General features: G+C 47.6%; 1 protein-coding gene across 2 annotated transcripts; it reads left to right on the top strand.

The window, feature by feature from the left end:
• The first annotated feature begins 16584 nt into the window (after positions 1-16584).
• On the top strand, positions 16585-42432 carry LOC146053361 (uncharacterized). 2 transcript variants are annotated; one of them, XM_083167999.1, is made up of 5 exons: positions 16600-16671; positions 22028-22268; positions 25199-25289; positions 34181-34309; positions 41131-42432. In XM_083167999.1, the coding sequence occupies exon 5, from the start codon at positions 41302-41304 to the stop codon at positions 42262-42264; it is 963 nt and encodes a 320-aa protein (XP_083024125.1). In that variant the 5' UTR covers positions 16600-16671; positions 22028-22268; positions 25199-25289; positions 34181-34309; positions 41131-41301; the 3' UTR covers positions 42265-42432. The 2 variants fall into 2 exon arrangements, with proteins under 2 accessions (XP_083024124.1, XP_083024125.1); XM_083167998.1 differs by lacking the exon at positions 22028-22268 and having other exon boundaries at positions 16585-16671.
• The last annotated feature ends 16917 nt before the right edge of the window (positions 42433-59349 follow it).

Genomic DNA, 59349 nt, shown 5'->3' with positions numbered 1-59349 from the left:
ATGTATTAGAATCACATCTTCATCAGGAACAACAGAAAGCATAAAGGGCGGGATGTATTAAAATACATCGCCGCCCTTCGCGCTCCCCCCGCCACGATGCCGCCGCATATGTACTAACATATGCGGCTGGCATCGCGATGCGTTGACGGAGGCCCCCCGCGATACCTGTACTGTGGTCTGCGGGGGGTCTCCGTCACCTCCCAGCCGGCTTGTTCTGCAGCTTTGACGCCGGGTACAGCTAAGCAAGCTGTCCCCGGCGCTTCCTCCTCCCCCTGCAGCCGGAAGGACATCCGGCTGCGTTGCTAGGGGGAGGAAGGGCTTACCTTCCGGGGTCCAGGAGGACCTGCAAGAAGGTAAGCCCAAGCGAGGGGGGAAAGGGGGGTCGGCGAGGCGGCGGGGTTGCGGCGACGCGGTGGGCGGCGAAAAGAAGCCCATAGGCTTCTATAGGGTATCGCCACCCAAAGGTGGCGATACCCTACACTGCGGTGACGTGGCGAACGGGTTTAGTACATAGGAAAATGCGGTAAAACGGGGGTTTTACCGCATTTTCCCTTTAGTACATCTCGCCCAAAGAAACATACCTTATAACCCCACCAGATCACACGTGAAAGCCCACGGGTTGCCGAGCCCGAACAGACGCGCCCACTGATGACATCATCATGTCGTGCCGGTTACCATGGTTACAGTATTCTGACAGCCTGCAAAAAATGACATATACCTTTAAGTAAACAGATAATCACATAATCACATAGTAAAGGGCTGATGCATAGCAGAACTGTTCAATGCGTGTAGCTACACAAGCGTCACAGTGTCAGTGAACCAAGGGGGGACGCGTCGGGCTGGGTGCATGTCAATCGCAATGCAGATGGTGTCATGCAAGTAAATGCAACAGTAGTTGAAATAAATATCAGAGAAAGCAGTGAAGTCCCGCAGATTCATTGAGGCCCCTGGGTGAGAGAGTACCTAGTCTGTGAATCCAGCGGGCTTCTTTTTGTAAGAGGCGAAGTCCCTGATCCCCGCATCTCAAACAGGGCGGTTCATAATCGATGATCATGTATTTGAGAGTAGCGATACTATGCCCGGATTGCACGAAATGCCGTGCAACCGGTTGCTCGCTATGCCCACTCGTAATCGCTGCCCTGATTGCAGTTTTGTGTGATGCCATCCTCTCGCGTAGTGTACGCTCGGTTTTACAGACGTAGCTAAGTCCACACGGACATGTTATAATGTATACAATGAATCTAGTCGTACATGTGACTCGGTGGCAGATGGTGAAACGAAAGCTGGTATGGGGATGCGGGAAATCTCTGCCGGTAATCAATGATGGACATACCGCGCAGTTTAGACAGCGAAAGCAGCCCTTACGTAATTGTAAGAAGCCACTCTGCTCCGAGGTCGCTTGTTTGAGACCCGTGATGTCAGCCTTGACTAAAATATCGCATATGTTCCTGCCACGGCTGTAGCATGGCATCACCCTGGTGTCCTGCAGGTTAAGCTCAGGGTCGGAGCTAACTATTGGCCATGTCTCATTGGTAATCTTTTTAATGTCCTTACTTGCTACATTGTAGTGGTTGACCCAAGGGAAGCGATTGGACAGTGTCTTTTTGGTTTTACAGATTAGGGTCTCAGCGCGGGTGGACCGGAGTGCTTTGGCCTTTGCCAAGGCAAGTTGTGGCCTCTCATATCCTCTCAGGGCAAAGTTGTCAATCATCCTGTCAATGTGCGTGATGACTATCTGTCTATCTGAGCAAATGCGTATTGCTCTGAGGAATTGGGAGTAAGGGAGTGAGAATTTTAAGTTGGTCGGATGAAAGCTATTGGCATGTAGGACCGTATTCCGGTCGGTGGGTTTACTGTATAATTCGGTGGACAGACTACCCTCTTTGAGATTGACCTGGACATCCAGGTAGTGTAACTGCTCTCTGCTTATGTCAAAGGTAAATTGTACCGGATGGTTGGACCTATTGTGTGTTTCTATGAAAGCTATTAATGCTTGTTCACTGCTTGTCCACATAATGAACAAGTCATCTATATACCTCTGATAAGTAAGCAAATGGGGAAAGAAATCATGGTTGTTAAATAAAATATCATCCTCTACGGCATACATGTAAGCATTAGCATACAAAGGAGCCACGGCGCACCCCATCGCACACCCTGATGTCTGAACATAGAAAGCACCATCGAATAGGAAGTAATTACATGTCAAATCCATTTCAAGTAAATCTATCACAAGATCCACATCGGGACCGGTATACCATGGATTGTCATGTATCAGCCGTCGAACAGCAGCCATCCCTTCATCATTGGGGATGACTGTGTAAAGGCTGGAAATGTCCATGCTACACAGTATGGTATCAGCAGGTATCGTCATGATGTTGAGCAATTTATTAAGAAAAGAGGTAGTGTCAAGTAAATGTCTCGGATAATTAACAATGCATGGTTGCAAAATCATATCAAGGTAAATTGAAACCTTCTGAAAGACCCCACCCCTAGCCGAAATGATCGGGCGTCCAGGGGGGTTCACTAGCGATTTATGTATCTTGGGGAGTGAATATAAAACCGGCACCGTCGGGGTGTCATTATACAATGCCGTCGCCAGCTTGCGGTCAATTTTGTTCATACTCACGGCCAGATTCAGACGGTCGAGCAGGCGCTTATTGAACATCAGGGTAGGGTCAAGGTTGAGTAGTCTGTAAACCTTGACATCACTCAGTTGACGGTAAAGTTCTTTAGAGTAATCAGACAGGTCCTGGATCACGATCGCCCCGCCTTTGTCGGTGGGGCGGATGATAATGTCTTTGTAATCCGCAAGATTTTTTTTCAGGGCCCAGAACTCATCACCACTGAGGTTGGGATAACCCATATCGCCGGTGGTCGTCCGTATCACCTCATTATTGACAGATTGGTCAAGTACACGGTTGAAGGTCTTGATCGATGCGTTGTATGAAACTGGATCGAAGCGAGAGTGCTTCTGGAGATGCCGTAGGGCCGCAGGGAGATGGGGTGTATCGTCACCAGTCGGGGTAGCCTTGCTACCTTTGAAGTGTTCATGTAATTTTAGTTGACGATTCATGTTATATTTCTCGATTGTCCACTGCATGGGATCAAGGCGTACTGTGGGCACAAAAGACAAACCACGTCGTAACACACTTTCTTCTGTTTTAGTCAGGGGGTGTTGTGAAAGATTGAAGATCAGGTTCTCGGGTTCAGGGGTGGGCGACCCACCCTGCCCCGACCTTTTCCACTTGCCTTCCCTCTGCCTTTGGCCGCCGCGGCGGGTCCTTTTTCTCGTGCGCCGCGTCCGCGACGGGGTCCTACCCCTAAAGGGGATTGTCTGCTGCTGTTGGGATTGTCAGATGGAATATCGGATTCACTATTGGTGCCCTGGTCCTGAGACGAGTCAGATTGCCAGAGTTGGTGATAGTTTCTGGGCTTGAAGCGTCTATTGCGCTGTCTGTCGCTATTACCAGCCCAGCGGTAGACTCTGTTCTGTTCGTAATCGTCAATGACTTTTGACAGTTTGTCTTTTTTAAATTGGATTAAATCCCGTTTGTAGGACGCAATCTGGTTGTCCAATCTATTGATCCAATCTTGTGACTCGTCTTCTTTGAAAGCGTCCAAGTGCTTGTGTTCAAATTCGGCAATGTGTTCTTTTGCAATGGACAGCTCCCGAGCAGACTCCTCAATTACCAGTAGGAGCAGATCAAAGCTGCATTTATTGAGTACAGCGATCCACCGTTTTACAAATGTAGAGTTATTGCGCCCGATGGTAGGGGAATTGTTCACTCTGAAACCACGTGGGATTCTCTTCTCTTTGTAGTAATCACTCAATGTGATACCGTGGTATAGATAATCAATTTCTTTTTGTTTCAGCTTAACCCAATCACGGTAAAGGTAATTTAGGGGAAGAGTCTCTAGTTCATCCTGGAACTTCTGTCCAAAAAGAATCCTGTCAGCTTCAGCTTCTGAGAAGGTTAGGAAGACACCCTGGGTTATTTTGGGGGGCACCAGTACCAATTGACTTATTTACCAGGTGTGCTGCCTATTGGAATATATATATATATATATATATATTCCAGGGGTATCCTCCACACTATAGGCGGGGGATGTCAGGCACTCGCCTTTTTATAACAAAAAGATATCCAATCCTGTTATAAAATTCAATCCAGATTTTTTATTTTCATCCAAAGTTTTAAAGTTAGAAAAAATCATCATAACTGTGCTGTTTCCATGTGTGCCCCGACGTTTCGGTCCAAATTAGCGGACCTTTATCAAGGAGCTTGGTCAGCGAAAGATACAGCAGTCAACGAAATCAAGGAAGGAAGCCCATGGTCCGGCGGCTGCTGATGACGTCACCCGAGATCCGTCACAGGCCGTGGGAACGAGAGGTAATCACACTTCTAAAAAACTTTTACTCTGTGAAAAAAACATGGTACAAACAATGTAAGGTCCACTATATGACATATCACATAATGTACATGCAATTCTAAAATGGATTTTTAAAAAAAACATTTCATTCAGTGTAAAAGTGCCTAGTGCATTGAAATGGAAGCGGTCATCTATTAGAATGAACTTAGGTCTACAGTCATTAGGTCGACCCCACTAGGTCAACTGGCAGGAAGGTCGACCTGACTTAAGGTCGACATGGGCCAAGGTCGACATGACTTAACGTCGAATTTGCATAAAGGTCAACATGAGGAAGGTCGACTGGTCATAAGGTCGACATGGGGTTTTTCACTGTTCACTGCGGTATTTCATGCCCTACCATCCACTAGGACGTGGAGGAGGTCATTAAAGCTGTGGCGAGCGAAGCGAGCCACCGTGCCCGAAGCATCGCGAGTGATGCGAGGGTCCGATTCTCATTGCCAACTGTGTCCATGTCGACTGTGTCGGATAAAAAAACAGTGAAAAACCCATGTCGACCTTATGACCAGTCGACATTGCTCATGTCGACCTTTATGCAAATTCGACCTTAAGTCATGTCGACCTTGGCCCATGTCGACCTTAAATCAGGTCGACCTTCCTGCCAGTCGACCTAGTGGGGTCGACCTAATGACTGTAGACCTAAGTTCATTCTGATAGATGTACCGATTCCATTGAAATGACGTACTGCATTTCCATTGAAAGTGACAGTGCTTAATAAAGTGCATATACATACAAGTTGACCTACAAGTGCAAACAACCCCTAAAACATACAGAAAAATATATTTAAAATGCTACTGCTGTGTTTCCTTCTACGTCAAAGCATCCTGCATTACACATTTACTGTACAGGAACATGTTATACCGCTCTGCGGGCCCAGTGTCGACACTGTTCTGTGTCAATTGCTGTACTCAATGGTGCCATTACCAAGCTAAGCTAGATGTTATCATGAGGGCTGACCTGGCGCTGTCCATTTTATTTTATAAAAAGCACGACAAACCTGCGTGCTCGTTCAGGCCTCTGGGGGCCAGGGTACCCAAACGATGTATCCAGCGGCACTCCAACTGGAGTAACCGCAATGACCTGTCCCCTCCTCTAGAAAGTGGGGGGACATGGTCAATAATCCAATACATGAATGCTGTGAGGCTATGTCGTGCCTCAACAAAATGTCTTGCAACCGGCTGGTCACTGTGTCCAGTTGCCAAAGCTGTCTTGATGGCCGACCGGTGGGCCGCAGCCCTTTCTTTGAATGTACGGTCGGTCTTGCCGAAATAGTGTCGGCCACAAGGACAGCTTATCAGGTATATCACGAATTTGGTGGAACAACCAACCCTTTTTCCCGGAGAACGGATGATGGAAAGTGTCTCCCGGGGTTAGGTAGCTGCACGTAGTGCATCCGCAGCACCTGTAACAACCCCCCTTGGGTTTACCCAAAAAAGAAGGGTTAGCAGGGAGTGGAAAGCTGACGTCATTTTTGACTAAAAAGTCTTTTAAATTCTTGCCTCGGGTGTAAGAACTCATGATTTTCTTAGAATGTAGAGAGGGCAATCCCTCATCAGAAGTGATGATGGGCCAATGGGAATTAACAATGCGTTTCATCTCTGGCTGGATGAAACTTGTTTACCCAGATGATTTTATTATAAATTTTTTGTTTATCAGTTCTGGGTGTAAATGACTCCTCTCTAGACAAGTTCAACACCTTCGCTTTAGTTGTCTCTATTTCTTGGGCCGGATACCCCCTTTCTTTAAATTTTATGCCCATGGTCGTGAGAGATTTGTCAAGCCCCTCACGTTCACTACATATGCGGCGGGCCCGCAACATCTGTGAAAATGGTAATCCCTTTTTCAGGGGCAAAGGATGGAAACTTGTGGCCAGGAGGGTGTTATTCCGGTCCGTGGGCTTTGAAAATAATGACGTTTGAATGCGACCACCCACCAGTGATATAACAACAGAGAAAAATACTGACAGTTTTTTCAAGCGCTCATTTTTGTGTACCTCAGCTTAAAAGTCGGCAAGTATGCTTTAATTGTGGCAGTTTACGTTAAACATGAATGTGGGGGAGGGGGCGCCAGAAACTTTTTTGCATGGGGGAGCAAAATTCTAGTTACGCCTCTGATAGAGGCTGTGCGCACAGCTTTGATTCATGGGTGACAGGAGAAACTCCCAACTGCACCCCATCCCTCCACAGGACACTGCCAGCCTTGGGCAGGAAGCGCGAACGTCCCAAAACAAAACGGACGTTCCCGCGATAAGCAGTTGGGAGGTAAAACTAAATCTATATATATATAAATATAGAAAAAACCGTAGTGCAGGTGGCGCTGATGATTTTCAAGTCTCTAATGAGTCCAGCAATGTTAGCCCTTTAAACAAAGAGGCACAGAAGTTTCACCAAAGTCCAATGATATAGACTGCAGCTCCCTCAATTGGAAAATGACCAAGCATCCAGGGTCAGGACGTATGAATCTAGAGAAAATATAGAACAGAGGGGCGCTCCATGGTGCATGTAAACGATATATTTATTATGGAGGAACAAACACTCCTTAAAAAGGATAAAAGCAATTGCTCGTACCAATAAAAGAACAGTGTGGGCTGGTTACCACATGATAAAACAAACAATACCACGGCAAATCTGCTCCAACCGCATCTCCACTGGCATCAGGTCGACAGGGACTCGCAGACGCTGGGTTGCGCCGACAGGACTCGGAAACCGGAGGCCGGGGACACAGGCACTGACCAAGCCCTAACATGTTTCGTCAGAGACTTCGTCAGAGGGCGTGGTTCAGTGACTACCCGAGGATAATTTATCCCAACTATCCACCAATCAGAATCTCTGAAATGCCGGTGATGTCATGTACTAATGACAGGTGGGGTGAAAGCCTTACAGGTGATTTGAGTTTCACCACAGACACACTTTGTGCAAAAGAATATTAAAGCCGCAGATCTAATGTGGATTTATAGGTGCCTTGAATAGTTAAATATATTATTATCAAGGTGGAACACCTTATATATATATATATATATATATATATATATATATATATATATATATATATACCAAAAATGTTTATGGCATTTCAAAGTTTCCAATGTTGGGAACAATAAAGAAAAATTATTATTGCGCCGTGAAACCCACTGGATTCTGAAGTTAAATACATTGGTTCCTTTGGGATTAAATGAAGGTTATGAAATCACCCCGTATATTAACCAGTGATGTCTTTTTATGTTTTTCAGCAATTTTCTAAAAAAAAAAAAAAAAAAAATTAAAATCCGGCTTCATCGATATTCTACTGTTTTGTAATGCATGGGTTTTTTTCTATATGTATTTTTTTCTATATGTATTTTTTATATATTTTTATGTATTTTTATGTGATTTTTCATGAAATTTTTAATGATATATTTGTATAAAGAAAATACATTGTTTTTCATGATTGTAAAAATTATTTGCATATTTGCACATGTAAAATTGATATATTGTGTATTTAATGAAATTTTATATTCATAAATTTCTTTTTATTGTTCCCAACATTGGAAACTTTGAAATGCCATAAACATTTTTGGTATATATATATATATATATATATATATATATATATATATATATATATATATATATATATATATATATATATATATATATATATATATATATATATATATATATATACCAAAAATGTTTATGGCATTTCAAAGTTTCCAATGTTGGGAACAATAAAAAGAAATTTATGAATATAAAATTTCATTAAATACACAATATATCAATTTTACATGTGCAAATATGCAAATAATTTTTACAATCATGAAAAACAATGTATTTTCTTTATACAAATATATCATTAAAAATTTCATGAAAAATCACATAAAAATACATAAAAATATATAAAAAATACATATAGAAAAAAATACATATAGAAAAAAACCCATGCATTACAAAACAGTAGAATATCGATGAAGCCGGATTTTAATTTTTTTTTTTTTTTTTTTTTAGAAAATTGCTGAAAAACATAAAAAGACATCACTGGTTAATATACGGGGTGATTTCATAACCTTCATTTAATCCCAAAGGAACCAATGTATTTAACTTCAGAATCCAGTGGGTTTCACGGCGCAATAATAATTTTTCTTTATTGTTCCCAACATTGGAAACTTTGAAATGCCATAAACATTTTTGGTATATATATATATATATATATATATATATATATATATATATATATATATATATATATATATATATATATATATATATATATATATATATATATATATATATATATATATATATATATATAGGAACAGGGAATAAGCGGCACTCAGGAGACTTCTTTGCAGTGAAAAAATAGTAGACTTTATTCAAATGTCCAACATGTTTCGGGTACAACCCGTCGTCAGGGATAAAGTGCAATGAATAACATACATACATATATACCCGTTCCAGGACACACCCAGTGATTAAAATTTGACTCACAACAGCCTTGACAAGCCCCAGCCTGTGGTACTTTCAGCCAGCAGCAGCTTTTCTGTGTGCAATTGCTGATGACCTCACCTGCAGGGCGTCAAGTTGTTTATTAGCATCACAGCTGCCATGGTAACAGCAAAACAGCATGGCTTCTGGATTTAAAAAGACATATTAAAAACATTATTACAAATCCCAATACAAAGGTACTGTGCGGCAGAAAAAATCATTAAAGTTATAAAGTATCGGTACACTAAGCCCATGTATCCATCTGCATGGTTGCTTGAAAATTTTTTTTAGATATACATATGTGCAACAATAATGGATACAGCGTAAAGCAGCCTAATCTACCAGCAGCCTTGCAACTCTGAAATGCTACTATTCGTCAGATTTATCGACGATCTCCTGTTTATACATAGGGGTGATGTAAATCTGATGCAAATTGTACTTGATGAGCATAATGGGAGTGAGGATGTTGTTAAATTTACGTATAACATTAGTAAAAACAGAGTCAACTTTCTTGATGTCGACATAAGTATAGTCGACGGCAACATCGACACAGATTTATTTGTCAAAGCCACCGACAGAAATACTGTCTTACGGTCAGACAGTTTTCATCCACCAGCACTCAAATTTGGTCTACCATATTCACAAATGTTGAGAGTGAGAAGGATAGTTAATCATCCAGACAAAATTGAACCAGCACTCAACAATATGGTGGACAAATTTGAGCAACGTGGATACACCAGGAAAGATTTGCTTAAGGTTAAACACAAAGTGCTCAATATACCACGATCCCAAACACTGGTACCTACTGTTAGGGAAGAGACCGCCCCTATAATACCATGGGTCAACAAATTCACCACTACCAGCAGTGCATCTAATAAAGCCATTAAACAACTCTGGCCTATAATTAATACGGATAAACAGTTAAAAGGACTGTATGGCACTCGTCTGATGCCTGCCTATACACGAGGCAAAAATCTCCGTGATAGGTTGGTGAAGTTGGATGTCACCAACATTAACAAACCAGCTCCCAATCCCCACTTCATGTCTAAAAGTCCAGGGTGTTACCGGTGTACGGGGTGCACTACGTGCAGCTCCTTGTTAACCGGTAACTCCTTTAATCACCCCTACTCCGGGAAGAAATTTTTAATTAAACATGTACTCTCTTGCTCTTCTAAATTTATCGTATATACATTAATCTGTCCGTGTGGATATGTATATGTGGGTAAGACCACCACTACCTTTAAGGAAAGAATGGCGAATCATCGCAGTACCATCCGGGCTGCTTTGAAATCCAAAAGCAGTGAACATCCAGTAGCGAGACATTGTATACAGGCTGGTCATTCCATTGCCAGCATCAGGTCAAAGATCATTGATCATATCCCGGAGAGCATACGGGGGGGTGACAGGAATCGAAGACTTTTGCAATGTGAAAGTATGTGGATTCATAAATTGGACAGTCTATCACCAAAAGGGTTAAATGAGTATGCGGGGTTGAATTGTTTCCTGTGATCTATTTCAAAATTGGTGATTGCAATTTATTGCTTTACGCTGTATCCATTATTGTTGCACATATGTATATCTAAAAAAAATTTTCAAGCAACCATGCAGATGGATACATGGGCTTAGTGTACCGATACTTTATAACTTTAATGATTTTTTCTGCCGCACAGTACCTTTGTATTGGGATTTGTAATAATGTTTTTAATATGTCTTTTTAAATCCAGAAGCCATGCTGTTTTGCTGTTACCATGGCAGCTGTGATGCTAATAAACAACTTGACGCCCTGCAGGTGAGGTCATCAGCAATTGCACACAGAAAAGCTGCTGCTGGCTGAAAGTACCACAGGCTGGGGCTTGTCAAGGCTGTTGTGAGTCAAATTTTAATCACTGGGTGTGTCCTGGAACGGGTATATATGTATGTATGTTATTCATTGCACTTTATCCCTGACGACGGGTTGTACCCGAAACATGTTGGACATTTGAATAAAGTCTACTATTTTTTCACTGCAAAGAAGTCTCCTGAGTGCCGCTTATTCCCTGTTCCTGTATTGGCCGTCTAACGACCTAAGAAGGCACCTGAGCAAGGAACTTACTTATTCGTTTGGGAGTGCCGGGCGTCCCTGTCTGTATGCATTTGGAGGATCGACACCTTGAGTGAGGACCTCCAGCCAAGGCACCCATTGATACTTGTTTCACAACCCGCTCCTACGGAGTACCCATTACATTCCCTATTTCACTGGTCTGTGCCGCAGAGTCCACTTGTATCCACGCTATGGAGGACACGCTGCCCGGGGCACAAATCTCACAATCGGACATTGCAAACTTCACCTTCTCTGATGTGGAAGCAGAGAGCATTCTCTATACACGCAGACTTGATCAGGATACTGCCACAGCATCTGAGGAGGATCTCTATAAGGAATGGTTCCGTTTAAAAAAGAGAGAAACGGACTTTCTATATCATGGAATAACCCTCTCAGATTATTACAAGGATAAGCAGATACCACGGGGGTTTCGAGTGCGCAACACCCCAACTATTGGGCGCCACAATATAACCTTCTGCAAAAAATGGCTGGGCATCCTGAACAAGTGCTCTATGGACCTGTTACTTTTGGTCATTGAAGAATCCAAGCGAGAGTTAGCGATTACACAAGCCCAAATCAACACCTTTGAATCTACCAGTAAATCCACCTTGGAGAAAGATGTCAGCACGAACTGGTTGGAAAAACTTACCACTGCAATTGAGAACTACAAACGCGATTTAATTAAGTATAAACGGGAGAAACGCCGCAAAGTTCAAATGGACTATGAAACAAACACCGTGTACCATTGGTTGAACCCTCAGAGAGGTAATCGCCCCTTCTCTCATCGAAAGCCACGCTATAACAGGGGTGCTAATAAAACGGCTGGGGATTCCAGCACTTCAATGAGCGACGTTGACTCCCAGGCTTCTTCTTCAACACATCTCCCTTTAGGCGTAACTACAAGGAGGGGAGGCAAAAAACCCCCCGTAGCCGCACAAGAAGGGGCGGCCAAAGCCAAAGGGGGAAAGCAAACCAAGAAGACAGCCCGCTAATTTCTACAGTGTTTAATCTGACCGACACCCCACTTACCGACATGGAACATAAAATCTTATCTAAGGGACTGTCATTTGTACCTACGACCACCTATAACTCTTTTCAATGGACAGTTGAGAACTATAAATTTAATCGGACACTTAAATTGAAAGAACATTTTGGTAACAGTCCCCAGCTTGAGGTTGAGGATCCGATACCGCACCAACTAAAGAAATTCCAGAGAAAGTCAACCTTTGATCCGGTGTCCGTCAACCCAAGCATCAAAACCTTCAGTCGGATGATGGAACAGACTGGTCAGTACTTCACAAAAAAAGCTAATGTTTTTTCTAACCTGTCTTCTGCTGAAAAAATCGCTTTAAAATCGCTCAGTGAGCGTAATGACATAATCATCAGAAATGCCGACAAAGGGGGAGGAGTTGTTGTGCAGAGTACCGATGGTTATATCAAAGAATGTGATCGTCAATTAAATGACAAATTTATTTATGACATGCTTGATGGTGATCCAACCTTGTTGTACAAAAAGGAATTGGAGAATGTATTAAAAGGGGCGGTAGACAGTGGTTATATTACTAATACTTTGAAAAAAACTCTGCTGGTGGATTATCCAGTAGTACCACTGTTCTACACGCTCCCTAAAATACATAAAAAACTGTGTGATCCCCCTGGCAGACCCATTATATCTGCCAGGGGATCGCTCTACCAATCTATATCCACGTACCTTGATTTATACCTTAATCCATGTATTCAAAAAGCGAAATCCTATATAAGGGATACTACAGACTTGATACATAAACTGGAGGAATTGGATGTAACAAATGTTGATTTAACTCTATGTAGTGCTGATGTAGTGAGCTTATATACATGTATTCCCCATGATGCAGGCATTGATGCAGTGGTACATTTAATCACTGACAATGTCAACTACCAAGGTCCTCCAGTGACATTGTTCGTGGAACTTTTGAAATTAACTTTAACACGGAATTACTTTTACTTTAATGGGCGGTTCTATCTGCAGAGGCGGGGCTGTGCGATGGGGTCGAATGTGGCCCCGTCGTACGCCAATGCCTTCATGATACACCTTGAGACCAGCCTAATCTACCAGCAGCCTTGCAACTCTGAAATGCTACTATTCGTCAGATTTATCGACGATCTCCTGTTTATACATAGGGGTGATGTAAATCTGATGCAAATTGTACTTGATGAGCATAATGGGAGTGAGGATGTTGTTAAATTTACGTATAACATTAGTAAAAACAGAGTCAACTTTCTTGATGTCGACATAAGTATAGTCGACGGCAACATCGACACAGATTTATTTGTCAAAGCCACCGACAGAAATACTGTCTTACGGTCAGACAGTTTTCATCCACCAGCACTCAAATTTGGTCTACCATATTCACAAATGTTGAGAGTGAGAAGGATAGTTAATCATCCAGACAAAATTGAACCAGCACTCAACAATATGGTGGACAAATTTGAGCAACGTGGATACACCAGGAAAGATTTGCTTAAGGTTAAACACAAAGTGCTCAATATACCACGATCCCAAACACTGGTACCTACTGTTAGGGAAGAGACCGCCCCTATAATACCATGGGTCAACAAATTCACCACTACCAGCAGTGCATCTAATAAAGCCATTAAACAACTCTGGCCTATAATTAATACGGATAAACAGTTAAAAGGACTGTATGGCACTCGTCTGATGCCTGCCTATACACGAGGCAAAAATCTCCGTGATAGGTTGGTGAAGTTGGATGTCACCAACATTAACAAACCAGCTCCCAATCCCCACTTCATGTCTAAAAGTCCAGGGTGTTACCGGTGTACGGGGTGCACTACGTGCAGCTCCTTGTTAACCGGTAACTCCTTTAATCACCCCTACTCCGGGAAGAAATTTTTAATTAAACATGTACTCTCTTGCTCTTCTAAATTTATCGTATATACATTAATCTGTCCGTGTGGATATGTATATGTGGGTAAGACCACCACTACCTTTAAGGAAAGAATGGCGAATCATCGCAGTACCATCCGGGCTGCTTTGAAATCCAAAAGCAGTGAACATCCAGTAGCGAGACATTGTATACAGGCTGGTCATTCCATTGCCAGCATCAGGTCAAAGATCATTGATCATATCCCGGAGAGCATACGGGGGGGTGACAGGAATCGAAGACTTTTGCAATGTGAAAGTATGTGGATTCATAAATTGGACAGTCTATCACCAAAAGGGTTAAATGAGTATGCAGGGTTGAATTGTTTCCTGTGATCTATTTCAAAATTGGTGATTGCAATTTATTGCTTTACGCTGTATCCATTATTGTTGCACATATGTATATCTAAAAAAAATTTTCAAGCAACCATGCAGATGGATACATGGGCTTAGTGTACCGATACTTTATAACTTTAATGATTTTTTCTGCCGCACAGTACCTTTGTATTGGGATTTGTAATAATGTTTTTAATATGTCTTTTTAAATCCAGAAGCCATGCTGTTTTGCTGTTACCATGGCAGCTGTGATGCTAATAAACAACTTGACGCCCTGCAGGTGAGGTCATCAGCAATTGCACACAGAAAAGCTGCTGCTGGCTGAAAGTACCACAGGCTGGGGCTTGTCAAGGCTGTTGTGAGTCAAATTTTAATCACTGGGTGTGTCCTGGAACGGGTATATATGTATGTATGTTATTCATTGCACTTTATCCCTGACGACGGGTTGTACCCGAAACATGTTGGACATTTGAATAAAGTCTACTATTTTTTCACTGCAAAGAAGTCTCCTGAGTGCCGCTTATTCCCTGTTCCTGTATTGGCCGTCTAACGACCTAAGAAGGCACCTGAGCAAGGAACTTACTTATTCGTTTGGGAGTGCCGGGCGTCCCTGTCTGTATATATATATATATATATATATATATATATATAAGGTGTTCCACCTTGATAATAATATATTTAACTATTCAAGGCACCTATAAATCCACATTAGATCTGCGGCTTTAATATTCTTTTGCACAAAGTGTGTCTGTGGTGAAACTCAAATCACCTGTAAGGCTTTCACCCCACCTGTCATTAGTACATGACATCACCGGCATTTCAGAGATTCTGATTGGTGGATAGTTGGGATAAATTATCCTCGGGTAGTCACTGAACCACGCCCTCTGACGAAGTCTCTGACGAAACATGTTAGGGCTTGGTCAGTGATACCCGTGCTGACTGTGTCCCGGCGCTGTCTTCTGCCTGTGTCCCCGGCCTCCGGTTTCCGAGTCCTGTCGGCGCAATCCAGCGTCTGCGAGTCCCTGTCGACCTGATGCCAGTGGAGATGCGGTTGGAGCAGATTTGCCGTGGTATTGTTTGTTTTATCATGTGGTAACCAGCCCACACTGTTCTTTTATTGGTACGAGCAATTGCTTTTATCCTTTTTAAGGAGTGTTTGTTCCTCCATAATAAATATATCGTTTACATGCACCATGGAGCGCCCCTCTGTTCTATATTTTCTCTCTATATATATATATATATATATAAATGTTTTCCTTTAATACAGGGATGGGGAACCTTTGATGCTCCACATGTTGTTGAACTACATATCCCAGCATGTCCTGCTACAGTTTTGCTTTTTGCCCATGCTTGCTGGGATGTGTAGTTCAACAAAAGCTGAAGGGACGAAAGTTCCCCATCCCAGCTTTAATGTTAAGGATATAGTGGCATACCTCCCAACTGTCACGATTCCGTCGGGACAGTCCCGATTTTCGGGTCCTGTCCCGACGTCCCACCCGCGGCAGGCATTGTCCCGCTGCGGGGGGGTGGCAGTTGGGAGACCCCCCAATGTAGTAGAATAGACGCTGTGCGCATGCGCACAGCGTCTATTCTCGTATGAAAATGAGGTCGCGGCTAATTAGCATAAGCCGCGCCCTCATTTGCATACGCCACGCCCCCTTTTCGGGCGCTCGCGCGGCTTCGCCGCGCGAGTGTCCCTATTTCTTGACATGAAAAGTTGGGAGGTATGTAGTGGGAGAAAATTAAAATAAATATATTAACCAGCAGTCAATTGATTAATCTGTAAAATTAATGAAATAAATGTTTATAACTAAGACTTAGAGATATATAATGTAATGTGCCTTTCTTATTGTGTATTTGTAGTACATAATGAGTTAAATATTAAGCTGCGAACTGTCATTACCTTCCATAGTATGAGACTGTACTGTGGGCAAAAATGTATATAGCCAGCTTGGATTTGCCCTTAGTTAAAATGGCCACCGGAGCATCACCATATATTCACCTCTCAAAGAATAGAAAGGGGTTGGGGGCTGGGGTACCCAATCTTTTTCGAGAGGATCAGACCATAGAATAAAAATTTTCCACGGCACCCTTAGGCCCCCCCAAAATATATATAAAATTAAGTAGATTGTGTTTGTATGTGCTTCTAAGGTTCAGTTATGTGTTGAAGCGCATATATTTTATGATTGGCAGCCACCAGCACTGGTTTTGTCCACAAATAATTGATAATAACTATTTGCTGGTTGTTTGTTTTTGGGCTTGTTGCCTTGTTCTCAGGGCCCGCCGTGGATTGGATGCTGCAAAACAAAGCTGGCTCATGATTTGCTGTGCAGGGATCGGGTGGGCGGGTCTGTAAGTAGCAGGGAAGTGCTCACTGCTTCCTGTAGCTGCTGTATCGTGTCGTGTGGCCTCTTATCTGCAGGGACCCAGGTGACGGATAGAAGCAGGTATGTGTATGTGTGCTGCAGCAGCCTGTACATCAGCAGCCACTCAGCCTCCACATTCCAGGGCTTCCTTATAGTTACTTAGCTCACACGGAAGCCGGGGCTGCTCTGGCCGTGCTCTGTGTGCTGCTGTACATTCCTCAGCAGCAGGGAGGGGGAGGACGGGGGACTGCTGCACTAATCTCACCCTGTACTCCGGCTGAGAACACAGACTTATCAGAGGTGCAGCAGCAGCAGGGAGGGGGAGGACGGGGGACTGCTGCACTAATCTCACCCTGTACTCGGGCTGAGAACACAGACTTATCAGAGGTGCAGCAGCAGGGAGGGGGGGGACGGGGGACTGCTGCACTAATCTCACCCTGTACTCGGGCTGAGAACACAGACTTATCAGAGGTGCAGCAGCAGCAGGGAGGGGGAGGACGGGGGACTGCTGCACTAATATCACCCTGTACTCGGGCTGAGAACACAGACTTATCAGAGGTGCAGCAGCAGCAGGGATGGGGAGGACGGGGGACTGCTGCACTAATCTCACCCTGTACTCGGGCTGAGAACACAGACTTATCAGAGGTGCAGCAGCAGCAGGGAGGACGGGGACTGCTGCACTAATCTCACCCTGTACTCGGGCTGAGAACACAGACTTATCAGAGGTGCAGCAGCAGCAGGGAGGGGGAGGACGGGGGACTGCTGCACTAATCTCACCCTGTACTCGGGCTGAGAACACAGACTTATCAGAGGTGCAGCAGCAGCAGGGAGGGGGAGGACGGGGGACTGCTGCACTAATCTCACCCTGTACTCGGGCTGAGAACACAGACTTATCAGAGGTGCAGCAGCAGCAGGGAGGGGGAGGACGGGGACTGCTGCACTAATATCACCCTGTACTCGGGCTGAGAACACAGACTTATCAGAGGTGCAGCAGCAGCAGGGAGGGGGAGGACGTGGGACTGCTGCACTAATCTCACCCTGCACTCGGGCTGAGAACACAGACTTATCAGAGGTGCAGCAGCAGCAGGGAGGGGGAGGACGGGACTGCTGCACTAATCTCATTCTGTACTCGGGCTGAGAACACAGACTTATCAGAGGTGCAGCAGCAGCAGGGAGGGGAGGACGGGGGACTGCTGCACTAATCTCACCCTGTACTCGGGCTGAGAACACAGACTTATCAGAGGTGCAGCAGCAGCAGGGAGGGGGAGGACGGGTGACTGCTGCACTAATCTCACCCTGTACTCGGGCTGAGAACACAGACTTATCAGAGGTGCAGCAGCAGCAGGGAGGGAGGACGGGGGACTGCTGCACTAATCTCACCCTGTACTCGGGCTGAGAACACAGACTTATCAGAGGTGCAGCAGCAGCAGGGAGGGTGAGGACGGGGGACTGCTGCACTAATCTCACCCTGTACTCGGGCTGAGAACACAGACTTATCAGAGGTGCAGCAGCAGCAGGGAGGGGAGGACGGGGGACTGCTGCACTAATCTCACCCTGTACTCGGGCTGAGAACACAGACTTATCAGAGGTGCAGCAGCAGGGAGGGGGAGGACGGGGGACTGCTGCACTAATCTCACCCTGTACTCGGGCTGAGAACACAGACTTATCAGAGGTGCAGCAGGGAGGGGGAGGACGGGGGACTGCTGCACTAATCTCACCCTGTACTCGGGCTGAGAACACAGACTTATCAGAGGTGCAGCAGCAGCAGGGAGGGGAGGACGGGGGACTGCTGCACTAATCTCACCCTGTACTCGGGCTGAGAACACAGACTTATCAGAGGTGCAGCAGCAGCAGGGAGGGGGAGGACGGGGACTGCTGCACTAATCTCACCCTGTACTCGGGCTGAGAACACAGACTTATCAGAGGTGCAGCAGCAGGGAGGGGGAGGACGGGGGACTGCTGCACTAATCTCACCCTGTACTCGGGCTGAGAACACAGACTTATCAGAGGTGCAGCAGCAGGGAGGGGGAGGACGGGGGACTGCTGCACTAATCTCACCCTGTACTCGGGCTGAGAACACAGACTTATCAGAGGTGCAGCAGCAGCAGGGAGGGGGAGGACGGGGACTGCTGCACTAATCTCACCCTGTACTCAGGCTGAGAACACAGATTTATCAGAGGTGCAGCAGCAGCAGGGAGGGGGAGGACGGGGACTGCTGCACTAATCTCACCCTATACTCGGGCTGAGAACACAGACTTATCAGAGGTGTAGCAGCAGGGAGGGGGCGGACGGGGACTGCTGCACCAATCTCACCCTGTACTCGGGCTGAGAACACAGACTTATCAGAGGTGCAGCAGCAGCAGGGAGGGGAGGACGGGGGACTGCTGCACTAATCTCACCCTGTACTTGGGCCGAGAACACAGACTTATCAGAGGTGCAGCAGCAGGGAGGGGGCAGGGCCGGTGCTAGGTTTTTTTGACACCCTAGGCAAAACTTCTGACTCTCCCCTCCCCCCCCCCCCCCCCCCCCACACACACACACACACACTTTTCAGCTTATCATGAACAAAAAGCACAATAAAATGCTGAATTGATGACACTATTTTATTAGTCCAGTGTGCTGCCACTTATGTGTTATTGTTGTTAATATATATATATATATATATATACACACACAGTCTTTGGTAGCAGGGAGGCACTCCATGCATTATTGGAAACCATAAAGCAAACATAAAGCAAAAGCACTTACCCCCACGGAGTTGAAGAATTCGGAACCGGGACTCAGAGCTTGAAGAAAGTTTTCTTTTATTTTTACATAGGTGCAGAAGTTACAGCCGACCGCTGTGTCAACCAGTTTTCATTAGGTGTTAGAGCACAATGCAGCAAGCACATCTAAATACCCCTAAATTGAGCCCAAACTATGCAAATCGCATCTGCGGGTCATTGCAGCCTCTGGACCCCGTTGGGGGCTGATTGACAGGCATGGACGGGGCGGAGTGGTGCGATCAGCGGGTGTCCCTGTAATGTCATCCGTACAGGGAACCCCGTCTGGGGCTACAGAAGCGCCGGGCAGGAGACACAATACACGGTGTGCAGATAGTGAGATGAGAGGGAGGACAGCGTGTGAGTGTTATGCGCTGTGTGGGTGCGCTCTTGGATTAGCGCTGGCTGACACTTGTTCTCCTCACTGCGGGGGAGAGAGACAATTAATATGCAAAAAATAAGCGGGCGTGAGGTCAGACTGGCGGGCGGCTGCAGTTTGTGGTGAGGAGTATGGTGCGGGCTGAAATTGCACCACAAATTGGGAAGGAAGAGCGCTCCCCAGCGGCCGCCGCCCTAGGCAGCTGCCTAATGGTAGCTCCGGCCCTGCTCACACCTCCCTGCATGACAGTGTATTAATTGCACCCCAGCACCTCTCTCCCCGTGCAGCATGCCTCACACCTCCCCCCACGACAGTGTATTAATTGCACCTCTCTCCCCGTGCAGCATGCCTCACACCTCCCCCAAAGACAGTGTGTTCATTGCACCCCAGCACCTCTCTCCCCCCTGCGCAGTATGCCTCACACGTCCACCCATGACAGTGTATTAATTGCACCCCAGCACCTCCCCCCATGCAGCATGCCTCACACCTCCCCATGACAGTATATTAATTGCACCCCAGCACCTCTCTCCCCCTGTGCAGCATGCCTCACACCTCCCCCCATGACAGTGTATTAATTGCACCCCAGTACCTCCCCCTGTGCAGTATGCCTCACACCTCCCCGCATGACAGTGTATTAATTGCACCCCAGTACCTCCCCCTGTGAAGAATATCTCCCACCTGCACCTTCCTCCCTCTAGTGTCAGTGCGTGTCCTCGTGTTCTGCTGCTCCTCTTCCTGTGACTAATGTCTCCCACCTGTACCTTCCTCCCCCTAATGTCAGTGCATGTCCTCGTGTTCTGCTGCTCCTCTTCCTGTGAAGAATGTCTCCCACCTGTACCTTCCTCCCTCTAGTGTCAGTGCATGTCCTCGTGTTCTGTTGCTCCTCTTCCTGTGAAGAATGTCTCCCACCTGTACCTTCCTCCCTCTAGTGTCAGTGCATGTCCTCGTGTTCTGCTGCTTCTCTTCCTGTGAAGAATGTCTCCCACCTGTACCTTCCTCCCCCTAGTGTCAGTGCATGTCCTCGTGTTCTGCTGCTCCTCTTCCTGTGAAGAATGTCTCCCACCTGTACCTTCCTCCCTCTAGTGTCAGTGCATGTCCTCGTGTTCTGCTGCTCCTCTTCCTGTGAAGAATGTCTCCCACCTGTACCTTCCTCCCTCTAGTGTCAGTGCATGTCCTCGTGTTCTGCTGCTCCTCTTCCTGTGAAGAATGTCTCCCACCTGTACCTTCCTCCCTCTAGTGTCAGTGCATGTCCTCGTGTTCTGCTGCTCCTCTTCCTGTGAGGAATGTCTCCCACCAGTACCTTGTTAAAACCCTTGTAAAAAGGTATCAAGTGTTTAATTGCACCCCAACACCTCACCCCATGCAGCATGCCTCACACCTCCCCCAAAGACAGTGTGTTCATTGCACCCCAGCACGTCTCTCCCCCCTGCGCAGTATGCCTCACACATCCACCCATGACAGTGTATTAATTGCACCCCAGCACCTCCCCCCATGCAGCTTGCCTCACACCTCCCCATGACCGTATATTAATTGCACCCCAGCACCTCCCCACATGCAGCATGCCTCACACCTCCCCCCACGACAGTGTATTAATTGCACCCCAGCACCTCCCCACATGCAGTATGCCTCACACCTCCCCATGACAGTATATTAATTGCACCCCAGCACCTCTCTCCCCCTGTGCAGCATGCCTCACACCTCCCCGCATGACAGTGTATTGATTGCACCCCAGCACCTCTCTCCCCCTGTGCAGCATGCCTCACACCTCCCCGCATGACAGTGTATTAATTGCACCCCAGCACCTCTCTCCCCCTGTGCAGCATGCCTCACATCTCCCCGCATGACAGTGTATTGATTGCACCCCAGCACCTCTCTCCCCCCATGCAGCATGCCTCACACCTCCCCGCATGACAGTGTATTTATTGCACCCCAGTACCTCCCCCTGTGCAGCATGCCTCACACCTCCCCCAAAGGCAGTGTATTAATTGCACTCCAGCAAATCTCTCTCCCCATGCAGCATGCCTCACACCTCCCCCATGACTGTGTATTAATTGCACCCCAGTGCCTCCCCCTGTGCAGTATGCCTCACACCTCCCCCAAAGACAGTGTATTAATTGCACCCCAGTGCCTCCCCCTGTGCAGTATGCCTCACACCTCCCCCAAAGACAGTGTATTAATTGCACCCCAGCACCTCTCTCTCCCCATGCAGCATGCCTCACACCTCCCCCCACGCAGTAGGTCTTGAGGAAGTCTCTGGTTGCCTAATAGAGGAAATGTGTCACTTTCGCCCATACAGCAGGCAAAGCATCTGAAAAACCAACCTACACCCCACTCCCCTCCATCTTCCTGCTTCCAGTGCTCTGGGCCTTGTAGCACACTGACTGAAGAGGTTCCTCTGCCTCCCACCTCCACCAACCAGCTCGGTGGCTGCACAGCACGGACATCCACGGGAGCCAGACTCTGCCACATATTCCTGCCCAGCCTGAGCGTGGCACAAGGAGGGCACGGCCATTTGCATTCCTCCCGTAGTGGGACAGGTGAGCATGTAATTACAGCCTCAGGCAATACCCTGCACCATGTAAATGACTGATATACATTACAGTGCTCTCGCTTCCATGTCTAATCCATCCCAGCTGCAATAACAACACGTCTGACTGCTGCTTGCTGTAATAAGCTCACTGACCTGACCAACTACTGCTGCTACAACAACCAGTTACCCCCTACCCTGCCAGAGCAGAGCCAAACACAACACTTACACCAGGCTGACTTTGCTTTATAACTTCTCAGTGCAAATGGCAATGTATTAATTACATAACAGAACTCAAGGTGCCCATACACGGTATAATTGTTGGGTGCGATGAGATGCTGCACATATTTAAAGTTTGTCTTACTTTTTTTTCTTCAACTGCACTGGCAGAGTGCACACAGTGCAGGGGCCACGGTTTGCTCCTCTGTCCTCTCCCGAGTCCCAACTTTCTGTCCCCATGTGCTAGCTGCAGTCCCCATTGGCTCTACCAGGATGGTCCAGTCCTCACTTTAATGCTGTAAGGAGGCCGGACTGCTCTGTCCTGACTCCTGCTGAATACCATCAGCAAGCGTAGCAGCAGTGGTGGCCGCGCCTGCGTGCCTCCCACAGCCAGCAGTACATACAGAGCATGGCTGCGGGCAAGCGTGTCTGCGGGCTTGTGGGCGAGCGTGTCTGCGGGCGGGTGGAAGAGTGTGTCGGCACGGGCACGGCAACGGGGGGGGGGGGGGCAGGAGATGTGGCTAAGTTGCCAGCGGGGGCAGGAGCTGCCGCCGCCCGCCACCGAAGTTTCCCGCTGGCTGCTGGTGCCGCGGCCTGATGACCGTCCGGGCGACAGCGACTGACTACTGTCTGTCAGCGCTGGCGGCAGGCCGGCGGCAGCCATGTACACGGGCGGGGGGACGGGGGTAGTCCGTTATACTTACAAGCTCAGCTGTGCAGTTGTTGCTGAGCCTCGCCCTCAGCCTGTGTGGAGTCCAGCCGCTGCCTTCTTGTTCCTCCTCCAGCTCTCTCCTCTGCGGTAGCGTCGACGTGCGTAGCAGCTTCCTCCTGCTGCTGGCCAGGCCAGCTCACTACCGCCCTCCAGTGGCCGGCGCCCTAGGCAAATGCCTAACCTTGCCTAGTGGTGGCGCCGGCCCTGGGAGGGGGAGGACGGGGGACTGCTGCACTAATCTCAACCTGTACTCGGGCTGAGAACACAGACTTATCAGAGGTGCAGCAGCAGCAGGGAGGGGGAGGACGGGGGACGCTGCACTAATCTCACCCTGTACTCGGGCTGAGAACACAGACTTATCAGAGGTGCAGCAGCAGCAGGGAGGGGGAGGACGGGGGACTGCTGCACTAATCTCACCCTGTACTCGGGCTGAGAACACAGACTTATCAGAGGTGCAGCAGCAGCAGGGAGGGGGAGGACGGGGACTGCTGCACTAATCTCACCCTGTACTCGGGCTGAGAACACAGACTTATCAGAGGTGCAGCAGCAGCAGCAGGGAGGGGGAGGATGGGGGACTGCTGCACTAATCTCACCCTGTACTCGGGCTGAGAACACAGACTTATCAGAGGTGCAGCAGGGAGGGGGAGGACGGGGGACTGCTGCACTAATCTCACCCTGTACTCGGGCTGAGAACACAGACTTATCAGAGGTGCAGCATCAGCAGGGAGGGGGAGGACGGGGGACTGCTGCACTAATATCACCCTGTACTCGGGCTGAGAACACAGACTTATCAGAGGTGTAGCAGCAGCAGGGAGGGGGAGGACGGGGGACTGCTGCACTAATCTCACCCTGTACTCGGGCTGAGAACACAGACTTATCAGAGGTGTAGCAGCAGCAGGGAGGGGGAGGACGGGGGACTGCTGCTCTACTCTCGCCCTCTACTCGTGCTGAGAACACAGACTTATCAGAGGTGCAGCAGCAGCAGGGATGGGGAGGACGGGGGACTGCTGCACTAATCTCACCCTGTACTCGGGCCGAGAACACAGACTTATCAGAGGTGCAGCAGCAGCAGGGAGGGGAGGACGGGGGACGCTGCACTAATCTCACCCTGTACTCGGCTGAGAACACAGACTTATCAGAGGTGCAGCAGCAGGGAGGGGGAGGACGGGGGACTGCTGCACTAATCTCACCCTGTACTCAGGCTGAGAACACAGACTTATCAGCGGTGCAGCAGCAGCAGGGAGGGGGAGGACGGGGACTGCTGCACTAATCTCAACCTGTACTCGGGCTGAGAACACAGATTTATTAGAGGTGCAGCAGCAGGGAGGGGGAGGACGGGGGACTGCTGCACTAATCTCACCCTGTACTCGGGCTGAGAACACAGACTTATCAGAGGTGCAGCAGCAGGGAGGGGGAGGACAGGGGACTGCTGCACTAATCTCACCCTGTACTCGGGCTGAGAACACAGACTTATCAGAGGTGCAGCAGCAGCAGGGAGGGGGAGGATGGGGGACTGCTGCACTAATCTCACCCTCTACTCGGGCTGAGAACACAGACTTATCAGAGGTGCAGCAGCAGGGAGGGGGAGGACGGGGGACTGCTGCACTAATCTCACCCTGTACTCGGGCTGAGAACACAGACTTATCAGAGGTGCAGCAGGGAGGGGGAGGACGGGGGACTGCTGCTCTACTCTCGCCCTCTACTCGTGCTGAGAACACAGACTTATCAGAGGTGCAGCAGGGAGGGGGAGGACGGGGACTGCTGCACTAATCTCACCCTGTACTGGGCTGAGAACACAGACTTATCAGAGGTGCAGCAGCAGGGAGGGGGAGGACGGGGACAGCTGCACTAATCTCACCCTGTACTCGAGCTGAGAACACAGACTTATCAGAGGTGCAGCAGCAGCAGGGAGGGGGAGGACGGGGGACTGCTGCACTAATCTCACCCTGGATAGGATTTTTTGTTTTTGCCTTGTTTTTCACTTTGTGGTTGCTTGTCTTTCATTTCAGAGTTGGTGACACTGCTGTACTTACACATAGGTGCCAGCAGCTGGGAGACCCGGATTACTGTGGTCCTCAGGGGACTGTAATACCCAGCAAGGTATGTGATTAGTCTGACCATGCCGAGTACTGTGTTATATATGTCTGTTCTACTAACTTGCGATAACAGCATCAACCACACTGACTGCTCTCTGTAAGGGAACCAGTATCTCTTATAGATTTAGCCAGATCTGTCACTCATCCCCTGTGTATATAACGTTCCCGCCCAGCGGGATACACAACCCCCCCCCCCCCCCCCCCCCTAGGGAAAAGACCAGTGTTTTATGTGTATAATGTTTTTATGTGTATAACGTTCCACCCCCTTGACATCACCTCCCCCCGCCCAACCAGGGCTACAGTACACGCCCACCATCCACCATTACTCCACAGCCACCATCCACCATTACTCCTGCACCCCACCCCACTCTGCCAGCACCCCTCCCCGTACCTCCGCGACCCCCCTCCCGCGATTCGTGGGACCCCCCTCCCGTGATTCATGGGACCCTCCCACGATTCGCGGGACCCCCGCGACCCTCCCTGCCACGATTCGAGGCAACCCCCCACCCCCTCCCGGGATTTGAGGACCACTGCCCCCTCCCGCGATTCACGGCACCCCCCTCCTGCGATTTGCAACACCCCCTCCTGCGATTTGCGCCCCCCTCCCGCGATTCTAGCTCCCCCGCGCGATTTGCGGACCCCGCCTCCTCCCGCGATTCATGGAACCCCCCGTAGCGCCCCCTCCCGCAATTTGCGGACCCCCTCGGCACCCTCCCGCACCCCCCCTCCCGCGATTAGCGAACCCCCCCCCGTGATTCACACCCCCCCTCCCGCAATTTGCAGACCCCCTCCCTCGATTTGTGGACCCCCCCCCCTCCCGCGATTCACGCAATTCAGGGCACCCCACGCACCCCCCCTCCTGCAATTCGCGGCCCCCCACCCCCTCCCGCGATTCACGGAACCCCCCGTAGCTCCCCCCTCCCGCGATTTGCGGATCCCCTCGGCACCTCCTGCCCCCCGCGATTCGCAGGATCCCCGCGACCCCCCCCTTCCACGATTCGCGTGCCCCCCCGCGAACCCCCCCCCCCCCCCCGCGATTTTCGGACCCCCTCGGCATTCTGCGCCCCTTCCCGCAATTTGCAGACCCCCTCCCGCGATTCGCGGGCCCCCCTCCCGTAATTCATGCCAGGTCCTGCGATTCACGGACCCCCACGCCAACCCCCCTGCGCACCCTCCTCCCTTGATTCACAGCACCTCCCGCGATTCACCGACCCCCCCCCCCCCTCCCACAATTCACTGACCCGAAATCCCCCCTCCCGCAATTTGCGGACCTCCCTTCCCGAGATTCAAGCCCCCCCCTGCCCCCTCCCATGAATTGCGGACCCCCACCCCTCCCACTAATCGCGGATCCCCACACACCTCTCCCGCAATTTGCAGACCCCCCTGACCCCCTTCAAGCAATTCCACTCCCCAGCGGACCACCGCGACCCCGCTCCCGCATTTCACGTACCCCCGTAAGAATGGGGGATCCTGTACCGTCACAAGCAGGTGCCGCCCCTAGGTGGGAAATCCGGCCCTGGCTACCTTACTGCAGGTTCCCCTACTGCCAGAAGTGTCCCCACGGTCCTCTGCACCAGCGCCACAACTTTTATCAATGTCTTGCCCACATACCACTATTATACAGCCTCCTGCTCTCATGCACGCTCACTCCCTCCCAGTGGGAGGAGACGCTCACCCACTGCCGGGAGCTGCATCCTGTCCCCCACCCTCCTCCAGTTCCAGGGATGCCCATCGACCATCAATGATTTCAAATAATCGATGGTTTGTGGCCGATGTAGAATACTTTTCCATCGATGTGGGAGGACCAGATGGTTTCCCTACTTCGATGGCAAAGGAGAACCGATCAAGGTTCAAATTTTTTAAAATCTCCCGCGATTCGCAGAGCCCCCGCGACCCCTTCCTCCTGGGATTTGCGGACCACCACCCCTGGGACACGGAGCACAGCTCCGCCCCCCACACCCGGAAGTCCCGCCACCAAGTTCTGATTGACCCACGGCCTTTTCAGTCAGATATAATGGATGACCATCGATAGCTACAACAATCGATGGTTATCCAAGTAATATGTTACTACTATCGATGGCAGGGTGCAAAATCGCCATCAATGCCAACCATCGATGGTGTCTGTCCCCCACCCTCCTCTTTAGTCCCCCGTATGCCCACACACCCCTATCACTACTCAGCTTCCTGCTCTCCTGAACCGTAACTTCCACCACTGGGGAGTCGCTGGCGCTATGTTGCCCACATACCCCTATCATGCCTCATAGCACAGCCTCCTTCTCTCATGCACCCTAACTCCCACCCAGTAGGAGGAGACACTGACTCAGGGCCACCATCCTGTACTCCTGTGGTGCCACGCTGGACCCTCACCTACTGGCAGAAGCTGCACAGTGTCCCCCACCCTCCTCTTTAGTCCCCCTCATACCCACACACCCCTATCACTACCCAGCTTCCTACTCTCCTGAACCGTAACTTCCACCACTGGGGAGTCGCTGACGCTGTGTTGCCCACATACCCCTATCATGCCTCATAGCACAGCCTCCTTCTCTCATGCACCCTAACTCCCACCCAGTAGGAGGAGACACTGACTCAGGGCCACCTTCCTGTACTCCTGTGGTGCCACGCTGGACCCTCACCTACTGGCAGAAGCTGCACAGTGTCCCCCACCCTCCTCTTTAGTCCCCCTCATACCCACACACCCCTATCACTACCCAGCTTCCTACTCTCCTGAACCGTAACTTCCACCATTTGGGAGTCGCTGACGCTGTGTTGCCCACATACCCCTATCCTGCCTCATAGCCCAGCCTCCTGCTCTCATGCACCCTAACTCCCACCCAGTAGGAGGAGACACTGCCTCAGGGCCATCGTCCTGTGCTTCCATGCTGGACCCTCACCCACCCTCCTCTTTAGTGCCCCGTATGCCCACACACCCCTATCACTACCCAGCCTCCTGTTTTCCTCTGTCGTGACCTCCGCCAGTGGGGAGCCGCTGACTCAGAAACACCCTACTATACTATTGCACACACACACCTAATCAACATGCACACACAGCCCCCCCCCCCCCACAAATGTCACTGTACCATCTACACTATCAATGTACATCTTTCTCTGTAACCGCTTTTTAATTAAACAAAACAATACACACCCCCTTCCACATCATATGCTCTCTATTTAACACATTTCACCTATAACTGAAGTTGCAATACAGGCATCTTACATACAATTCTAACCATATTTCTCACAATACAAACGTTCACAAATTAAGGGGGCGCAGCCCCTTGCGCCGGTGTGAAGAGCACCCGTAGGGCGCGATGAACCACCTAGTATATATATATATATATATATCTCATTGCAGGGCTGAGTGCTAGTAACAAGTAGATGGGGTTACAGCAGACGCTGCAGAACACTAATATACTGACCAGAGATGGACACTAACTCCTTATAGGAATATTATTGGCTGACTAATAGGTGCTGACTCATACCTCCCAACATTCATAGAAAGGAACCCGGGACTGCTCGCGTGCGTGCCAATTTTTTTGGAGGTGTGGCTACTGAAAAGGGGAGTGACCTGTTCCTGTGATGCTGCTACAAGGCCACGCCCCATTTTCACCGCTGTGGGGGGCATGCTCAGCAGCTCCGTGAGCTGCTGGCTATGCCCCCAGCCCCTCTGGCTGCAAGAAAAGACGCTGTGAGCATGTGCACAGCATCTATTCACGGACCACAGTGGGGGTACTCCCAACTGCCCCCCCACCGCCGCGGGACAAAAAAAGGGATGTTCCCGCGATAAGCGGGACAGCTGGGAGGTATGCTGCCTGAGAGTGGTAATATTCATTATATATATATATTAGGATTATGTTTGTATTTCCGATGTGTAATGTGTGTGAGTGTAACATAATAGGCAACATAATATTTTTATGTAATAAATGTCAAATAAGGTATTTTACCTGCTCTGTTTTATACTCCTATTTATAGCTTCTACTACAGGTGAGGTTTATACCTCCCCAAGTCTGGAGCTTATCCTCTGTTTTCTTAATTGTTAGACCCATCTGTCCACAGAGGCCGCAGTTTGTGATGAGCGTATCCATCACCATGGTAACTTAATAATCAATAATAATCTTAGGAGCACACTGATTGGCTTATACTATGCAGGTAGAGATACAAAGCTAGGAGAAGTTTATACTGTAAATTGAAACTGAAGATGCCCATACATTAGGGTGACATCTCTCCGAGACAAGAAGTCACCTGTGATCCCCCTTGAGCTGCCCAGGAACCTCCCCGGCAGCAGGACCACATACCGTATGCAGTCATTTTGTATATGATGCATTGTATACGATCTCAGCCAAGTCTGCCTGGCTGGCGATGCGGCTGATCTTACCTGCAGCCTGTGCGATCTTCAGGCTCCGATGAGATACACATGGGACTGCACATCGCATCGGTCCTGGGGGGAAATTTACTAAGAAGAATTTGTTAAAAAAAATTGTATTTTCATACGAAAATACGATTTTTTTTGGTGTTTACGTATTTTTGGCATTTACTAAAAAAAAAGAATTAAAGAATTGAAAAAAAAACTGAGTGGGGTCCCCCCCATAGCCGTAACCCGCACCAGGCTGAAAGAGACGGGGCTGGTATTAAAAAAATTAGGAAACCCGGCAAATAGGGGTTCCCCTGTTTTTTTTTTTTAAACCAGCCCCATGCTCCAGGTCCGGGGCTGGTTCACAAAATACCGGGGACAAAATGACTAGAGGACCCCCGTATTTTAAGAACCAGCCCCAGGCCAAACCAGCCAGCAGGGTAATGCCACAGCCGGGGGACACTTATTATATAAGGTCCCGCGGCCAAAACATCACCCTACTGACCAGTCAGCCTGGCCAGTGGTCCTGGGGGAGTGGGGACCCCCCCAATAAAGGGGTCCCCCCTCCAGGACTTACCTGACCAGGCTGAAGCCTGGTGCTGTCCCCGATGCCCCTGGGCGGTGCTCACCGGGCTGATTCAGTGTAAAAAATAGAATAAAGTATTGTCTAAAACTGTGGAACTATGAGTCCCAGCAAGTCTCCCCCGCATGCTGGGACTTGGAGAACCACAAGTCCCAGCATGTGGGGCATTAAAGGGCCTGCTGACACTTGTAGTTCCACAGTATTATTATTTATTATTATTATTATAATTTTATTTATAAGGCGCCACAAGTGTTTCGCAGCGCCGTACAAAGGAACAATACAGGGAGACAAAACTTGGCATAACATTGAATAAATAACAAAAATACAGTACAAATAAAGAGCACCACAGTTCAATACACATTACAGCTTAAATGTAAGTAGTGAGGACTCAATCAACATACAACTAGAGAATTGAGGCCAATGATGGAGATGAGTATGAAGATGGTCACTGAGTGTTGGAGTAAAGGAGAGCTGTGAGTGAAATGTGAAGAGAAGTGGGCTTTGACAACAGGAGGGAAGAGGGCCCTACTCGGAGGAGCTTACAATCTAGTAGGAAGGGGAGACAGACAGATTACAAGAGGTGCAAGCGAGGGGGTGGTGGTTAGATAGCAGGATGTAAACAGGCAAGGGGTCGGAGAACCAGCTGGTTTATGCAGTGGAAGGGTACGCTTTGATGAATAGGTGAGTTTTCAGTGCCCGTTTGAAGCTTTGCAAGGTCGGGGAGAGTCTAATGGAGCGAGGGAGTGCGTTCCACTGAAGGGGTGCAGCACGGGCAAAGTCCTGTACTCTAGCATGGGAAGCAGTGATCAGGGTGGAGGAGAGACGACAGTCGTCAGCTGACCGTAGAGGGCGGGAGGGTGTATGAATGGAGATGAGGTTAGAGATATATGGAGCAATGGAATTAGAGATGGCCCTGTATGTGAGTGTGAGGTGTTTGAAGAGGATTCTGTAGGGGAATGGAAGCCAGTGCAGATTTTGTTGAAGGGGAGTAGCAGAGTTAGAGCGGCTGGAGAGGAAGATAAGCCTGGCTGCAGCATTGAGGACAGATTGGAGGGGAGCTAGTTGGGATTGAGCGAGGCCAGTGAGAAGAGCATTACAGTAGTCAAGCCGTGAGATGACTAATGAGTGGATGATCAGCTTAGTTGCACTCTGTGAGAGAAAGGGCCTGATGCGAGCAATGTTGCGTAACTGGAACCGGCAAGAATGGGCCAGGGCTTGGATGTGGGGTGCAAAGGAGAGGGAGGAGTCAAGTGTGACACCCAGGCAGCGGAGTTGGGGAACAGGGGAGATGATGGTGTTGTTAACAGTGATAGAGATATTAGTAGGGGGCATAGCTCTGGGTGGAGGAAAGATAATAAGTTTGGTTTTGTCCATATTCAGCTTCAGAAATCGCTCAGACATCCAGGTAGAGATGGCAGCGAGGCAGTTGGAAACTTGAGAGAAAACAGTGGGGGACAGATCAGGAGAGGAGAGGTAGATTTGGGTGTCATCTGCACAGTATGAAAAATAGTAAAATAAACACACACCACATCCAAAGCCCACACATACTGATACTTACTCCTGGGTCTGGGCCTCCATGGTCCGGTGCTCCGGGGTTGTTTATTTATTTTACCAATTTTTTTACACATCTGACCGTATATACGGCGCTAATACGAATCATTACGCCATCGGTGGGTTACATAGTAGTCGTATTTGACTGCTTTATAAATTCCCCTCCAGAACACGAATTTGCATACTGCGGAAACAGCCGTATACAGTCGTATTTATTCCTATTAAGAATACGAAATATTGTATTTGTATTCTTAGTAAATTTCCCCCCTGATGTCAGTCACAATTGATTTGGACGCGTTTCATGTACTATATCACTGCAATCACATGAAAAGTGACCAAGGGGCCCATTTATCATGATCGCATTTACACTGGGATCTGGGTGGAATATTACCGGCCAGGATCACATTGTAAAATGCGGACACATCACAGGGATGTATCATCCCTGACTACAGGGACAGAGCTCCAAAAGGAGCCCATCCCTGTAAAGTGCTGACCCGGAAGCTGGGGGGGGCTGCGCATGCGCGGTTATGTGTTGACCCTCGCCGACTCCTCTGACTGCACTGCCCTGCTCGGCAGTGTGATCCCGTAGCCATGGGCTATCACCATTCCAGAATAGCGATAGCCAAGGGATGCAAAGCCGGGGTGTCCAATGTGGGGGATGCGATCGGCAGCGCTGCAGGGGGGTCGCAGCAGCGATCGGAGATTCCTGCTGCAGTCCCCCTTTGATACATTGGGTTGATACTTAATATTTGTGGCTAACCCCCGAAAACGGGTATTTTCTGGGATTTAGCCGCAAATATTATTTGATAAATGGCAAGTGAATTGCCCTAGTGTATGTGTGCCATACTATTGGCCTCTAGTCACCACCCTCAATCCTTAAAGAAAGGGCTCCCTCTCTCCCAGTATCTATGACTCCACCGGATCTGCAGTGACCCAGAGGAGAAACTCAGACAAATGGATCAAATGATGGTTACATTTCTCCAAAGAGGATGTTCATATACAGCAATACAGCAAGCTAAGATAGAAGTGTTGGGGGAACCCACGAGGAGTACGACAACCCCGGCAAATAAGAGCGAGATATCGGTAATATGGATAAATAACTACACAACGGTCACACAGAGACGAACTACGACTGCTGAGAGAATCTGGCCAGTGATCCTGAGTGAGAGGAATCTCTTAGCGCTCATTACTCCAATGTTATATGAGGGGAGAAATATTACAGACGCTCCGGTACATACTGAGGTTTCTAATTTTGACAGATGCGGAGAAACATTTATTAATAAAGAAACCTGGTAATTTTATATGTTTAGGATGTACTACATGTATGTATATAGTAACAGGGGAATACATAGTGCTCCCGCCACAGATAGAAGCCTATGGGCTTCTATCACCTCCACCGACCCCCACCACAGATGCCGACCCCCTGACATACCTTCCTAGGCTAAAGCCTGGCCTTGGACCCGGAAGGTAACATCCTCCCCCTAGCAACGCAGCCGGAGGTCCTTCCAGCCGCAGGGGGAGGAGGAGGTACCCAGGGATGTGACGGTGCACACCACATCCCTGTTATCGCGGGGGGTCTCCTACACCGCATTGCAATGCTAGTCGCATATGTTAGTACATATGTGCTAGCATCTCTGCGGTGGGGCGGCGATGTATTATAATACACCCACCCAGTGGGAGGTTACTCTTGCAAAAAGAAGCCTAAATGGATAAATAAGCTTAATACTGTCTCCCCTGTGGCCTTAATGAGACTGTTGCTAAATTGTTCCATTGGAAATGTTTGATATAATTAGGCTGGCCATACACTACTGCGATGTATCAGGGCTATGTATGGCCATCTGATCCCCCTGCAAACCACCTGGGACCATCCTGTGCGGTAGGATCACATGCGATACTTTGTATGTGGTCCTTTCATATGTGATGTATCGCATGCGGCCTCTGTGCCGCGGATGGGAGGGAGATCAGAGTCAGGGGTCAGACCTACATGCAGGTCCGATCTCCCTCAGGTCCAATACGCACAGGGACACGCACCGGACCCGATGACATGTCATTCTCAGCCCGATTAGTCGCAATGGATGGAATTGACCCATATCGCTGTAGTGTATGGGGTTATTTATATTCAGTTTAGAGCTAAAACTCCTCCTAGTTTTCCATCTCTACCCATATAATATAAGCCAGCGGTTCTCAAACTGTGGGTCCTGACCCTGAGGTGAGTCCTGATCATCTCAGCATGGGGACGCGACTCCATGTTGCTGACTATCAGGCTGATGACTTCTTCAATCACCCAGTCAGTGATCCAAGGAGTCTGACCCATCAGTAGAATTGTCTGTTACGTCAGACCCTACAATGCTGCCAGGCATGTGCGCTCTGCTGACTACACATGTGCGTATAACCATGTGCTCCTTATACTCAGGTGCAGAATCCGTATTGCCGTGACTTGCTGTATGATCTCTGTAACTGGAGGCAGAAATATAACCGGATCCTCCTCTCCCCTCCGGTGTACGTGGGACACTGCTGCCGGCCAGTGATACGGGAGGATAAGGTGACTATAACATTATCTTATCATATTGCGCACTGATCAGTACGGCAGTGAATGACCGTGTTATACACTATGTCCAGTATCAATCAGCTGCAGTAAAGGATATGCCAGGAGCTATCCAATTATCCTGGAGTGGTGCTCTGCCACTGCTTCATACGTGTACATGTTTTCTAATAACGCTCCTCTGTCCAGACCACTTCCCCTCACTGTCTGCTCTGCATCCCGACTAATACTGCTCCTACCGACACCTGAGCGCTCAGCCAGTCACAGCCAGAGACACCACCACCGCGCTTCTTGACCCATACCGGCCAATCAGCTGCTCCCAGCTCCCTTCTCTCTTCTCTCCCGGCTCTATCACAGCGGCAGCACCGCTTCCCTTCCCGGAGACTGAGCTCTGATCACTAACACCATTATTGTTCGGCTTCCATACGGGATAGTGCGATGGTTAATATAACTAAACCTTCCCTGAGAACTGCAGTACATAATAGGGAAAACAGCACAAAAACTTGTACAGTAGTTTAAGATTAGCGCATTCAGACAGACGTGTATAAGTTAAACACTGCCAGTTCCAGACCATGCCCTTCGGTCTATCCATGGCTCTGTGTATCTTCACAAAGGTGATGACGGTAAAGATTTTCCTGCTCAGAAACGAGGGGATCAACATTGTCCCGTATCTGGATGGCCTCCTAATAGAGGCTCAGTCAGTGGAGAGGTTGGTGCAAGCGATCAATCTCGCTATGCAAGTTGGATTCTGAATCTTCCAAAGTCCTCGTTGGTACCATGCCAGCGTCTTCAGTTCCTGGGTATGATCCTAGACACGGGAACAAAAGATGTTCCTGTGGACAAAGTGGTGGTACTTCAACTGTTGGTAAAGGAAGTACTCTGAGCCAAATATCAGTCCCCTTTGATACAATATCAGTCCATATGTGCATCTGATTACTGAGCAAGTTGGTGGCCTCAATCCAGGTTGTTCAATATGGAAGGTTCCATTCCAGAACTTTTCAACTGTTCATCTTGAGCAAGTGGTCCGGGTCTCACCTCCACATGCACAAGATAATACGTCTGTCCCCCCAGACATGGTTGTAACTCCATTGATGGCTTCAGTTTCCCAACCTGATGGTGGGCTAGAGTTTTGGGATTCAAAACTGGATCTTTCTCAGGAAGGTCGCCAGTCTAATGGGCTAGGGTGCATTGACACAGTGGGTTCAGTTCCAAGGCAATTGGGCCTCATGGGAAGATAGATTACACATCAACAGAGCTTTGAGTCATGTTCTCTGTTGCAAGTCTATCCACTACTACAGTGTCAAGCTGTGCAGGTCCAGTCAGACAACACAATGACAGTTGCCTACATAAACCATCAGGGAGGTATGAAGAGCAGAGCGTGTGTGAGGGAAATGTCCAAAATTCTCTTCTGGGCAGAACAGCATGCAAGAGTGATCTCAGCCATAGAGATGGAGCGCCTGTCAGCCAGGGTTGCCAAATGTCCCGTGCCAGAACGGGACACACGAGCACCCCCTTCTGGTGATTGGTGGCGGACATTCTATCACCAGGAGCACTTCCATTGAGAGCTGTTCCATCTCTATTTATCCCGGGAGTGGACAACTGGCACACAGATTTCCTCAGTCGACAATCTCCATCCCGGGGAATGGGGCCTGAACCCCCAGGGATTAGATCTGATTGTAGATCAGTGGGGACTTCCACAGATAGACCTGATAGCATTTAGACTCAACAGAAAACTCAACTGGTATTGTTCAAGAACAGTTGATCTTCAAGCAGTGGCTGCCCTGACAGCGAGTTGGTCGTACTGACTGGTATTGCTGTTCCCTCCGATTCCCTTAATCGCAAGGGCGCTAAAAAGAATCAGGAGCCAAGGAGTGGAGGCGATACTGGTGGCCCCAGACTGGCCTCGATGGGCGTGGTATGTTGATCTTCAGACTATGGTAATCGAAGATCCATGGTACCTGCCTCTCAGAAAAAAATCTGCTCCAGCAAGGCCCGTTCGTCTACCAAGACTTAGGGCTGCTTCACACGCTCTGGCTGACACTGGGTGGCAAAAAACCTGCACGCCCAAATGCCGTGCCGTACACAGTAGTTATTAATGGACAGGATTGTGTCCATTCACACGGAATGGTCACGGCCCTGCCGCTCGGTTGCAGTTGGCTGTCACCACTGGAAAGGATGGCTGCTGGGCTGTGGCCATCCCGACCAGTGTAAACTTCTGTGCGCGGCAGGGCTACTTGGCCGTGCGGGGTTTCGCCGCCTTCGGCGGCTGCCGGTGTGTGTGAAAGGGGCCTCAGGGTGGCTTTGTTTAATGGCTTGGAGGTTGAGAGACAGATTCTAGCCCAGAAGGGCCTGCATGCCTCGGTGTTATCTACTATGACCCAGGTTAGAAAGCCTTTGGAGGAAATATGTTGCCTGGTGTGAGAACAAGACCTTTCTACATGCTGTTTTTAAGCTGAAACGTTTCCTGCAGTTCTTGCAGACAGGTCTGGATTTGGGCCTACGTCTGGGATCGTTAAAGGTTCAGATTTCGGCCTTGTCTATTTCCTTCCAGAAAAGTTTGGCAGTCATGCCTAAAGTACAGACATTTATTAAAGGTGCTCTCCATATTCAGCCTCCCATTGTGCCTCCTACGGCACCCTGGGAACTGGACATGGTGTGGAATTTTCTGCAGTCATTGTGGTTTGAACAAGAAAAAAGAGAACATGTAACAGCGCTGATCACCAGATTCAAGATAGGATAAAACTGCAATCAATAAAAATGTAAATTACAAATCTTGTTTTGTTAAGGTTTTTGACTGAGGGAGCTACTACCCCCAGTAATAGCAGCTACTTGGCATACCAACTCACCGTGGAGCGACCTCTCTATGTCTTCGATATAAATCATGGTTTGAACCCATGGCAACGACTGATTTGAAATACCCCAAGTGGAAGACGGTAGTGCCTCTGGCCCTAGCCTCTGCTAGGAGGGCGTCAGAATTAGGAGCATTGTCGTGTAAGAGCCCACATCTCGTCTTTCACGAAGACAGGGCGGTGCTTAGAACAAGAGAGCAGTTCCTGCAGAAGGTGGTATCGTCGTTCCACCTAAACCAGCCTATTTTGGTTCTGACTAGCACTGCTCATCCTAATATCCCAGAATCCCTGGATGTTTTGAGAGCCTTGAAAACATAAGTTAAAAGGACAGCTCATATTCATAAGACAGACTGCCTCTTTGTGCTCTATGATGCTGTTAGGGTTCTGAGGGGATTCCAGACAAGAGGTTACTGGGACAGACAGACCACAATCCAACCATAACTCTGTGAATCCCTCCAGAGGCTATAGGCACCCGCAGAGCTAAGACTTCACCAATAATAGCCACTTTCGAAGGAGTAAATTAGGTACACTCCAACCCCCGTGCCACCGTGACTTGGCAAGGAAACAAGGTGCCTACCACCTCCAGAGCAGACAAGAGGATTGCTAACTAAAAACCCATAAACATGGAACAAAACAATAATGTGACAGAACTGTCCTCCACAGGGGAATTCTCCAGCAGCCCAACGTACACTTGTTTTGACTAATGATCCCTAGCTAGATCAATTAGAAAGATAGTGAAGTAGGGAGCAAAGATACAGTTTCCCACCACACTACCCTGGATGCAACAATGCATAAAGATGTTAATAATTACACAATACTCCAACAGTTAGACCTATACATGCAGTTCTGCAGCAAGATGTAATAACACGGAACTGGCTCCCACCATAACACTGAGGATAGCTTGTGGGAATACCAGAGAGACACCACATAATTTTGCACATAGATAATACTGTAATTAGCAGAGAATACAAATGCCTAGATGGTACAAGGACACTTATCTCTGTACAGGTCTGGGTCAGGACATCAGTAGCCGGTACCAGGGAACAATAGTTTGTAGGGGAAAGAGAAAGATTTGCACAATAGATGCACACCAAAGAATGGATTTAGTGTGTTAAAAATTAAATACCTAACACCAAATTAAAATCCATTTATTGGTACAAAACCCATTGCAAGTGGGGACCAAATCCCAAAGAAGTGATACTAGATTCTTTCTTCTCATAGGGGTATTTCTCCAAATAGTGCTGAAAAATAAAGATTTATAAAATATAAATATTCACAGCACTGCCAAATTGTCCAAGAGAAACTATTTTAATCCCTAAAAACACTATTTCTTTCTTGTGTGTATTTGCACTTCACATTATATGTTGTGTGTATGTATGTCTAAAAAGTTTTAACCTCTGAAAATATTTTCACAAGCCGCAGAAGGAGGTCATCCTGTGCAATCGTATGTGTTAAAAGTTTGCACAGGACAGTGTCCTCTCTTCTTTTTATTCAAACTATCTAATAAAAGTTTACGTTTTAAAACAGTAACAAACCAAAAATTTCTTCTTCAAATATCTTTCTCCTTTGGTGTGCATCTATTGTGCAAATCTTTCTCTTTCCCCTACAAACTATTGTCCTAACCTTTGCCCGGATAGCACCCCCGCCAGATTATTTTCAATAAAGGCAGCCCAAATACATAAAAATCCCTAAAATTACTAAAGGGATATGACCCAGTTGTGTGCGGACCTCCAATCCCCCCTACCCTCTCTCCCTCATTGATTGTGTACCAGGGGACAGGAAGAAACTTGGTCTCCTCTGCAACACAATCCCAGATGCACAGCAAGGACACCGACTTCAGGCTTGCACCAGAAGCTGACAGGCAAAACAGAATAGGACAGGCTACACAAGGAAAATCACCGGCGTCTGGGTAAAAGGCAGCATGGGAGATAAAGGGCAATCACAATAGCCAAGGCACAATAGCAGCATGGGAGATCTACTCCCAATCACAATAGCCAAGGCAAACAAGCCCCCTTATCAAGGAGACTTACTACAGGTATGCAGCCTGACACACCAGGCCAAGAGCTAATTGGTTTAATTAAGCAACAGCTGTGCTCCACCTTGAGGACACAGGAGTAACAGTATAGGAAGGGAAGGATTGTCACAGGCTCTAAATTAATAAAGGTGATATGTTTTTATTATTCAAAAGACCAACATAGGACCTAATTACGCTCTGGTACCGCTAGGGTGCTTGGATGGAGGTGCTCCCAAAATAGTTCAGCAATAAAGCTAACAGAAAAAAGGGGGGTTGTCCCGAGGAGGACAAAGGCAGAACAGTAAGGGTTTTTGAGGGAAGCTTTTAAATTAATGTGTTATGAGTGAACTAAAATATAACTTTTATTAAACAACTCTAAAAAAAGAGAGAAACGTCACCACAATTAAATAAGTACATACATGAATAAATTTCTACAACAATTTAAATGGTACTGTCGTCATTAAATCACTGGCAAAAATGATTTATACACGGTATCCACCTCTAATACTATGGTTTTGCACAAGATAAATTGAAATCCAAGGTTGGAGTTTGTGCATGAGTAATTATAACTGACCAATGTCTGTTGGGAATCTGTCCTGACGAAATAGGTAATTAAAATCCTGTTTTTTTGTGGTTAAGCATTGCTTGCTGCTGTTTATGGCCTCGAGAACCTGCTGAAGTGTAATTTCAGGGGTCCTCGGTGGGCTATTGCCCTTGGAGGGGGTGGTATGTGGTGGGGTCGAGGGTGTTTGTGAGTTGTTTCTGGCTTGTGCGCAGGCATATCTTTCTTGCTGGGCTGCAGCTGTGCTATTGCAGATTTTCCCCAGGATAACTGCCAAGTGCGGTGCTGGTGTCTCCATACACACACACACAGACAATGTCAGTATTACATTTCTGTACTAGGGGACTTGGCTATCTTAGTCTATGTCACTCCAAAATGATGTTACAGTAGCTTTCTGCAGTTCTATTTTAATGGCAAGCTGAATTCTACAGTTTAGATACATGAAGGGCTTCAGGAGCCAGCACAATCTCGCTGGCAATCTCCCTTGGCAACAAATACAATGCCCCGCTCTGTCTAGATGGTACAACACAGAGCCCTCTAGCCCTCCGGTAACTTAGCCAACACTAAACTGATCTTATCCGCTGACAATAAACACAGACTATGCAGTTTAAGAATAAAGGTGTCGGTAAAGACGCAACTTATGCCCCGCAGCAACATCTTGGTAATAACACCTTCTCCTGCGGACTACAACAGCCCACTACTTCCAGGCGTCTGGCACTGTCTCCTGCTGGCACGACCACCTAGCTCCTTACAGAATTATGGTTCCTGGCGGCTGGTAAGCAATGTGCTCATGCAGCCTCAGAGATGACCACTGGGCCCTCGGCTCCCTTGCATGGCAGCTCGGGGGAGCGTTACACAGCAGCGGGTGCAGGTATTGGCTGCTTTACCCTCACGTCGATGTCTGCCGGTGCTTCCCACCCTGCAGCTATCAGGATGGGAATATCAGCCAGGGAGCTCTTGCTTCTACTCCAGGACAGGCCAACCTGTGGCTCTCCAGATGTTGTGAAACTACAAATCCCATCATGCCTTGCCACAGTTTTAACGCGCCCGTATAGCAAAACTGTGGCAAGGCATGATGGGGTTTGTAGTTTCACAACATCTGGAGAGCCACAGGTTGGCCTGTCCTGTTCTACTCCCACGCTGCCAAGATCATGCCCCTAGCGCTTTGCAACGAATTTTAATAAAAAGATGCTCGGCTCTTACAATCCCGCTATAGCATGGCAGGACTAGAAGGACTGTTTAACGCACAAGGAGGCTGGATGTATGTGGACACATCTGTACACGAATATATAATCAGTGACTGATACTTGTTATTGTGTATAAATATATGTCTTATATAATAAAAGTAGTGTTATCCTGGTAACCATTATGCTTTTATATATTAACTTTCTTACAGGACATATAAGGAGCAAGATTCTAACTAAGACGACGTGGAAAGGGACATTGTTCTCCGATCAAGCCAACTACATACATCATATCTCCTTACACCTCAGGAGGAGGAACAAAAGCAATTTTATTTTCTGGATAGACGATACCTTCAGCAACTAATTTGTTTCTCACCTCATACATGATGAGTCACACAGGAGAGAAACCACATGTGTGCTCTGAGTGTGACAAAGGCTTTACATATAAATCACAGCTTCTCATACATCAGAGGAGTCACACAGGAGAAAAGCCATATAAATGCTCTGAATGCAGCACATGTTTTTCCCAGAAGGCACATCTTGTCCAACATCAGAGGAGTCACACAGGAGAGAAGCCATATACATGTTCTGAATGCAGCAAAGGTTTTTCCCTTAGGTTAAGTCTTGTCCGGCATCATAGAATTCACACAGGAGAGAAACCATATAAATGTTCTGAATGCAGCAAATGTTTTTCCTTTGAGTCAAATCTTGTTATACATCAGATGAGTCACACAGGAGAGAAACCATATAAATGCTCTGAATGCAGCAAATGTTTTTCCCAAATGGTTAAGCTTGTTGTACATCAGAGGAGTCACACAGGAGAGAAGCCATATAATTGTTCTGAATGCAGCAAATGTTTTTCTCAGAAGTCAGAGCTTGTCAAACATCAGGGGATACACACAGGAGAGAAACCATATAAATGCTCTGAATGCACCAAATGTTTTTTTCAGAAGTCAAATCTTGTCCTACATCAGAGGAGTCACACAGGAGAGAAGCCATATAAATGTTCTGAATGCAGCAAAAATTTTTCCCAGAAGTCACATCTTGTCCTACATCAGAGGAGTCACACAGGAGAGAAGCCATATAAATGTTCTGAATGCAGCAAATGTTTTTCCAATAAGTCACATCTTGTTATACATCAGAGGAGTCACACAGGAGAGAAGCCATATAAATGTTCTGAGTGCAGCAAATGTTTTTCCCATAAGTCACTTCTTGTCCTACATCAGAGGACTCACACAGGAGAGAAACCATATAAATGTTCTAAATGCAGCAAAGGTTTTTCCCAGAAGACAGATCTTGTCCGACATCAGAGGAGTCACACAGGAGAGAATCGAAAAATGCTGTGAATGCGGGTAGAGTGTTACTAGAAAGACAATACTTATCAATACCTTGAGTCACTCTGAGGGCCTGAATGCAGTGTCTTTCATATATAATTAAAGTAACTTGTAACGGAATGGGATCATTCGTCAGACTGCATTTAGGTCTACAGTCATTAGGTCTACCCCACTAGGTCGAATGGCAGGAAGGTCGACCTGACTTAAGGTCGACATGGGCCAAGGTCGACATGACTTAAGGTCGAATTTGCATAAAGGTCGACATGAGGAAGGTCGACTGGTCATAAGGTCGACATGGGTTTTTCACTGTTTTTTGATCCGAATGTCGACACAGTCGACATGGACACAGTTGGCAATGAGAATCGGACCCTCGCTTCGCTCGCCATGCTTCGGGCACGGTGCCTCGCTGCGCTCGGCACACTATTTTATTCTCCCACCACGCCCTAGTGGATGGTAGGGCATGAAATACCGCCTGTCGGCACATGTCGGCTCAAAAAACAGTGAAAAACCCATGTCGACCTTATGACCAGTCGACCTTCCTCATGTCGACCTTTATGCAAATTCGACCTTAAGTCATGTCGACCTTGGCCCATGTCGACCTTAAGTCAGGTCGACCTTCCTGCCAGTCGACCTAGTGGGGTAGACCCAATGACTGTAGACCTAAGTTCATTCTAATAGATGACCGCATCCCCTTGTAACACCACAATATGCATTCAATGGATACAATTTTTTCCTAGTGTGAGAAGTGTTTTGTATGAATCAGTCCTGATAGTCTGGAGCGCTCTGACAAGTGGATTTGGGGCACTTTTTCCCTGGGATGAACTGTCGGTTAGGAACATACAGTGGCGATGGAGCTGATGGTACTGAGCTCTGTAATATACAGCTGTTCTGCTGGTGCAGGTACTGAGCTCTGTAATATACAGCTGTTCTGCTGGTACTGAGCTCTGTAATATACAGCTGTTCTGCTGGTACTGAGCTCTGTAATATACAGCTGTTCTGCTGGTGCCAGTACTGAGCTCTGTAATATACAGCTGTACTGCTGGTGCTGGTACTGAGCTATGTAATATACAGCTGTTCTGCTGGTGCTGGTACTGAGCTATGTAATATACAGCTGTTATGCTGGTGCCGGTACTGAGCTCTGTAATATACAGCTGTTCTGCTGGTGCTAGTACTGATCTCTGTAATATACAGCTGTTCTGCTGGTGCCAGTACTGAGCTCTGTAATATACAGCTGTACTGCTGGTGCTGGTACTGAGCTATGTAATATACAGCTGTTCTGCTGGTGCCAATACTGATCTCTGTAATATACAGCTGTTCTGCTGGTGCCGGTACTGAGCTGTGTAATACACAGCTGTTCTGCTGGTGCCAGTACTGAGCTCTGTAATATACAGCTGTTCTGCCGGTGCTGGTACTGATCTCTGTAATATACAGCTGTTCTGCTGGTGCCGGTACTGAGCTCTGTAATATACAGCTGTTCTGCTGGTGCCGGTGCTTAGCTCTGTAATATACAGCTGTTCTGCTGGTGCAGGTACTGAGCTCTGTAATATACAGCTGTTCTGCTGGTGCCGGTACTGAGCTCTGTAATATACAGCTGTTCTGCTGGTGCCGGTACTGAGCTCTGTAATATACAGCTTAGGGAAGCCAATCCCGGAGCATTTTTTCAATCCCAGGATTCGAAAAACTGCTGGTGCGGCTGGTACAGGAGGGTGGCTGGGCGGCTGGTACGGGAGGAAGGGTTGGAGGGCGGGCGCAGCAGCAGCATGGAGGGATACCGGGAGTGCGGGCGGACGTTCTGGTTGGCCTGCGCAGCGTGACCTCTGACGTCATCACCCTGCGCAGAGCCGCGCTGCGCGGGACGGGAGAAGCCGTGCAGCGTCTGAGCACAGGCTCAGACACTGCCCGGCATTAGACTGCGCATGCGCAGTCTAATACCGAAATCCCGGGATTGGAAACTCCAATCCCAGGATTGAAATCCCGGTGTTTTTAAGGCCAAATCCCGGGATCCCGCCGATCCCGATCCCGGGAGTGGCCACACTAATACAGCTGTTCTGCAGGTGCCGGTACTGAGCTCTGTAATATACAGCTGTTCTGCTGGTGCCGATACTGAGCTCTGTAATATACAGCTGTTCTGCTGGTGCCGGTACTGAGTTCTGTAATATACAGCTGTTCTGCTGGTGCCGGTACTAAGCTCTGTAATATAGAGCTGTTCTGCTGGTGCCGGCACTGAGCTCTGTAATATACAGCTGTACTGCTGGTGCCGATATTGAGCTCTGTAATATACAGCTGTGCTGCTGGTGCCGGTACTGAGCTCTGTAATATACAGCTGTGCTGCTGGTGCCGATACTGAGCTCTGTAATATACAGCTGTTCTGATGGTGCTGGTACTGAGCTCTGTAATATACTGCTGTTCTGCTGGTGCCAGTACTGAGCTATGTAATATACAGCTGTACTGCTGGTGCTGAGCTCTGAAATAAGATTAAAGAAGAAAAGAATGTCCTATATCGGTGCACCAATAAAGATTTTTAAAAATTAACTTTTATTGTATTTATTTAAGAACTGCGAGATAAAAAAATACATATAACAACAGAACAAGGGTGGGATAACACTTTTTTTAAAAACTAAGGTGGTGGGCAGATGTTTGTGATAGAACCTGTTATATGTGCTGATTCAACTGTAGAACAGTGTGTTCGTGATTAAATGGGTTAGATTAGACCAAATAATCAGGTGAGTAAGAAATAAGAGCGGGTATGACCTCTTTGAATTATTGCTCTTTTATTCCGCAATTTCACTTATGCCAGTCAGAGCACAATGTATATTACTGTTAGTGACAGACAGACAGTGGATTGACATACACTTATAGTATTCACAGCGTATGGGTGAAAAAATCACTCTGTCTCCAACAGGAGAATCCTAGTCTGAATCACTTGGAGAAAATGTATATATATATAATTATAATAGTGGTAAATAGACAGTGGATTGGCATACACGTTATGGTATTTCGCAGTGTATGGGTGAAAAGTCACTCTGTCTCCAACAGGAGAATCCCAGTCTGAATCACTTAGAATAAAATACAATATAATAAGTCGGGGTATAGCACCTCTAAAAGGAGGAATATCCCATAGGCTATAAATTGTGCCTGGTATAGGAGCCAGATAGATAATGTGGTGCTACCTCCGAATTATTCACTGTGCTAGTCCAAAGGAGTCGCCTCCAAGTGGACCATAGCTGGCTGTAGTGAACGCCCTTAAAAGGGCTGTAGCGGCATAACACTGTTCAACAATTATTATACATTAGTAAGAAAAATAACAAACAGGTGCAAACATCTGCCCGCACACCGCTAGCCGGCACGCGCTTCGCAGATTTTAGCTTCCTCAGGGCTCTGAAATATACAGCTGGTCTGCTGATGCCGGTACTGAGCTGTGTAATATACAGCTGTTCTACTGATGCCGGTACTGAGCTCTGTAATATATACAGCTGTTCTTCTTGGGGTGGTGCTGAGTTCTGTAATATACAGCTGTTCTGCTGGTGCTGGTACTGACCTCTGTAATATACAGCTGATCTGCTGATGCCGGTACTGGTATTGAGCTCTATAATATACAGCTGTTCTGCAGGTGCCAGTATGGAGCTCTGTAATATACAGCTGTTCTGCCGGTGCCGGTAAAGAGCTCTGTACTTTACAGCTGTTCTACTAGTGCCGGTACTGAGCTCAGTAATATACAGCTGTTCTGCCGGTGCCGGTACTGAGCTCTGTAATACACAGCTGTTCTACTGTTTACGGTACTGAGCTCAGTAATATACAGCTGTTCTGCTGGTGCTGGTACTGAGCTCTGTAATATACAGCTGTTCTGCTGGTGCTGGTACGGAGCTCTGTAATATACAGCTGTTCTACAGGTGCCGTTACTGAGATGTGTAATATACAGCTGTTCTGCCGGTGCCGGTACTGAGCTCTGTAATATACAGCTGTTCTGCCGGTGCCGGTACTGAGCTCTGTAATATACAACTGTTCTGCCGGTGCCAATATTGAGCTCTGTAATGTACAGCTGTTGTACTGGTGCCAGTACTGAGCTCTGTAATATACAGCTGTTCTACTGGTGCCGGTACTGAGATGTGTAATATACAGCTGTTCTGCTGGTGTCGGTACTGAGCTCTGTAATATACAGCTGTTCTGCCAGTGCCGGTACTGAGCTCTGTAATATACAGCTGTTCTACTGGTGCCAGTACTGAGCTCTGTAATATACAGCTGTTCTACTGGTGCCAGTACTGAGCTCTGTAATATACAGCTGTTCTGCTGGTTCCGGTACTGAGATGTGTAATATACAGCTGTTCTGCCAGTGCCGGTACTGAGATGTGTAATATACAGCTTTTCTGCTGGTGCCGATACTGAACTCTGTAATATACAGCTGTTCTACTGGTGACGGTACTGAGCTCTGTAATATACAGCTGTTCTACTGGTGCCGGTACTGAGCTCTGTAATATACAGCTGTTCTACTGGGGCCGGTACTGAGATGTGTAATATACAGATTTTCTACTGGTGCCGGTACTGAGATGTGTAATATACAGCTGTTCTGCTGATACCGATACTGAGCTCTTTAATACACAGCTGTTCTACTGATGCCGGTACTGAGCTCTTTAATACACAGCTGTTCTACTGTTGCCGGTACTGAGCTCTGTAATATACAGCTGTTCTACTGGTGCCGGTACTGAGATGTGTAATATACAGCTGTTCTGCTGGTGCCAGTACTGAGATGTTTAATATAAAACTGTTCTACTGGTGCTGGTACTGAGATCTGTAATATACAGCTGTTCTACTGGTGCTGGTACTGAGCTCTGTAATATACAGCTGTTCTACTGGTGCCGGTACTGAGATGTGTAATATACAGCTGTTCTACTGGTGCTGGTACTGAGCTCTGTAATATACAGCTGTTTTGCTGGTGCCGGTACTGAGCTCTGTAATATACAGCTGTTCTACTGGTGCCGGTACTGAGCTCTGTAATATACAGCTGTTCTACTGGTGCCGGTACTGAGCTCTGTAATATACAGCTGTTCTACTGGTGCTGGTACTGAGCTCTGTAATATACAGCTGTTATGCTGGTGCTGGTACTGAGCTCTGTAATATACAGCTGTTCTACTGGTACCGGTACGGAGATGTGTAATATACAGCTGTTCTGCTGGTGCTGGTACTGAGCTCTGTAATATACAGCTGTTCTACTGGTACCGGTACGGAGATGTGTAATATACAGCTGTTCTGCTGGTTCTGGTACTGAGATGTGTAATATACAGCTGTTCTGCTGGTGCTGGTACTGAGCTCTGTAATATACAGCTGTTCTGCTGGTGCCGGTACTGAGCTCTGTAATATACAGCTGTTCTGCTGGTTCCGGTACTGAGATGTGTAATATACAGCTGTTCTGCTGGTGCTGGTACTGATCTCTGTAATATAAAGCTGTTCTGCTGGTGCCGGTACTGAGATGTGTAATATACAGCTGTTCTGCCGGTGCCGGTACTGAGCACTGTAATATACAGCTGTTCTACTGTTGCAGGTATGGAGATGTGTAATATACAGCTGTTCTGCTGGTGCCGGTACGGAGATGTGTAATATACAGCTGTACTAATGGTGCTGGTACTGAGATGTGTAATATACAGCTGTTCTGCTGGTTCCAGTACTGAGATGTGTAATATACAGCTGTTCTGCTGGTGCCGGTACTGAGATGTGTAATATACAGCTGTTCTGCTGGTGCTGGTACGGAGATGTGTAATATACAGCTGTTCTGCTGGTGCCGGTACGGAGATGTGTAATATACAGCTGTTCTGCTGGTGCCGGTACGGAGATGTGTAATATACAGCTGTTCTGCTAGTGCCGGTACTGAGCTCTGTAATATAGAGCTGTTCTACAGGTGCCGTTACTGAGATGTGTAATATACAGCTGTTCTGCCGGTGCCGGTACTGAGCTCTGTAATATACAGCTGTTCTGCTGGTGCCGGTACTGAGCTCTGTAATATACAACTGTTCTGCCGGTGCCAATATTGAGCTCTGTAATATACAGCTGTTCTACTGGTGCCGGTACTGAGCTCTGTAATATACAGCTGTTCTGCCGGTGCCGGTACTGAGCTCTGTAATACAGTATACAGCTGTTCTACTAATGCTAAAACTAAGCTCTGTAATGTACAGCTGTTCTACTGGTGCCAGTACTGAGCTCTGTAATATACAGCTGTTCTACTGGTGCCGGTACTGAGATGTGTAATATACAGCTGTTCTGCTGGTGTCGGTACTGAGCTCTGTAATTTACAGCTGTTCTGCCAGTGCCGGTACTGAGCTCTGTAATATACAGCTGTTCTACTGGTGCCGGTACTGAGCTCTGTAATATACAGCTGTTCTACTGTTGCCGGTACTGAGATGTGTAATATACAGCTTTTCTGCTGGTGCCGATACTGAACTCTGTAATATACAGCTGTTCTACTGGTGACGGTACTGAGCTCTGTAATATACAGCTGTTCTACTGGTGCCGGTACTGAGCTCTGTAATATACAGCTGTTCTACTGGGGCCGGTACTGAGATGTGTAATATACAGATTTTCTACTGGTGCCGGTACTGAGATGTGTAATATACAGCTGTTCTGCTGATGCCGATACTGAGCTCTTTAATACACAGCTGTTCTACTGATGCCGGTACTGAGCTCTTTAATACACAGCTGTTCTACTTTTGCCGGCACTGAGCTCTGTAATATACAGCTGTTCTACTGGTGCCGGTACTGAGATGTGTAATATACAGCTGTTCTGCTGGTGCCAGTACTGAGATGTTTAATATAAAACTGTCACTGGTGCTGGTACTGAGATCTGTAATATACAGCTGTTCTACTGGTGCTGGTACTGAGCTCTGTAATATACAGCTGTTCTACTGGTGCCGGTACTGAGATGTGTAATATACAGCTGTTCTACTGGTGCTGGTACTGAGCTCTGTAATATACAGCTGTTTTGCTGGTGCCGGTTCTGAGCTCTGTAATATACAGCTGTTCTACTGGTGCCGGTACTGAGCTCTGTAATATACAGCTGTTCTACTGGTGCCGGTACTGAGCTCTGTAATATACAGCTGTTCTACTGGTGCTGGTACTGAGCTCTGTAATATACAGCTGTTCTGCTGGTGCTGGTACTGAGCTCTGTAATATACAGCTGTTCTACTGGTACCGGTACGGAGATGTGTAATATACAGCTGTTCTGCTGGTGCTGGTACTGAGCTCTGTAATATACAGCTGTTCTACTGGTACCGGTACGGAGATGTGTAATATACAGCTGTTCTGCTGGTTCCGGTACTGAGATGTGTAATATACAGCTGTTCTGCTGGTGCTGGTACTGAGCTCTGTAATATACAGCGGTTCTGCTGGTGCCGGTACTGAGATGTGTAATATACAGCTGTTCTGCTGGTGCTGGTACTGATCTCTGTAATATACAGCTGTTCTGCTGGTGCCGGTACTGAGATGTGTAATATACAGCTGTTCTGCCGGTGCCGGTACTGAGCACTGTAATATACAGCTGTTCTACTGTTGCAGGTAAGGAGATGTGTAATATACAGCTGTTCTGCTGGTGCCGGTACGGAGATGTGTAATATACAGCTGTACTACTGGTGCTGGTACTGAGATGTGTAATATACAGCTGTTCTGCTGGTTCCAGTACTGAGATGTGTAATATACAGCTGTTCTGCTGGTGCCGGTACTGAGATGTGTAATATACAGCTGTTCTGCTGGTGCCGGTACGGAGATGTGTAATATACAGCTGTTCTGCTGGTGCCGGTACTGAGATGTGTAATATACAGCTGTTCTGCTGGTGCCGGTACGGAGATGTGTAATATACAGCTGTTCTGCTGGTTCCGGTACTGAGATGTGTAATATACAGCTGTTCTGCTGGTTCCGGTACTGAGATGTGTAATATACAGCTGTTCTGCTGGTTCCGGTACTGAGATGTGTAATATACAGCTGTTCTGTTGGTGCCGGTACTGAGATGTTTAATATACAGCTTGTGGAAGTTGAGTTTGCACATCTATGTTGCTAATGCCTCGCGATCATCTTGTACGTCATTTAAATACGCAGTTTTAGTAGTTTAGCTTCATGAAAGAATCAGAAATTGATTAATGGCGATCGTGATGCATTACTTACAATCATTGTGATATTCCTAACACATTCACATTATGTATTTTCATATATGTTAGGATACTGCAGTCCTCGTATTATTGCTTGATATTGTTAGAATCACCGTCACAGACACAACCTCACTAGACCACCTGTTTTCATTAAGACTTGTCAAAGACCCACAGGCACGCCTTCTGTTCTACATGCAAAGATGGGATTTAGGCCCAGGAAATAGGAAAATTATACCAACACTGACAGTGATTTTGGGGGTAGCAAATAAGCTAATATTATACCACTGGATCAAGCGATCAGCGCCGTCCATAAGGGAACTGAAACCCTGATTCTAAGAATTATATATATGGAAAGGAAAGCTACTCTCCCGGCTATAGAAATGGGTATTATTAAATTCTACAAAAAATGGGGATTATATAGCGTAGTGTAAGAGAGAATGTGATGCGGCTGTACGATAACACCACCTGGGCAATAAGAAGGCAGATGGAACAGCTTGAGGTGAACAGTATGACATTTTGATGGCAGTACTTATAGGCAATTATGAATCATAAGGGTTAGAAGGCAACGAGTCCCCCGTGTTTGATGTGTCCCTTGTCCTTATGTGTGAGCCTATGTAGTTTTGTTTGTGGTTGAGAAGGACAATTACAGAAATGTGGTCAGGGGAAAGTAGCATAAGGATTGAAATATAAAGAAATACATGCAAATAAGGTTTATTTTTTATAAGAATTAACATGGGGATGAGACTAGCATTCATGTACTGGGAGTATCTATCCTTTTACAGCACTGAAAGAAACAAGTAATAAAGGGGGGTAAAAATATACTGCATCATACCCTCCAACTGTACCGATTTAGCCGGTACAGTACCGTTTTTTTACGGTCTGTACCAGCTAAAAACGGATGTACCGATTGTACCGGTATTTGTCTGCCAGAGGCAATGGAGTCGCCATTGTCTCTATTGTCTCTGGAGTCCGGCTCCTGGGGTCAAAGAAAGGAGGAGCGGAGCTTTAACAGCATCCACTGTTGCTCCCGCTCCGTGACTGTGCCGGTTTCTGGTCGCGGGCGTGATGTGTCACATCCGACCGTGGCCACAGGGGGGCTGGGTGGCTGTGACGCTGACTGGGCCGGGGCTCAAGTGTCTGGTCGCGGGCGTGACGTGTCTTCTGCCCGCGACCTTAACAGAGGGGCCGGGTGCCGGCCAGGAACCTTGCCTGCCTCCCGAGTATGACTCCATCCATTATCTACAGTGCGCAGCGCAGCTCCTCCCCTCCAGGAACTTCAAGATCCCAGGCTGGCAGGCTTTATTTTAAAAAGCTGGCGGCCGGATGAAGAAGCACTCTCTTCCTCCCACGCACCCACCAGCAAGCAGTGCCTGCAGTGTTGCTGTGCGTGTGGTAGATGTGGATGGTGGGGGGTGCAAAAATGCCCAGTGAACATTCGGAAAGGGGGTGTGGCCACGCCCACTTTATCTAAGGCCACGCCCCCTTCTCGAATGTGTACCGATTTCTACCCTTAAAATGTTGGAGGGTATGCTGCATCCAAATAAAATCCAAGGAAATTATATGAAATAGAAGAAGATGGAAAGGCGGGGGGGGGGGGGGGGGAGGGGGGATAGGAGGCGGGGGGAGGGAATGGGAAGTACACAGTATAAAATAGTATTGTACACAGAGGGTGTCACATCGTATTAGGAGGAAATGAAGAGAGCACCACTCTAGAAAACACATAGGGCAGTATTCAATGAGGCAAATTCGCCATGTTTCACAGCGAATTCATTGGAAAGTGATTTATTGGGTCAGAAAGTGAATCACCCTATTCAACGTGCACTTTTCGCCATCTTTCTAAGTGATTTTCGCCGCGTGTCACCGTGTAGCAAATCGCCATCTTTTCATGGTGAAGTGGAAAGTGAACTTTTAAAATAAAGTTTTTTGTTGTTTTTTTACATTTGGTGTAAAAAAATCCGGAATTTTATTCTGTAAAGGGACATGCTATTCTTATTCATGTGCTTTTAGCAGTTTGAGAACCAGTGTATTAGTCGATATGATAAAAATATCGGAGGAGGCTCCTCATCAAAATAACGAAGTATCATGAGACGGATAAAACCCCAGATATGAATGCGGTTACTAAACCATGTGGATATATATAAACATGTTTATAAAGGATAAAGACAGGAATTGGAGTTAGAGGAAAGAGGAGTAAAATTGCGAATAATGTGAATAATATGTTTTTGTGAGTTAAATTTCAATGTGATGAAACAAGCAGGAACCATGAACTGTAAATGTCCTTTCTATGTTTATATGTGGAAAAATTCAAGAAAATAAAATGTTATAACAAAAAAAAATCTCACTAGATCAATATTAATATCCATAAAGGTACAGCTTCAGAGATATCAAATAAACTGGTGTGTGTGTATGTATGTGTGCGTGTATATATGTGTGTGTGTGTGTGTGTGTGTGTATATATATATATATATATATATATATATATATATATATATATATACAGTGCTATTTTTGTAGGAAAATAGGTTCAGGAACTGTGGGCGGGGCAGAAAGTGGGCTGCGATGTGGGAGGAGCTACAAAAGGGGCGGGGCATTACATTAAAAAAACTACATATAATTCCTCCCAACAGTGGCTGTAACTTAACAATCCCCAGCAGCAAAGTGGACAATATGTGCGCGCCTTAGGCACGCGCTCTAAAAAACAGGGGTGTAGCCTCACTGCAATTGTCACAGCATTGCAGGAAAAGATTACTTTATACCGCAGTTTTGCAACTTGCATTATGTTGCAACCAGTGTTATGTTACTGCCACTGGCCCATTATACATATGCCCCACTCCGTAACGCTTATTATACATATGCCACACACAGAGATTCCCATTATACATATGCCACACACCGTGATGCCCAATTATACATATTCCACACACCGTGATGTCCATTATACATATGCCACGCACCTTGATGCCCAATTATACATATGCCACATACCGTGATGCCCATTATACATATGCCACACACCGTGATGCCCATTATACATATGCCACACACCGTGATGCCCATTATACATATGCCACACACCGTGATGCCAAATTATACAAATGCCACACACAGAGATTCCCATTATACATATGCCACACACCGTGATGCCCATTATACATATGCCACACACCGTGATGCCAAATTATACAAATGCCACACACAGAGATTCCCATTATACATATGCCACACACCGTGATGCCCAATTATACATATTCCACACACCGTGATGTCCATTATACATATGCCACGCACCTTGATGCCCAATTATACATATGCCACATACCGTGATGCCCATTATACATATGCCACACACCGTGATGCCCATTATACATATGCCACACAGCGTGATGCCCATTATACATATGCCACACACCGTGATGCCAAATTATACAAATGCCACACACAGAGATTCCCATTATACATATGCCACACACCGTGATGCCCATTATACATATGCCACACACCGTGATGCCAAATTATACAAATGCCACACACAGAGATTCCCATTATACATATGCCACACACCGTGATGCCCAATTATACATATTCCACACACCGTGATGTCCATTATACATATGCCACGCACCTTGATGCCCAATTATACATATGCCACATACCGTGATGCCCATTATACATATGCCACACACCGTGATGCCCATTATACATATGCCACACACCGTGATGCCAAATTATACAAATGCCACACACAGAGATTCCCAATATACATATGCCACACACCGTGATGCCCAATTATACATATGCCACACACCGTGATGCCCAATTATACATATGCCACACAGTGTGATGCCCATTATACATATGCCACACACTGAGATGCCCGTTATACATATGCCACACATAGAGATGCCCGTTATACATATGCCACACACAGAGATGCCCGTTATACATATGCCACACACAGAGATGCCCATTATACATATGCTACATACAGAGATGTCCATTAAACATATGCCACACACTGAGATGCCCGTTATACATATGTCACACACAGAGATGCCCATTAAACATGCCACACACAGAGATGCCCGTTATACATATGCCACACACTGAGATGCCCATTAAACATATGCCACACACAGAGATGCCCATTAAACATATGCCACACACAGAGATGCCATTAAACATATGCCACACACCGTGATGCCCATTATACATATGCCACACACAGAGATGCCCGTTATACATATGCCACACACTGAGATGCCCATTAAACATATGCCACACACAGAGATGCCCATTAAACATATGCCACACACAGAGATGCCCATTAAACATATGCCACACACAGAGATGCCCATTAAACATATGCCACACACTGAGATGCCCATTAAACATATGCCACACACTGAGATGCCCATTAAACATATGCCACACACAGAGATGCCCTTTATACATATGCCACACACTGAGATGCCCGTTATACATATGCCACACACTGAGATGCCCGTTATACATATGCCACACACTGAGATGCCCATTAAACATATGCCACACACTGAGATGCCCGTTATACATATGCCACACACTGAGATGCCCATTAAACATATGCCACACACTGAGATGCCCGTTATACATATGCCACACACTGAGATGCCCGTTAAACATATGCCACACACTGAGATGCCCGTTATACATATGCCACACACTGAGATGCCCTTTATACATATGCCACACACAGAGATGCCCTTTATACATATGCCACACACAGAGATGCCCTTTATACATATGCCACACACAGAGATGCCCATTAAACATTTGCCACACACAGAGATGCCCTTTATACATATGCCACACACAGAGATGCCCATTAAACATTTGCCACACACAGAGATGCCTGTTATGCATATGTTACATACAGAGATGCCCGTTATACATATGCCACACACAGAGATGCCCGTTATACATATGCCACACACAGAGATGCCCGTTATACATATGGCCCACACAGAGATGCCCATAACACATTTGACACTTAAGTGCCACTTACCTACATGCTCAATGCCAGGGGCTTCATGCTCAATGGAGGGTTGCGGGCCCACAAGCTCTCACCTGTCCAGCTCCCGCTCCCTGGACATGTCAGTCAGGCTGCCACCAGAGCCTCCCAGGTCACCAGCTCCTCTCCTGTCCGCAGCAGCCACTAAACCAGCGCAGCTCTTGGTCCGGAAGATCCTAGAGAATCCTCAGCGACCCCTTCCTCCCTGCTCCCCTCCGGGCTGCCGCCCCGGCCTGTCCCTCCACGGCCTCCGCTGCTGCTGCAGCGTCCTCCTTCTCTTCCAGCCTCCGGGCCTCAGGTGCCTCCAGCACTAGCAATACACCGCTGGTCTCTTCGCACGGGCACCTCCTACACTCCGGCCCCTGGAGGCCTCCGCGTCCTCCTCCCCCCGGAACGCCATCAGCCTGGGTCTTGCCGCCTTCTCCCCGGCCTCTGCTCTGCAGACTAGCAGCCGGCTTAGCACCCAGTAGGAAGCGGCGTCCTCCTCTGCCACTGCGCCTCACATGACCCCGGTGGCTCTGCAGGCCCCGGCCCAAGCCTCGGCCTCTTCCAGCTCCGCTCCCCGGACTCCAGGAGAGAGACATGCTGCTAAAATTCATATCTCCCGCTGGACCGCTTGCCAATAGGCGCTCACGGTCCAGCAGCCACCAGTTGATCGGCTGCTGGACCGCAAGCGCCCATTGGCTAGTGGTCCAGCGTGAGACATGAATGTTACTGCTGCACGTCTCGCTGCTGGACTTCATCTATAAACAGTGGGCAGGGGTGCGGGGAGCGGGCAGGCGATGTGGGTGCCGGGCAGCCTGGAGCAGGTTCCGGAACGCCGTTCCTGATCACATCATTTTTTATTTGAGCTTCAGAAACGGCGTTCCGGACCGTTCCGGCAGAAAAATAGCCATGTATGTGTATGTGTGTATATATATTTATATATATATATATATATATATATATATATATATATATATTTTATATGTGTGTATGTATATCTTTCTGTTCCCACGTTTACCTAAGCCTGTGCGGTGGTGCACCATATTGCTACCCGGGACCCACCATCTTTGAGCACCTAGCCCACCGCACCACCTACCCATGGTGAGATAAACGTTGATAACCCCCGTTTTTTGGACATGCATGATATTGCATCTGTTGTACTGTATGTGTGCACTTTATGTGTGTTAATTGTAATGCCAATAAAGCTTTTTAAGGGTCCAGATTTATTATACATATCGATTGTGATTATCTTCCTTTCCCCCCACAGTTTCTACCACTGCCCCCTTTTCCACATGTAGTCTCCATCTGTCCGGGAAGGGCAGGGGCGTAGGGAGGGCCGAGCACAAGCTCCAGGCGCAGAGAGATCAAGTGGCGCCGGAGCCGTGCAAACTGTGCCACTGGCTCCCCCATCCTGCTCACCCGCTCCCTCCCCCGCCTGGCTGCGGCACTTACAGTGCTTGTAGTTCAGTGTGCGTGGAGGTGCCGGGATTCAGCATTCAGAGGCACCCGGCAGGACGGAGAGGCAGGGACAGTGGCATCATGGGAATTGTAGTTTAAATGTTACTGCTCATACTTTGAGCAGTTAACGATTAAACTACAAATCCCATGAGGCCATGCTTTGCCCTGGGCAGGAAGTCTCACACTGAATGAACAGTGGAAACACGCTGCCTGGTGACATGCCTGCGAGTCAGACAGAGACAGGGCAGTTACAACGATCCTGGAGGGAGACAGCTCTGCAGTTCTCTCCCTCCCCCTCCCTCCCCCGCATTTATCTAAGCAGCATCAGGAAGAGGACCCTCCGTGACAATGTGTCATCAATGAGGGTAAAGACTCTGTAATGTGGCTTGTAGTTAATTAAATTGGCAGCTTATACAGATAGTATTATCTGTTACTATTAATTTCACCTCCTGCAAACAAAATGGAGTGTGTGTGTGTGTGTGTGTTATATGCGTGTATGTGTAGGTGTTATATATATATATATGTATGTATGTGTGTGTGTGTGCAAGGCCACTGGAGGGAGGTAGGTGGGAGCAGGGACACCCCCTGGATAGAGGTGAGAGGCGATCCCCTCCAACCCCCTCTGCCGGAGCGACTTAGCGGCTGCCGCATCACCCCACCCCCTTCACACGCTGCCTGCACCAAGCATCTCCCCCCTCCCATCCCCCGGGACCCTCTTACTTGCTGCAGGAGGCGCCCGTCAAAACATGTTGACTGGCTGTTTCCTGTCTCCTGCCGCCGCAGTAGACCTGAGCCCGCCCTGTGCCCAGCAGGTGAGTTTGAGACCACAGCCTCCCTTCAGCACTGCAAGTCACAGAGGGCCAGATGTATTAAGCTTCAGATAGTGATAAAGTGAAGAGTGATAAACAACCAGCCAATCAGCTCCTTCCTGTCATTTCTCAAACCTAGCCTGTAACATGGCAGTTAGGAGCTGGTTGGCTGGCTGTTTATCACTCTCCATTTTATCACTTTTTGAACTTTGATACATCTGGCCCAGAGTGATCAGTTATTTACATCTGCAGAGTAGCCTGCAGCCCGCCTGCGGTCCCTCCATCACCATATACACCCCGGCTGTGGCGAGTCCTTTCTGGGTTGTGGGTGGCACCCACTGTGTGTGTGGGGTTTGTGCTGACCACTTGCCTAGGTTGCCGGGGAACCTTGCACCGGCCCTGTGTGTGTGTGCGTACATATAAATGGAAGCATGATGGCTCCCGCCAGCAGTGTAACTAGAAATGTTGTGCCCTCCTTCCAAAAAAGTTGGTTTTATGTGTCAAATGTGCAAATGGGTATTATGGTTTGTTATATATTATGTAATGGGCATGTGACTTAATGTGTAATGTGTAAGAGTCCCGCCTACTACAAATCGGGGGGGGGGGGCTATCAAGCTTCAAAAGTGATATAATTGAGAGTGATAAACAGCTAGCCAATCCGTCCCCGTCCCCGTCCCCCCGATTTTCAAACCCAGCCTGTAACATGACAGGTAGGAGCTGATTGGCTGTCTGTTTATCACTGTCCACTTTATCACTTTTGAAGCTTGATACATCTGGCCCAATATCTTCTGTTCAAGACACCTAAAGTTTAGCTTTTTAGGTGCAAAAAACGAAACATATGAGAAGTTTCGATCTAGTTAAAATGATGTCAGGACGTCTTACAGTGGTTCATTAATATACCTTAGCACAGTAAAAGGAGTACGAGCTTGTCCTAGTGCAAAAAAAAATCCCTGACCCGCTTTCATGGTCACAATTGTGAATATTGTGTGTTTTCACCTGGAAGTGTTTTTTTTTTTTTGGCGTGGGGGGGGGGGGGGGGGGGGGGGGGGGCTGCTCTGTAATTGAGGTGACCAAGAAAAAAAACTTGGGGCAAAAAAATCAGGGTAGATCCCTTTAGTTTGTCCTTAATAGAATAGTGCGCCTCTGGGCGAGATGTAGTGGTTTGACCGTTTTTTGAGAAAATACGATTTTTTTCTCAAATCGCCCTATATCGCCGTTTTTTAAAATCGAATTTTTGCCGCGAATTTGCATATTTAATGAGGTGTTTATTTCGGCATGAAAAGTGCGAGAAAGTGCGATATAGGGCGATTTTCGGAATGAAAAAGTGCGATTTTTAGTCATGAAAAGGTGCGATTTTGGTGACATGTGCGATTTTGTCATTTAAAAAAAAAAAAAAAAATGTCGTGAGGTTCCCCCTCCTGTACATAACCAGCCCCGGGCTCATTGAGCCGGACCTGGTTCCAAAAATACGGGGGACAAAAAATCTGGGGGTCACCCGTATTTTGAAACCAGCACCGGACTCCAACAGCCCGCGGTGTCATGCCACAGCCGGGGGACACTTTTTACATAAGGTCCCCCGGCCGTACCATGAGCACCGTGGCTGGTCAGCCTTGGACGGGGTACCTGGAGGAGTGGGGACCCCCCCCCAATAAAGGGGTCCCGCCCCGGA

This window comes from Crinia signifera, unplaced genomic scaffold (assembly GCF_055691185.1).
Source record: "Crinia signifera unplaced genomic scaffold, ASM5569118v1 HAP2_SCAFFOLD_159, whole genome shotgun sequence".
NCBI classification, from domain to species: Eukaryota; Metazoa; Chordata; class Amphibia; order Anura; family Myobatrachidae; genus Crinia; species Crinia signifera.
The sequence above is the reverse complement of the archived record's forward strand: the minus strand, read 5'-3'. Positions and strand labels throughout refer to the sequence as shown.

Bases quoted from the DNA above. Each gene is read 5' to 3' on its own strand.
- LOC146053361 (XM_083167998.1), top strand. From the start codon at position 41,302: ATGATGAGTCACACAGGAGAGAAACCACATGTGTGCTCTGAGTGTGAC.